At 39.6% G+C, this 72,089-nt stretch overlaps 2 protein-coding genes across 2 annotated transcripts; one reads left to right on the top strand and one right to left on the bottom strand.

The window, feature by feature from the left end:
• Positions 1-17,569: 17,569 nt before the first annotated feature.
• LOC132818668 (protein FAM78B) lies at positions 17,570-29,733 on the bottom strand. The gene is made up of 2 exons (XM_060829691.1): positions 28,866-29,733; positions 17,570-18,564 (listed from the first exon to the last, which is right to left on the bottom strand). The coding sequence occupies exons 1-2, from the start codon at positions 29,126-29,128 to the stop codon at positions 18,042-18,044; spliced, it is 786 nt and encodes a 261-aa protein (XP_060685674.1). The 5' UTR covers positions 29,129-29,733; the 3' UTR covers positions 17,570-18,041.
• A 6,108-nt stretch (positions 29,734-35,841) lies between these two features.
• On the top strand, positions 35,842-55,590 carry plpp6 (phospholipid phosphatase 6). The gene is made up of 2 exons (XM_060830158.1): positions 35,842-36,394; positions 49,377-55,590. The coding sequence occupies exons 1-2, from the start codon at positions 35,929-35,931 to the stop codon at positions 49,748-49,750; spliced, it is 840 nt and encodes a 279-aa protein (XP_060686141.1). The 5' UTR covers positions 35,842-35,928; the 3' UTR covers positions 49,751-55,590.
• Positions 55,591-72,089: the final 16,499 nt, after the last annotated feature.

The raw sequence follows: 72,089 nt of genomic DNA, 5'->3' as shown, positions 1-72,089 counted from the left end.
AGTCTACTGAGGTGAGGACTCTAGGGTTAAGCAATATGATGTTAAGTGCATGATAATGACTATGTACAAGTTGCATTAATATGATTGGCATTGTTACAGAGATGATGGGGAGCCCCAAAAAGTAGGTCTTCCTTCTTCAAGATCCTAAGCTGTTTGTACATATAACATCATCATCTGCACTCCTAAGTATTAACCCTTTCAGACCCTTACACCCTTATATGACAACAACTGGACTCTGGTACTGTTGAGACTGCAAGAGTTGGTAGCCAATCAGAATGTGGCACCTATTGAGGGTGCAATGTCCAAGTCTTGATTGTCGCAAGATCCACTTTTACCTCATTAAGGATGCCCAGGCAGAATTAAAATGTGAGTTGGGGGTCATGGTGGGTGGGAGGGGGGCAGTAATACATTATGTGTTTAAAAAATCCCCCACTGTGTAGTGTAAAGGCATTTAATATGAGTTGGGATTGCAACATTAGTATGGCTCACCAGTTATATATTCAACTTTGGTAATCCAAGGTGGAGGACGGGAAAAATTTCTGGCTGTAAGACCTGCTCCTTTTTTTGAGGTATTTTAGGTGTTGGAGGTGATTTCCTTGAATTCCAGGAGCAGCAATTACTGTTTTATATGCTGTTGCATTGTTTTGGAACTTTGGAAAAAAAAATGTCAAAACAACAGCAGTTTAAAAGGGAGAAGGGCAGACAAAGGAAGCACATGGTGAGGACAGTGCAGGAGAGAGAGAGAGAGAGAAAACCTGCACAGTTACCGCCTTTGCTGTTTGAATTCATGTATCGCTGGAACATTGGAGTGCATCCGGGAAAATTAACAAACAGTGAAATTTACATCTGATCTTGGAGGAACTGTTGGGCGAAGTTCACAGCACAGAAAGAGAAAGGCTGCAGTAGTGGGTACAGTGGATTCTCTCTTGATTATATGTTTTTGGAGATAAGTCTCTTGATTAAACTTAAAATATAAGCCATAGCTATTAATTTAACCTGGAGCAGTGTTTGTAGAGGAATAAGACAGTGTTATTTTCTGGGTCTGTAGATTGTGAAGGAGCAAAAATGGCCTTTGCAGTGATATGTACTTCTTGTCAGATGTGGGAGTTTAAAGAGAATTTAAGGGTTACTGCGGATTATATCTGCCATAACCAACGACATTAGAAGGGAAAAGGTTGAGACTCTGAAGGGAGATTACAGGGAGTTAGGTAGAAATTTTAAAAGGAGGAACTCAAGGGTAGTAATATCTGGATTACTCCCAGTGCTACGAGCTAGTGAGGGCAGGAATGGGAGGATAGAGCAGATAAATGCATGGCTGAGGAGCTGGTGTATGGGAGAAGGATTCACATTTTTGAATCATTGGAATCTCTTTTGGGGTAGAAGTGACCTGTACAAGAAGGACGGATTGCACCTAAATTGGAAGGGGACTAACATACTGGCAGGAAAATTTGCTAGAACTGCATGGGAGGATTTAAACTAGTAAGGTGGGGGGATGGGACCCAGGGAGATAGTGAGGAAAGAGATCGACCTGAGACGGGTACAGCTGAGAACACACGTGTGTCAAACAGTCAAGGCAGGCTGGGACAAGGTAGGACTAATAAACTGCATTTATTTCAATGCAAGGGGCCTAACAGGGAAGGCAGATGAACTCAGGGCATGGTTAGGAACATGGGACTGGGATACGATAGCAATTATGGAAACATGGCTCAGGGATGTGCAGGACTGGCAGCTGAATGTTCCAGGATACAACTGCTACAGGAAGGATAGAAAGGGAGACAAGAGAGGAGGGGGAGTGGCATTTTTGATAAGGGATAGCATGACGCCTGTGCTGAGAAAGGATATTCCTGCAAATACATCGAGGGAGGTTATTTGGGTGGAACTGAGAAATAAGAAAGAGATGATCACCTTATTGGGATTGTATTATAGACCCCCCAACAGTCAGAGGGAAATTGAGAAACAAACTTGTAAGGAGATCTCAGCTATCTGTAAGGAAAATAGGGTGGTTATGGTAGGGGATTTTAACTTTCCAAACATCGACTGGGACTGCCATAGTGTTAAAGGTTGAGATGGAGAGAAATTTCTTAAGTGTGTACAAGACAATTTTCTGTTTCAGTATGTGGATGTACTTACTAGAGAAGGTGCAAAACTTGACCTACTCTTGGGAAATAAGGCAGGGCAGGTGACTCAGGTGTCAGTGGGGGAGCACTTTGGGCCCAGTGACTATAATCCTATTCATTTTAAAATAGTGATGGAAGAGGATAGACCAGATCTAAAAGTTGAAGTTCTAAATTGGAGAAAGGCCAATTTTGACGGTATTAGGCAAGAACTTTCAAAAGCTGATTGGAGGCAGATGTTCGCAGGTTAAAGGATGGCTGGAATATAGGAAGCCTTCAGAAATGAGATAGCAAGAATCCAGAGAAAGTATATTCCTGTCAGGGTGAAAGGGAAGGCTGGTAGCTATAGGGAATGCTGGATGACTAAAGAAATTGAGGGTTTGGTTAAGAAAAAGAAAAAAGCATATGTCAGGTATAGACAGGATAGATTGAGTGAATCCTTAGAAGAGTATAAAGAAAGTAGGAGTATACTTAAGAGAGAAATCAGGAGGACTAAACGGGGACATGAGATAGCTTTGGCAAATAGAATTAAGGAGAATCCAAAGGGTTTTTACAAATATATTAAGGGCAAAAGGATAACTAGGGAGAGAATAGGGCCCCTCAAAGATCAGCAAGGCAGCCTTTGTGTGGAGCCGCAGAAAATGGGCAAGATACTAAATGAATATTTTGCATCAGTATTTACTGTGGAAAAGGATATTGAAGATATAGACTGTAGGGAAATAGATGGTGACATCTTGCAAAATGTCCAGATTACAGAGGAGGAAGTGCTGGATGTCTTGAAATGCATAAAAGTGGATAAATCCCCAGGACCTGATCAGGTGTACCTTACAACTCTTGGGAAGCTAGGGAAGTGATTGCTGGGCCTCTTGCTGAGATATTTGTATCATCGATAGTCACAGGTGAAGTGCCGGAAGACTGGAGGTTGGCAAATGTGGTACCACTGTTTAAGAAGGGTGGTAAGGACAAGCCAGGGAACTATAGACCAGTGAGCCTGACCTCGGTGGTGGGCAAGTTGTTGGAGGGAATCCTGAGGGACAGGATGTACATGTATTTGGAAATGCAAGGACTGATTCAGGATAGTCAACATGGATTTGTGCATGGGAAATCATGTCTCACAAACTTGATTGAGTTTTTTGAAGAAGTAACAAAGAAGATTGATGAGGGTAGAGCAGTAGATGTATTCTATATGGACTTCAGTAAGGCATTCGACAAGGTTCCCCATGGGAGACTGATTAGCAAGGTTAGATCTCATGGAATACAGGGAGAACTAGCCATTTGGATACAGAACTGGCTCAAAGTTAGAAGACAGAGGGTGGTGGTGGTGGGTTGTTTTTCAGACTGGAGGCCTGTGACCAGTGGAGTGCCACAAGAATTGGTGCTGGGCCCTCTACTTTTTGTCATTTATATAAATGATTTGGATTGGAGCATAAGAGGTACAGTTAGTAAGTTTGCAGATGACACCAAAATTGGAGGTGTCGTCGACAGTGAAGAGGGTTACCTCAGATTACAACAGGATCGGGACCAGATGGGCCAATGGGCTGAGAAGTGGCAGATGGAGTTTAATTCAGATAAATGCGAGGTGCTGTATTTTGGGAAAACAAATCTTAGCAGGACTTATACACTTAGTGGTAAGGTCCTGGGGAGTGTTGCTGAACAAATAGACCTTGGAGTGCAGGTTCATAGCTCCTTGAAAGTGGAGTCGCAGGTAGATAGGATAATGAAGAAGGCGTTTCGTATGCTTTCCTTTATTGGTCAGAGTATTGAGTACAGGAGTTGGGAGGTCATGTTGCGACTGTACAGGACATTGGTTAGACCATTGTTGGAATATTGTGTGCAGTTCTGGTCTCCTTCCTATAGGAAAGATGTTGTGAAACTTGAAAGAGTTCAGAAACGATTTACAAGGATGTTGCCAGGGTTGGAGGACCTGAGCTACAGGGAGAAGCTGAACAGGCTGGGGCTGTTTTCCTTGGAGCATCGGAGGCTGAGGGATGACCTTAGAGAGGTTTACAAAATTATGAGGGGCATGGATAGGATAAGTAGGTAAAGTCTTTTCTCTGGGGTCGGCGAGTCCAGAACTAGAGGGCATAGGTTTAGGGTGAGAGGGGAAAGATATAAAAGAGACCTAAGGGGCAACTTTTTCACGCAGAGGGTATGGAATGAGCTGCCAGCGGAAGTGGTGGAGGCTGGTACAATTGCAACATTTGAAGAGGCATTTGGATGGGTATATGAATAGGAAGGGTTTGGAGGGATATGGGCCGGGTGCTGGCAGGTGGGACTGGATTGAGTTGGGATATCTGGTCAGCATGGACGGGTTGGACTGAAGGGTCTGTTTCTATGCTGTACATCTCTATGACTCTAATAAGAAATTGCACAGTTTTTCTAGATTTCATTCAGGGATGGCAAGACATTGATTGGCTTTCTTAAAATAAGCACACATTCTCATAAATATTGCCCTGCTAGAATCTAAAATGATGGTTAATAGGTGCTCATTGGCTTTGCTTTATCAGGGTGTATAAATCAAGTAGCTATTATTTAACATGACTACTTAGCAGCACTACCCCTTCATTAGCGTGCCTCATTAGTAAAGTCTGTGGAATTAAAATACATAATGAGATCCAAGAATGAAGTATATCTTCAAAGATTATATTGTACCTTCTTTAGATGGATGGTGATAGCTTTCTCTGCAAGTGCTAAGGGGTAATCTCAAAATCTCTCACTTGGATTCAAGTGGTATACCTTCATTTGGGTGACGATGATCCTTTTGTTTTGAGTTTTCCATTTTTAAATAACACATCACTCAGATCTTCTCTGATGCTTTCCATTGCAGTTCAATTCAAAAATGCTAACATTTAGCAAATGTCACATTCATTGTGAAAATAAAGCACATCACATTTTCACACAGAACAGGAAGAACGTGCTTCTCTGCAACAGATTCTGAAAACTCAAAATAACTTAAATTTCCATTTTGTGAAGGAAAGTTGATCTAAATTCATTAAACACTAGATTCTTATAAATGGAAGTGAGACATTTTTCAAAGAGTCCAGACACATTTCTTCTTTAGTTTCCTAAAATTGTATTGAAAAGTGGGGAACGGCTTCAGAAATTTGAAGTACAAAGGGACTTGGGAGTCCTAGTTCAGGATTCTCTTCAGGTTAGCATGTAGGTTCAGTTGGCGGTTTGGAAGGCAAAAATGATATTGGCATACATTTCAAGAGGGTTAGAACACAAGATCAGAGATGTCGTGCTGAGACTGTTTACTGTTCTGGTCAGACCGCATTTGGAATATTATGAGCAGTTTGGGCTCTGTATCTCAGGAATTCGAAGGGACCTGGAGGAGATTTACAAGGATGATCCCTTGGATGAAGGGCTTATCGTATAAGAAGTAGTTTGAGGATTTGGAGTCTGTATTTAATGGAGTTTAGAAGGATGAAGGGGGTCTGACTGAAACTTACAAGATACTAACAAGACCTGGATAGAGTAGATGTGGAGAAGATGTTTTCACTAGTAAGACAGACTAGGACCCAAGACTACAGACTCAGGGTGAAGGGACGACCCTTTAGAACTGAGATGAGGAGGAATTTCTTCAGCCCAAGGGCCACATGTGTGCAAGTATTTAAGACTGGGATGGATAGGTGCTTAATTGGTAAAGGGATTAAAGGTTACTGGGAGAAGGCAAGAGAATGGTGTTGAGATACATATCAGCCATGATCAAATGCCTGAGCAGACTAGATAGGGTGAATGGCCTAATTCTGCTCCTATTTCTTATGGTCTTATGAAATTATGTTTCCAGGGTTGGGCCAACATAACTTTATTTATCTACAGTAGGGACGCTGTACTGATGGAGGGGTGGAGGTCACATCTGTTCTCTCAGTTGGACCTGAATGATGCCATTGCTCTGTTCAAAGAAGATCTAGAGAGCTCCCACCAGTATCCTAGCTTACATTTATCTCTCATCCAACAGATGAGCTTTTCTCATTGCTGTTAATGGACGGTTGTTGTGTATAAATTTGTTGCCAACATTACAGCACTACCTGAATTTCAGAAGTATTTTATTATTTGTCAAATCCTTTGGGATGGCTTGAGATTGTGAAAGGTACTATATAAATGCTTACTCTCCATTTCTCTTTAAATCCAAAAAAGATCGTGTTATTCAATGAGCATTTCCATGATCTATTATGGAAATGAAGCATGAAGACAAGGAAAGTAGTGAAAACAAAAAGTGCTGAAGATGACAGCAGGTCAGGCAGCATCCGTGGAGAGAGAACAAGCTAATGTTTCGTGTCAAGATGACCCTTCATCAGAGCTGAAGTGAAGTGTGGAGGGGGCAGAACGTATGTAATAGTATTGGAGGTAGGTTGGGGGTGGAATGCTTGGGGAGAAAGGATGTTGATTGTTCAGATTAAGTGATCAGAATATGAGAATGGCAGAACAGTGGTGTGTCTAACTGCCAGATTGGAAAGAACATACAGTCCCACTGGTGTGGGGAGAGAGGGGGAGAGGACATGGTAACAGAGAATGTAACAAGTGAAGCTAAAAGAAAGAAATGCAGTTTGAGGATTCTGGGTCTGTACTGATTGGAGTTTAGAAGGATGAGGGGGGATCTGATTGAAACTTACAAGACCTGGGTAGAGTTCACAATTTGAAGGTGTTGAACTCGATAGTAGGTCCAGAAAATTGTAAAGTGTGATATTCTCTGTCACCACATCCTCGCTCCCCTCCCCTCTGGCAATTAGGAACTTATAACATAATGAAGGGAATAGATAAGGTAGAAGCAGGGAGGTCATTTGCATTGGTGAGTGAAACTAGGGGGCATAGTCTCAAATTAATGGGGAGCAGATATAATGCTGGATTGAGGAGGAACATTTTTGCCCAAAGTCTCGTGAATCTGTAGAATTCCCTGCCCAGTGAAGCAGTTGAGACTTCCTCAGTAAGTGTTTTTAAGGCAAAGATAGATAGATGTTTGAACAGGAAAGGAATTAAAGGTTTTGTGGAGCGGATGGGTAAGTAGAGTTGAATCCACGAAAGGTTCAGCCTTGATCTTATTGAACGACGGAGCAGACTTGAAGGGCTGGATAGCCTACTCCTCTCCTATTTCTTATGTTCTTATGCTCTTATGGAAACACTGAGAAAATGCAAAGAAACGTAATCCTACTGAGATTCTCTAATGCACTTCTCCTTCAAGGGGCAAAGCTATGATCATTCAGAGAGAAACATGACCAATCCAAACTCATGTAAGGACTTAAATTGAAACTGAGATTGTTGAAACACTTCTGATGAAAGCATTCCCAGACTAGAAATAATGGGATTAGAAAGATTGACCACAGCAGAGTGCAAACAAGTAACATCAGTGACAACCACAATTGAAGTTGAAAGCCTATGCACCAACTGGATGAGGGCCAGTGAGTGCAACACGAACAATGTAAAAAGGTTTTGGTTGTGTTTGGTATCAGTGATGGCTCCCAATCAATTAAAAGCTATGACAAGGATAATCAAATACTGAGATGTTCCTGAGAGTGTTAAAAGCCATACTTTTTGACCTTGTATGACTCTTCGCTTGAGCAATATTTCCAATAATGTCCGAGGTCGACTGCGCATTACCTCTATTATGGTAGTTGAGAAAGTTCAGAGGAAAGCTACAGGATGATTCTGACATATAAATTCAGAAGATAAATATCAGAGAATTGTACTTGCTTTCACTAAGAAAAAGAAAGACAAAGAATACACAATCCAGACACTTGAAGAAGTAATATGTATGCAAGCAGGTTAGTTAACTTGATCTATGAATAAATTTCCTTTGTTACTGAGGCAATAGATGTGTCATTTGAAGAGTGGCACATTGCATATCATATAGCTGCATTGAATCTCGCAGCTCGATAAAGAGACTTGAAAGGAGGCTCATTGGGAGCATAAAAACCAGAATGCACCACGTTTGCCAAATGGCCTGTGTCTGTGCTGCAAATTCAATGTAATTGTATGCGCTTTTTGAAGGAGATTTCACAGAGTTTCATTTCATGAAGGTTATGGCTGTTTGTTCTTTTTATTCATGAGACAGAATGGGTTGGATAGGCTCCACTTCAGAGCAAGATTTACATAAAAGGTAGCACACCCAAATTTGATCTCTCAAGTTGTTGAGGAACTGTTTGGTAGTTTTATTGATACTGTTGAATCTGATTGTGAGCAGATTTGGTCCCTTTATTTAAGAAAAAATATTATTCCACAGAACCATAGATTCTCTACAGTGTGGAAGCAAGCCATTTGGCCATTGTGACTATACCGACCCTTCAAAGAGCAGCCCACCCAGACCTAACCCGCTACCCTATCCCCATAACCTTGCATTCCCCACGGTTCATCCACTTAGCCTGCACATCTCTGGACACGATGGGCCATTTGATGTGGTCAATCCACCTAAACTGCACATCTTTGGTCTATGGGAGGAAACTCAAGCACTAGGAGGAAACCCACGCAAACATGGAGAAAATGTGCAAACTCTGCATATATTTTACTGGTGGCAGTTCAGAAAAAATTCATTAGGATGATCCTTGGTATGGAGAGATTTTCTTATGAGCAAAGGTTAAGTAGGTTGCAACTCTACTCATTAGAGTTTAGAAGAATGAGAGGTGATCCCATTGAAATATTTGGGCTCTTAAGAGACTTGACAGGGTAAATGCTGAGAGGCAGCACAGTGGCACAGTGGTTAGCACTGCTGCCTCACAGCGCCAGGGACCTGGGCTCAATTGCGACCTCAGATAACTGTCTGTTTGGAGTTTGGACATTCTCCCTGTTCCTGCATGGGTTTCCTCTGGGTGCTCTGGTTTCCTCCCATAATCCAAAAATGTGCAGGTTAGGTGGATTGGCCATGCTTAAAAAAAAATCCCTGTTGTGTCCAGGGATGTGTAAATTAGTTGGATTAGCCATCGCTAAAAACTCCATGGAGAGTTATGGGGTGAGGGTGTGGATCTGGGTAGGATGCTTGGTGTAGGCTCGATGGGCCGAATGGCTTGCTTCCACATTGTGGGGATTCTATCATTATTAGAGTCCACCACTGCACCTGGACACTGCGTCCACATTCAAAGAAATTAGTTCTTGAAGTAGTTTCCCTTTTCACAAATTAAGAAGGACAGAGAAAAACATTCTGAGGACACTTTGTAGGCCTCATTGAAAAGGGAACAAATCAGTGTTAGTTTCTGTAAGGAAATAGCCACAAACTCTGCCATGTATCTCATCCAACAAACCACAACACAACTGGAACTGATCATATAAACTCTGCTGTGCAGACATGACAAAAGCAGATGGAAAAGGACCCTGACTCCAGAACAATACACCCTCTGCCCCACCCTTCCCTTACATTTCCTTTGTGCCCAAAGACATATCACTCAAGGATTGGTTGGCTGAGTCACCTGAGTACTCACAAATCGTGAAAGCTGGCAGACATCACCTGCCATTCGAGGGGCTATCAATGACAATGATAGGTGCCTTGTAAATCAAATGACTTTAATTCACGTGACAATATTCTTTCACATCAAGGGTGACACTCAGACACTGAACATTTCCATCTTCACCTATCTGTTGCCAACACAACAAGTATGAACGATGGACTTGGGGATTTCAAAAAAAGGGATTGCAATTGTTGCCACAACACTGCTGTCTAAGCACTCAATGGACCTGACAAAGGAAATAAAGTAAACATTTGAACTGACAGAACATCATGGATCAAAGACCATTTTACCCATCAACTATATTTCTGTTACATTCTGTGTATTGTTTCTTCCATTGTGGATTATACTAGACTTATTTTAATTACTTGGAAAATCTGTAAACTATGTCTCATCAAAGCAATGCAGTAAAGCTCCAATACATAACCCCTACCACTGGTTCTATTATTCAAATAATTTCAGCAAATGTTGCCATTCCATTGACCCATCAGCACTCATTGCATTCTGCTGCCTTATAAAATAATTTTTATCTGTCCAAAGATGTGCAGGTTAGGTGCACTGGCCATGCTAAATTGTCTAATATCTCCAGGGATGTGAAGGCTAGATGGATTAGTCTTGGGATTACAAAGCAAGATTACAAGGATAGGGTGGTACTGGGAGGGATGATCTTCGGAGGATCAATGTGGACTTGACGGGCTGAATAGCCTGCTTCCACACTGTAGGCATTCAATCATTAATTATTTTTTAGGATATCTATATAGATTTCAGTTTCATTCACAACCAGATACTGATTGAGTTATTTTTGAAAACATTAATTCAGACAGCATTAAATGCTTTAATTTGGAGATTATTCAGTATATCCAACATTATGCACCTGCATGTATATCTCTTCAAAATTCTGTAACTTCTAATTTCTTGCATTCTAAATCATTTACATTTAGTCACATATCAATAAATCTTCATCCATGACTCCTCAAATAGTTGGAACAATCTGTTCTATTCTAATTATATTAAAATCTCCTACCATAATGTACAATTTTGTAATGAAAACAATTGCAAGACATTTTTCACATTTGTATTTCCCCCAGCAGGCAGTATCTTGGTGAATCTGCAATTCACCTTCTTTTAAAATCATCACATCTATACTATAATGTGGTGTCTATAATAGGCTGAGAAATTACACTTTGCATAGGATAACATTACTTCTGTTTTTATGTTTTCTGTCTGCAACTTTCAGTTCTTGCAGATATACCACATCTGGTGCAGCCAAGGATATGCCAAACTTATTGAGGGCATTAACATGGGCATATCATGAACACATCTCAGTCATGCTTGGGAGTTAAGAAGGTGACATTGAATAACCTCCAAAGCTGGATTAGTGCATGTTCCGGCAATAACAGAGTCTTCTAATCTCCCCCAGGTGAAATGCATTAAAATGTTTGACAGACATCTTCCCCACAGAGACCCTTGTGGCATCATGATAGTGTCCCTACCTCAGAATTGGGTGATGTCAGTTCAAATCCAACCTACCCCAGAGGTGTTATTAATGTCTCTAAACAGGTTGATTAGAAAATATTAACACCGTCACTCGCAGCTGTTAAAGGGACAGCCATTCAACTGGCAGGTGGGAGGTTTTTGATGTACTTTCGCCCTTACAAAGTTTGTGAAAGTTTGAAAGTACAATATAGAGGAGGTTTTGGGAGCACATTATTTTGAAAGAATCATGACAGGGCAGTGACAGGAGTTTTCTGCTCATTATAAGGGCTATTGTTCAGTCACTTGAGATAATGGAAATGTTTCTTCTGTGGGGAAGAGCATAATCAGAGCCTGTTAGTACAGGATAGTCACCAAATGATCTAGCAGGAAATATAGAAGAAACTTCTTTACCCAAAGAACAATGAAAAAATGTAACTTGCTACCACAGGGGATGGTTGAAATGAACAATAAATGTAGACGTAAAGAAAAGCTAGATAATCATTTGAGGCAGAATGAAATAGAGGGTGTAACTGATAAATTTAGATGGGGAAAAATAAAAAGTGTCTTGAGGAGCATAAACGTCAGCATGAACTACTTGGGCTGAATAGCTTGTTTTTCATCCCATGCAGTCCCACACAATCCAGCAAGGATCTCCAAAACAGCAGGGCTGCCTTTAAGAGGTGCAGTTTAGCTGAAACAAGGTTTAGATATGCACACTACAGTACCTCCTGACAGTGTGCAGCCTCCTGCAGTATATTCAATCATTGAAATAAAGGGTCAGCACAAAGTTTACATGTTGCCTGCCTCAATAAGAACAAATGTGACTAATTGTTAACCATGAGCCTGAAGACAGCAGCAATTAGATTGTCTTTAATGTTAAAACCAAGAATACTATTGACCTTTTTATGATTCTATAGACATGAGGTGCAAGCTTTAAGTAGTGTGGACTTGTGCCCCAAAATTCACTGAGGCTACTTCTACTGAAAGTATATTTACTATCCATAAATATTCAGGAAAATGCATTGTCTGCCACTTATCGATACTAAATTTCCTCTGGCTCTTTTTAGCAGGACCCTCCAGTTTGTTAACACCTCTGTGCTGCAAAGCAATATTTTTGTTTAATCAACTTCTTGCATCAGCACTACTTCTGGGTAATTATCAAAATCATTATTGTTTTTTATTTACAGCAGGTAATTATCATTGGTAAAGCGAGCATTTGTTGACCATGTCTAATTGCTTGTAAGAAGGCATTGGTTCCTTAGTTGCAGTCAATGAGGAATGATAATGGTGGAATGGCAATATATTCCTAAGTCAGGACCATTTGTAATTGGAGGGAAACTTGCAGAAAGTGGTATTCCCATGTTACCCTCGATCTTCTAAATGGCAGTGGTCACAAGTTTAAATGGTACTGTTGATGGAGCCTCAGTGAGTTGCTGCCATGCATTTTGTAGATGGTATGCATTGCTGCCACTGTGTGCCAGTGGTGAAAGCAGTAAATGTTTAAGGTGGTGGATAGAGTGTTGATCAAGCATGCTACTTTATCCAGGTTAATGTGCAGCTTCTTGAGTATTGTTAGAGCTGCACTTGTCCAGGCAAGTGAGGAGAATTTCACCACACTCCTTGCATGACTTAGAAAGATTGGTGGTCGGGAGGTGAATGTTTCATCACAGAATTTCCAATCTCTGACTTGCAGTCTCTACCATATAATCTTTTTCAAAGATTTTTTCTAAACTTCATGCATGTTGCATTTCCAGTATCGCTAATGCTTCAGATCTCCTCAAATCATTCTGAGGTTTGTCAATCATGATCATCACTTTTAAAACTTGTGCTGGCTATTTCTAACTAGAGGGTATAATCTCTTTATCTGGATCATTGTTAATGTTTCTTTTAATTAGCAATTATATTGGCTACTCTCCCATCATACTCAAGCTTTGAATATTCAAGACCTCAACAATATTTTCCCTCAGGATCTGAAGACTAACTTATACCTCCTATTCCAAACCAGCATGGACTAAAATTCCATGAAGTTAAAAACTTTGCTATATAGCCAAAGCCAATGTAAACTGTCTGGGATCTTCAAAGATAACAGACCAGAAGCACTGTGTACTCTTAAACAAATCGTCAAGGACAGTATGGTACAAAAATCTCATGAAATTATGCAGAACTATGAACCAGGGGAAAAAAAATCAGTTAATTGTACCCACTTTAAAATGTACATGTGAAGTATCCGTAATCAAATAAAATTACATCTGGAACATTAATTTCCCAATATTCCTGCAGTTGGCATACCTGTGTTAACATATCACAGAACCATAAAGTTGTCATAGCACTGAATGAGGCCATTCAGCCCATTGTGTTTGCACTAGATCTTCAAATGAGTATCATTACTAGTGCCAATCTCTGCTTTTTCCCCAAACCCTTGCACATTACTTCCATCAAAATAACCATCCAATGCCTTCTTATACCCCATGTTGAACCTGCTCCACATTTCTGGCAGTACATTCCACATGCACATCAGATGTCTCATGCAACATCGTTAAAACCTGCCTCTCTGAGTGGCTTGAAGCATGAAACTGGAATGTGATGTTTAGTTATTCAGCAAGTCACAACTTGTAAAATCAACTGCAGATATAATACTCACCGAATCACTGATACCTCTGTTACTAGGTATAAGGTGCAGGAGTTCTAGGTAGTGTTGAATCTTTGGGCGCTTAGCTTTGTCGTTATCTTAAAGTTTTCTACTTTATAATTTAGACAAAAACAAAATCTACAAACAATGAACCATGTGACATACAATTGATTGAGAAGTGAGCTGCCGGTTAATTGATTTATTCAGAGGACAGCTGGCTGTTGAAGTGAATTACAATCTGCCTCGACACTCCAGGGACCTGGAGGAGGATCCAGTGCAGACAGTTGAGAGGAAAATATCGTCTCTCAGATGGTAATTAAGGAACCTAAAAAAAAAAGGGAGTTTGGATTATCTTAATCCAGCTCCCAGGGGAATTCATCTATCTGCAATTTACCAACAACTGGCTCTATTTCAGAAACATTGCTCAAACAGCTATTAACAATGACTGCTAAAGAAATGGGATTTGTCATGTTAGTGCATTGAATATGTTATTGTGAAGTTGTTTTTATTATCAGACTGTAATAGTTTGTCATCTAAATTGTGGTATGCAATGTAATATTCCTTTTCCATGTAAAGTGGCTCTCTTTTGTACTATTTTAAAATATCTTTTGAATTGAGTACAAACTGTTTAGAGCAATTTTATTTGGATTTTCTCCCTCATTCTCCTTGTTAATTTCCTTCTTCCTATTCCCCTGAAGATTTCAACTTGCTGGGGTACATGTCCATAGCAGCCAATTATCTCCCAGCAAGGGTCTGCAGTTCCTGAACTTCATCTATGCCACTACACCTAAAATCTATCCAGTCATCAAAATCATCTTATTTACATGCACTAACAGAGAAGAGTTCAACAGCAGGAATTGTACTCTTTCCCTCTCTTTTAAAACTCAGGTACAGAAGCCAATTCTCTTATTCCAATTACTGCCTACCTGCAGTCAACTAAACCAGCACACACTCGGGATTGAACAAGGGAACTTTCCAGTTCTTAAAGCTATTATGCATTTCCGCAGACAATGCATGCATCAAGTAATTACTGCCATTTATCATGTTAATTTTCAAGAATCATATTGTAGACAATTTAGATGTTTTATCCAATATAAGGACTTTAGTAAGTTTTAGTAAATTGCATTGTTAACAACTCACATTTATGTAACATATTTAACACACTGAAATCTGTGGCTTCAGAGGTGCAAATCAGATGAAAGTTGACACCAAGCCAAAGAAGGAGATATTAGGAAAGGTGACCAAAGAAGTTGGGTTAAAGGAGCATCCTAAATGAGAGAGAAGTGGAGAGGGAAAGGGCTCAAGGCATGGAAGATACTCGGAAGAAAGTAGGGGATGCTCAAGAGGCCAGAATTGGAGAAATGCAAAGTTCTCAGAGGGTTAAAGAGCTCCTTAAAATCACACATGAGGCCACAAAGTGTTTTGAAAGTGACAATAGGATTCTTAAATTCCTTTGTTAAAATTCAATTGAAGTATTCTCAAATTAATGAGTTCTATGTTGTATAGTAAAATCATGCAGTGAAACTTCTGGGCTGTAGAGTTTGATGCAAATGAGAACTAGACAGGTAGGTCTCCTGACAGGTTGACACAAAACTAATTGTATCTTTCAATCTTGTATATTTTCACAGCACATTTTAATGCATCTTTTTTTAAAAATATGGATCTAAAAGTACTATTTGAATTTCTGTCACATATCAAATCTAATTGAATTGTTGGCTCAAAAGCAATTTCTCACAGCAATCCAAGTACAATACAGCACTAACCAATTGAGCAATAAATCAGTACTATTCCCACCAGACTCTGAAAATTGTGCATTTAGTTTGGATGGGGTATGGGGAGCTCTAAATTGCAGCAGTAAAATCACAAAGAAACACGGTAAATGCTGGAAATCTGAAATTCATTTTTTTTCCAACAAATGCTGTCTATTCTGTTGTGGCTATCCTGTAAGCATATTTCTTTTGGTTTGTTTCTCATGCAGCTACTGTAATCGGTGCATTATCTGACTGTGAAATTTCAGGCAAAGAAAAACCAAAATGTATCACACAATTAATGGTCATTAAAAAAACAGAAAATGCTGCAAATTCTCAACAGAACTGGCAGCATCTATGAAGAAAGAAACAGAATTAATGTTTCAAATAGATGACCTTTCATCAAAACCCTTTTGCTAAAGTTATATTGCTGAGTACAGATTTCATAAAATACAGCTCTCCTGCATGCAAATAAACAAACCAAATTTGGCCCATGCAAAAGTTTAATTGGGATGCAATTGAAGAGGCAAGTATCTCTTTTTGTTTGTGAATACAATCCACACAAAATTGTCCTACGTTTAGATTCACAACATGAGTGTTTTTAAAGAATTTCTGATTGAATAAATGCAGGTCTCTCCAAATGAAAGGAGATGTAAATTAATATATTTCATTGTACTTAGAAAAAAAATTGCATTTTTATTTCATTGTTTTCCAGCAATGAAAGTGACATGTCATATTCCAGTATAAATGAACAAAATCAAAGTGCAAATCTCTCAGTTACAGAAAATGCATGCAATCTACCAATCAACAGCTTGTCACCTTTCAACCTACACTTCACAGATTAGTGAGCCAAACATCTGCCAAACATCTGTACTCCGGAGAGAGCCAGGTATGCAGCAGATCTCACTGGTTTATAAGGCACGCTGCAAAGCCAAACTTTCCAGCAACACAACATATCGATTCATATTTTCTCAGGTGAATACATTTGACTTAGCATTTGACTTCAACATCATGGACCCAATTTGCAGCTTTAAAGAAAACCTTTCTTATATATAAAATGGTGTGATTTACAAATACCAAAACACAATTCTGATAATGTTTAGATGGTAAATACAATGTTTACAGTAATCGGATGGGAAATTAAAGTGTATGTGTTTTTATTTAATACAATGGTTTTGACTTCCACATTCAGTCACAGAGACAGGATTATAGAAGCATTAGGCACAGAAGGAGGCCTTTCAGCCCATCATGTGCCTGCTCTCTGTATAAGTCCCACTCTTCTGCCCATTTCTCCCTAATCCTACAACATTATTCTGTTCAATTACAATCCAATTCTTTTGAGATTTAACAGATGGAGGTGACAGATGTTGGTTATCTCCCACTGCTGGAAGAGCAAAAGCAAGCCCTCACTTTACACTTTGGGAATAAAACGTCTACACAAAAGGGGGCCGTCCACAGGTATACACCCTTACCAATACTTCTCATTGCTCAGTCCAGACTAGGCCGCTGTATCCCTAATACTTACCCGCATTAACCAATAAATAATATGCTTCAACAAACCTAGCAATGCTCAGTGTAGCATTGAGATTTAACCAAAGTGCCAAAGGTGCAATGTAAAATCACATCAAATAGAATTCAAATACAAGTATCAACTTTAAGTCTTGACCGCTGAGCCAGCATAAATATTGCAAAGTGATATTCTGCTCCGAATTAAGTTGGAGAATATCAAAACCATTGTACTATCGAGATGAAACTAAAACAAGACTACCTCTGCTGTTGTGCACTGGCGAAATAAAATGATAAATTAACATCATATATGTATATATTAAAAACGCCATAGATTGTGCCCAATTAAAAGGCATGGGTTTTCTAAAGACATCTTCGGTTGAAATCATTAAAACCATGGCAACAATGCGTTAAACTCCCAGCCACTTTGGCATCTAACGATTGAAAAAGAGTCACAGCAAAACAGATGGAGAGATACCCCACTCCCACTCCGTTAAGGTTTGAATGCAGACTTATTAAACATTCCAAATAAACCTTGCCATTTTAATATTAAAAAAGTCATTCAATTGACTGCGACAATTGTGGTATTAGGCTCGAAATTACTCACAATACACAAAAACTGAATGCACATGGATTTCCGAACCATACATCTTCTCAACACGAGGTGCATGCAAAATAAAAAAAAACTATCCATTAATCAGTCGAACAGTCAGGACATGTTAGCAAGAGTAGGAAGCATCGTCTGATTGAAGCCTGCACTGTGGAGCCACACACGGCCCGCAGGCAGCTAGAAAATAGTGGTACCTTATTCCCGTCACATTTCAGCACCACGGCCAGTTCATCTGGACCGAGAACATTGCCCTATCAAAAAAAAGTTAAACAAAAAATAAGGATCAAGTGTTACCAGGATGGTTGTACAGTCGGATGACCTTTGTAAACAGCCACGTGAGATCCCGAGGTGTACAACCGAACCAAAGGCTTCATTCACCTCCTTCAAACAAGTGCAGATGTTCCCCCCCCCACCCCCTCAAAAAAATTCCAACCTTGCTCATTCCTTGCTGCTGAATGAAATAGGAGGTGTGTTAAAAATGCACGGCCTTAGAAGATTTCCTTGAACGGCTGCAAGCGTCTATTACTACTTGGGAGGTATGACAACTAGAGGTAGACCACGTTTGGGTCTCCACATTAAAACCTGGGCGTCGTTCGCGTTGGGCTTCACCAAGGCATTCGGCGGTATGGGCTCCATCCTGCTTAATATCCGAGGCTGCTCCTGCTGTGTCCTTCCAACAAGCTTAGCACGGTAACCCAACGGATTCGACGGGTCGACTTCAATGTCAACCCGCATCCTCCATTTGATTGTCTGAAGTAAAATCTTCTCTTTGCTGACTGTGTTCATGGCTACCAGCCAGGTGGTGAAACTTTGGTCTCTCTTAATCCTGGTTAGTTGCGGCACGTTGCTCTCACTCACAGGGACCGCCCATGTTACACTCGGGTAAAAATTGTCATTCATACTGACTGAGAAGCGAGACGCCTTGTTAATGGGGCCGACCAGTGTCACTGTCTCGGTGGTGTTCCCATACCATGGATAGCTCACTCCATCAGAATCACTAATAGCTTTAACCCTGCCTTCTCGCAAATCAGGAAGTTCCCAGCTAGACCTGGATAAAGATAAATACAGATAAGCATGATCTGCAGGCAGCTGTAGTTCGCACAACTTATTCGTTCGGATGCATTTTACCAACCACATACAGTGTTAACAAATAGTGTGGACATTCATGACTGTTTATCAGGAGAGTTAGAGGGTTGAAGGGCTGAGCTGATTTTATTGTTTTTGTTGATCCTTGACAACTTTTTTTTTAACCTCATTGATGAAACATATTGAGGTGGAATTTGCTTGAAAGATTCACAGACATTAAGGAGAACAGATAAGATAAAATGAGAGGAACTATTTCCATGACTTTCAGGAGTAATGGACACTGTTTAAAAATGAGAACCAGCTTCTTTGTGAAAGGACGGTAAACAATTAAAACTTTCTGCTACACCAGACTAGTGATGCTACATTTGATGGTAATTTTAAAACAAAGATTATTCAATTTTTGATTACCAAAATGTTTCAGGAGTACACAGAGATACAGGCCTCTAACTTTGATTGCAGAATAACTATCACCTCACTGGGGATGAGGATGGTTGAGTAGTGGTAATATCCATGGACCTGTAATCCAGAGATTCAGCCTAATGCTTTGGAGATATGGATTCAGAACCCACAGCAGCTCATGGATCTTAAGTTCAATTAATAAATCTGGAATATAACACTGGTCTCAGTAATGGTGAAAAACCAACTGATTCACTAATGACCTATAGGACCGGAAAATTTGTCCTTACCTGGTCTGGCCTACATACAACTCCAGACACACAGCAATATAATATACAAATAGGCCTTGCCAGGAACACCCACATTTCACAAAAGTTTTTTTAAAAAGGCAATGGTTGAACAAGTTGGAGGAGACAACTTGCCTACTCTTGCATTTTAGGGTTGTATTCATAGTTCAGATAAAATGTTTTGCTCAAAAGCACTTTAGCTCAATGTGTGATCAATTTTTAAAATATTGAACAGAAATGTTATTTGCTGTAAATTCCACGTTTATAATTGCTACCAGGAAATAGGATGGATGCCCACTAATGTCATACATTGCCTCAACCTCATTTCTTCTTGAGATTGTTTTATCATGGTGCATTTTGACTACATTAATATTATCAAGTAAGATACTGTCAGTAATATCTTATATCTGATTCATGGCAGCACTATGGAGTGAATTATTTGATGTGTGAAAAGACAGTTGATGAATCAAGTTGTTCCTGTTGATTCAAATTCTTTACTTTTACTTTTAAACATACTGAGCAGAAAGGAAAATATTTACTAAAAAAATGCAGCAGCATTTATGCTAGTATGTCTCCACTGTTTCTGAAAAATGTATAATTCATTACTGTGTCTGTCAATTGATATATGTTACTGCACTGTTTTCTGTATTTCCTGTAGAAGGTAGCTTGAAAGCAAAGATAAATTAATTCTACTGCCACTTGTCCATATATTAACAGCTTCCAGTTGCCTATCAAAGGAAAATCCTCACAATTTGCACAATCCCTTTAACATACTTAAAAAAGGGATATGATATTGGTGATTTCAATTTTGCATTTATTAGGAAAGAAACACAAAAGACCGTGCCTGTTTTGAATTTAAAGTAAGATGGTGAGACTGTCAAGTAAGACAGTTAACAGGTTCCTGCTGCATCTCCATGCCAACCACAGTCTAACCAATCATGACCTTCTTCTCATGCTGTATAAATTATTGCTTCCTGTCTCAGGTGATTTTCTTGTGTTTAGTCCTGATGAGTGTAAGACAAAAGCTTTGAATTCATTTTTTAAAATCATAACTTATTTTCTGAATTACGCAGGATTTATTTGTATCCCTTCAACTTCCAAGAGCTCTACAACCCTCCTAGACATCAGTGATCCTTCAATTCTAGTTTCTTCTGAACATTCTTCTTGTTTTGTCTCTCTGTTGGCATTTAAGACCATACGAAATAGAGATACGAGGAGGCCAATTGACTCCTCAAATCTATTCCACCACTCAGCAGAATCATGGCTGATCCACCATTCCGCATGTCCATTTTACTGCATTTTCCCCATAACCTTTGTTTCTCCTACTGAGAATCTATCTATCTTAACCTTAAATATATACAAGGACTCTGTCCCAACAGCTCTCTGTGGCCAGGAGTTCCAAAGAGTCATAACTCTCTGAGGGAAGAAATTCCTCCTCATCTCAGTCTTAAATTGGTGCCCCTTTATTTTGATACTATGATCTCTGGTCCTAAACTCTCCCATGAGGGGAAACGTCCTTTCAGCACTTATCCTGTCAAGACCCTTAAGAATATATAGGCCTAAAGCTCTGATGTTCCCTCTGATGAAAACCTTTGGATTTCACCAACCCTTTCCCCTGTAAACTTCTCACTTTGATTAATCTTTGGTCCTGGCCATCATATCTCCTTCTTAGTCTCCATTCATTTGTTGTCTGATTATGTCATTGAGAAGCACCTGTGCAAATTTTGCTACTTTAAGGGTGCTTTATAAATATAAGCTGTTGTTCTGCCACATGACTCCAAAGTAATTCTCCCAAGGGATAGATGAGAGTTTTAGAAGAGCTTTGTACTAATTCCTGAAGAACTATTCACATCAGAAAATGTGGTAGAACAAAGGAGTTGGTTAAATCTTGTTGTGAAAGTACAAATCAATTCAACATGTTTTAAAGAGAGAATACAATCTGCAGTTTCATCAGTATGTTCAGTGCCTTCCTTGACAGTACAAGATGAGATTTCCCTAAGTAATAAAACATTAACCCAGTTGTCTATTACTGATAAGAAAATTGTTATGCCCTGTTGTCCCAGAAATGTCAATTGAAAACTAAAACACAAGGAGGTTTAAATGAAACTTCATTTTTAGAATTGCTATGATTCTAAAACAGGATTGCTGGTAGAAAATAATTTTTGAGTTGTCACTAATTTATAAAAAGAATTGTTAAAGAAGTTATTAAACACAGAGTCTTGGGTTTGAGTTTCAACTTCCCACTAGTTTAAAGGTGTTAGATTTAAAAAATAATAATTCTGAAGGTTTCCACAATTGTGAGGGCCCACCCCCTCACTTTGCCCCATGCTCCCTGTATACAAACATTTAGCCAATTGTCTGTCTTTCTTACAGAGACATCTATGTAGATTGTGGCTAATTATCTAAGTATGAATCTACAAAATCACAAAGGGTATATGTGAAGTGAGTGTGTCTGATGCTAACAATACAAAGTGGACTCTTCAAAATATTTGTATTTTTCATAACACAAATGGCTGTAAAAATTTGAAACTGAAATCCAACTGTGTTCCAAAATGTGCATCAAAAACACTGACAAGTTCCAAATTTTGCTGAGCATACAGGGTAAGAATAAGTATGATGAATATTAGGGTAAATTGTACTTTTCTGCTCTAGTGATGAGCTTCCTGTGACAGTTGTGCATGCAAGGGATTTGGCCCCTCTGCTCAGTATGCTGTACTAATAAGCCACTCCTTGGACTTGCTATAACATGATGTGGGGTGCAGCTCGATCCTCACTAACTCTGTCCCACATAGTGCAGTTAGAGCATTGCACCTTCCCCTCTTAAAAAGAGATGGTATTTATGCAGCATAAACAGCAATGGGAAAGCAGGTCATTTGCTCAACCCATCAGTCAAGCCTTTACCTGGCACAGAGATATTAAAAAAATTAACATATTAACGTATTAAAAATAAAATAAATTCTGATGAAATGATGAGTCTCACAAAATGGACATTGTAGAGTTTGAAAGTTTGACTGATACACATGAATCATGAAGCAATTGGTGGCATTGTAGACAGTGAAGAAGGTTTTCTTAGATTACAAAGAGATCTTGATCAAATAGGTGAACGGGCTGAAAAATGGCAGATAGAGTTCAATCTGGATATCGTGAGGTATTGCATTTGGTACAAAAAAACAAGGGTAGAGCCTTGGGTAGGGTTGTAGAACTGAGGGACCTAGGGGTTCAGGTACATGATTCTTTGAAGTTTGCGTCATATTTAGACTGAGCGGTTAAAAGGCATTTAGTACGCTTGCCTTCATGGTTCAGTCCTTTGAGTTTAGGAGTTGGAATGTCATGTTGAGGTTATACAGAACATTGGTGAGGCCTTTGCTGGAATAGTGTCCAGTTCTGAATGCCTTGTTACAGGAAGGATATTATTAAGCTGGAGAAGGTCCAGAAGAGGTTTACCAGGATTTTGTCCAGCATGTAAGATTTGAGTTACAAAGAAAAGTTGCATATGTTGGGACTTTTTTCACTGGAGCGTGGGAAGTTGAGAGGTGACCTTATAGAAGTTGATAAAATCATGAGGGGTATAGATATGATTAATGGTAGGTGTCCTTTCCCTAGGATGGTAGACGTCAAGTTTAGGGACATATTTTTAAGGTGAGAGGAGAGAGATTGACAAAATAAATGAGGAGCAAATATTTTACACAGAGGGTGGTTCATGTGTGGAATGAACTTCCTGAGGAAGTCGTGGACATGGATACAATTACAATGTTTTAAACACATTTGGAAAGTACCTGAATGGAAAAGATTCAGAAGGATATCAGACAAGGGCAGTCAGGACGGACAAGTCTAATTTGGGATTACGTTCTGCACGGAATAGTTGGACTAAAGGGTCTGTTTGCGTGCTGCTTGACTCTATTACTCTAAATGTTACAGCATTGAATAGAACTAGGTCAGTCGGCCTTCCAGGAACCTTTCAGTCATTCAACAAGATCATGATTGATCCCCCTTTCCCTTAATATCTTCAGTTACTAAAAATCCATCAACTTCAGATGTATAATTTATAACTGAACTAGCAACACTTGCCATTTGTTGAAGTGTTTCAAATTTTCATCATGCATTTCTTAATGTTGCCCTGTTATAGTCTGACTGCACTCTTCAGACCTTCTCGTCTTAAACTCTCCAAACAACAAAAATAGTTTCACTCCATCTGTTCCTCTTCATTTTGCTTTTTAGACTCATGCAATTTTTTTGGCAACACGAAGTGGACATCAATCTATTGAATACACTAATTGTCAGGTGTCCCTCTTTTGGTTCGAACAAAGAAGTTAGATTTTGTGTGAAAATGATTAAGCTGGTTTATGGGATAACTCTATTAGTGTTCTGTTGATGCCCTATGATATGAAACACCACCACCATTATTAAGCCATTCTTTAATAACATAATTCTTCCCAAAGTCTAGAATTCACAGTAGCAGAAATAACTGCTTTAAATTCTAAGAATGTCATCAAAAAAACATGAAAAGTTAATTACAATAGGGACGTTTATCTCACCCCATCTGCTGTATTAAGCATTCACTCCCTCCACCACAGGCATTCTATGGTTGCCATGTGTACCATCTACAAAATGCATTGCAGCAACTCACTAAGGCGTTTTCAACACACCTTACAAATCTGCAACCTCTACTCCCCAGAAGAAAAAGGGCAGCAGATACATGGGAACACACTAACCCTTGAGTTACCCTCCAAATACCATGCTGTCTTGACATAAAGATATATTTCAGTTCCTTCATTGTAGTTGATCAAAATCCTTGAACTCCAAACATAACAGCACTGTGGGAATACCTTCACCACAAGGACTACAGTGGTTCAAAATGACAGATCAATACCACCCACCTAAGGGTAATTAGGAATGAGTGATATCCAGATGCTACAAAGGAACAGAAACACTTGCTTTCCTCCTTGTCTAATTCTCCCAATATTTTCTTTTCTTTTATGACTCAGATCAATATGAGAAAATTAACAGTTCACAATGAACAGGGTTGCTTTCAAAGTAATTAATATTCTCTAGTTTCAATGTGATACATTTATTTGATTAAGCTACCCTTTTATTGATGCTGCTCCAGTGGAAACCTTTATATAAAGCCTTTCAATTTGCCAATTGTTTTCTCCTGGAAAATAATTAGGAGCTCAACAGAAACAGCAGCAAGGCTTCACTCCAATAAACTATTGTTCTTCATAGATATGGTTCAAATAAATCACCCTGCAATAAAAGCAGTACTGTGATATAGTGAGGTGCTCCTGTGAACATCTGGCAATGGTCTTGTGGAGATTTTGATTACATTGTCAGTTGGAGGAGTTGAACCTGACTGATATGAAAGCCAATGATAATGACATGGTGATATACAAAGAGTTGGTGTGAATAGGTAAAAGATTCTGGAAGTTAGTTCTAAAACGTCTATTGCAGGATAATTGGGATCGGTGATTTATGAAACTGGAGTTAATTGATGTTGGTAAAGGGGTGAAAAGGCAGTGGAGCAATGGGTTTTGAGGGCAAATGGCAAGTTGCAAACCTCTATGAAATATTAAAGTAAGATATTGATTGAAATTTTCATTGAATCATCCAGAAATTTTCTCCTAATGAGAAAACATTCGTTGCCAACAAACTATTGTAGTCTCTCAGCAGCTTCATGTCTTCTAATTGGTTGGCAATTAAAAAGAAATGAATTGACAGGTACCTTACCAAATGTTTAAATTAAGAAAAAGAGATTTATCATTAATTGGTGTTATGACATTCTATTAAGGAAGAGGCAAGTATAATGTATTGAGTTACAGAAATGTTATGCATCCAACAGTATGAATGTGTCAGTCTCTCTGTAAAAAACATAACAGTTCAGGAAGAGCAACTTGGTCTTTTGGGTAGATGAGATAAGCATAATTCAGATCCAAGGTTTGATAGAAATTCAAAATATTTATTCTTCCAACTTACTCCTTGTCTATAGAATTCTTCAGCCAGCCATCATCATTGACAGTAATAATAATTTGTATTTATTTGATTTGGATTTATATGGTGTCTTTAAAGTGTAAATATGTCCAAGACACTAAAAAACAATCATTTTAAAAATTGCTGAGTCACTGAAATGAATTTGTAAAGGTAATTGAAAGCTTAAAGTTTGAAGGATGACCTAGAGGAGGAGAAAGGTTTGGAGAGGCTAAAGTAGGGAATTTCAAAGTTTAAAGCCTAGATAGCTAAAGGCACAATGGAGGGGTTGTAGGACTGACAGAGGTTATATGGATTGGGAGATGCAAGACCATGGCAGGATTTGGGGAAGGAGGAACTATTCTTTTGCACAGATTTAGTTAATTTTGTGAGCTAAATTGTAATCTCTTCTCTACGCAAACTGGACTTAAGCCCTCAGAACACTTTTCAACCACCTATCTTAAATATTATAGATTAGATTAGACTAGACTTACAGTGTGGAAACAGGCCCTTCGGCCCAACAAGTCCACACTGACCCGCCGAAGCGCAACCCACCCATACCCCTACATTTACCCCTTACCTAACACTACGGGCAATTTAGCTTGGCCAATTCACCTGACCCGCACATCTTTGTGACTGTGGGAGGAAACCGGAGCACCCGGAGGAAACCCACGCAGACACGGGGAGAACGTGCAAACTCCACACAGTCAGTCGCCCGAGTCGGGAATTGAACCCGGGTCTACAGGCGCTGTGAGGCAGCAGTGCTAACCACTGTGCCACCGTGCCACCCAAATTTTCCAATTTTCATGATGGCTTTATGAATCCATTAGTTAATACTTCCCCTATTAATATACAGCACTGTTTGGTAAATTATTATAATGCAACTATGTGTGGAGAGAGACAAAGTATTCAGCACTTTAAAACTGGTGATTACTATGGAATAAACTAATTAGAAAAATATTGTCATTTTAATAAACAGTGCATTCTGCAGAAATGTGTTAACCCAATCCTTGGCTATGAAATAATTTGGTGAGTATCACACCTTGAACTGTATTGACATTAGCAATCATAACTTTCTCCTGAAGTGTTTCTGTATTTAAAAAAGGCTACAATTCAGTTCTCTTATAAAATGATGAAAATGCAGAGCAGAATTGTACACAGTTTACAAAAAACACAACTTTAAGACATTGGAAGGGGCTGTTTACAGTTGAGTTCCAGAACTTTTAGTTCCAGTTCTGGAAAATAGACAGAAGGAGGTAAGCAAAGTAAGGGGACAAAAGGTCCACAATAGACTTGTCAGTAAGGAATAGAATCCAGGTTGTGCACAGAAGATTTAGCTTGTCACAGTAAATTCATAACTGTGTATTGGCCTTCCCGCTTTCTGTTTTGGTAGCTTCCTCCAGCCCTAGAACCCTGTAAGATCTGTGATTTCTGGCCTTTTGCCTGTCTACTTGACGAAATCTATCATTAACTGATTAAATCTACCACTAAAACTAAACATTAAAATATCTAAAACCAATTAAAACGCATTAAAAAACTTAATAATAATTCAACCTTAATGGCTACACTGTACCCTTAGTTCTCTAAGTTTTCAGCTCTTGGCATTCTCTCCCTCAACCTCCCTACATCTCTCTCCTCCTCTAAGTTATCCTTCATAGTTTGACTGACCTTTTTGGTTACTCTTCCAAATTACAGCCTTAATATCTTTGTTTTATGATTACTCTTTTAGAACCTTATCGGTATTGCATAAATATATTGTTGACTGGTACTTGTTATTGATTAACTATGGAGCTACTGAACAATCTGATATTGTTTACCTCAGCAACAATGCAACAAAGCATTATCTTTCGCCTGCTGCGAAGATTTGTCAATATGATATAATCTGCTGCCCAGGATTGTGACAAGATATGTGGATGGGGAGCACAGTACATTGTCTGGTGATGTAAAGGACAACGTGTACAGGGATCTTGGTGGCAAGGACATTAACATGACATGAAAGACAACAACGGTCTCTCCATATCACATCACTGGTGTCAGCTATGTAAAGAACTTGGAGCTATTCTATATTTGGCGTCTGCCAGAGTTCTTGATTGTCCGGTATTGCTTTGGGAATTTCAACTCAAAAGGAAAACGAGATTCCGACCGTGCTGTCTCCTTCCTACAGTCAGATGTCAGGTCAACGTTAAGTTTTCGGAAATTCATAGCTCACTGGAATGCCATCGCTCACAAGTTTTGCCCATTGGGCGTCGATAGATTTGAACCATAGATCCCTTGCATTTGTTTAAATTCAAGGTCCATTGTATGAGTGACAGACATCTAACTTTAAAGGGGGACAGATGTTGAACTTGAGCGTGGGGGGAGGGGGGCAGGGTTGTCTGGGTGAAACAAGGGAAAGAACTCATTTCAAAGGTTTTAAATAACCTAGAATTGTCTCTGCTATGCGATGTTGGCATTAAACATGGATCAATCGTCTGAATGCCGCGCGAGAGGGGGCCCTGGGGTTATTTAGTCTATGGAAGTGTTGCTTTTGGATCCCAGTCGGATTCAGAAAGATGTAATTGCCTTCGCAAAGTATCGAGATACTATTTTGGAACTTGCAATTTTATTGTCAGCGGCACTGAATCGTCACGCCCCGTGTTTTCAACGAGATCCAACTGAAGTCCGAGCCAGCTTTCACGTTGTTACATGGTGAAGGATGCAGCCTGAAATTATACGCGATCATTAAAGACGATGCGGAAGTTCGAGTCGCAAACTGCCACTTTGCCCTAAAGCTTTGATGCAAAGCTGCATTTTTGTCTCGATCGGCGCTTTACCATAATAAGGACTGAAAGTTCGGTAGCAGTAAATAATGATTAAGCAATTTCAGTCTGGCTCTATGTTGATCACGACTGGTTTGTTAAATTTCATTTTAATTTATGGGATTAACTTGGAAACATGACGTGAATCATAATTGAGCCTGACTGACACTGTACCTTTAAATATGCACCTTCAAACTCTTCCTAATTGTGTGCGTGGTAGCTAGTCAAATGGAAGACATCTAACGCTGCAGCTGTCTTAATATATAGCCATGTTTAACTCCCTCTCTTAAGAATGACTCCTATTCCTTAGAAAGAAACGTGGGCGGGTGAGCATGTTTAGTCTGGAAGTGCTGGTCTGCACAGAAAAATTAACTGTTTAGCAACGTACGGACGCTTCTGTCACTAAATCTGAACATAAACCTATCGGGTGCCACCAAGACAGGATAGGAATGCCTTGTGATCATGCAGTGGCAAAAATAACAAAAATAAACCCGGCATATGTGCATAAAAATAATCTCCACTGTATACCCACGCTATGATATTGGATGAATTTCATGCAATCCTCACTAATGCACAGTAATACCAATGAAGGAAGCCGCAGCTACCAAAGCCATTCATCACAGATCAGTTGTACAATGAGGATTAAACACTAGTGTATTTAAATAAGGTGACTGCAATACGTTTAGCCAATAAAGCCGGCTTTTATGTGTGTGGATTGACCATGTTGCAATGCTGACTTATAGTCGGTTCATCATCTTAGCACACTGCAAGGATGAACTGGCAGTGCATTACACATACTCTACCGTGTTAAATTCCCTTACATTCCGAGGTCGCTGTAGGTGTTGAAAAATTCCATCTGGTTGCAGGCTTGAATCCACCCCACAACCCACGTTTCGTTCCGGGGGACTGGAGGCATCACCACCCGGGCGGATGCCTTGAAGTATGGAGTCTTGTACCGTAAAACAATGGGAGAATTCTCCTCGATTAGAGTTGGGCACTGATCAATGGTAGCAGAAACATCATATACCACTATATTCTCTCGACGTATCCGTGATTTACAAGTTATACTCTGAATGCAACCCATCCTTCCGGGTTTTATGGATATTAATATATTTAAAAAGACTGAAGATAGAGCCCTGCTAATCGTCTATCTTGCTGAGCGCGTCAAATCAGACAACAGTCTATGGTCTTCAGTTTGAGTTCGTTATTCGGGTGCGGGCTATAGTTCTCTTTTTTTTTGTTTAATCCCCCTGTGTGCCTTTCGCCTCCTTATTTTCATGTCACAAACGGCAGGAAGCAGGAGGAAGACGAGGCAGCATATTGGCAAAAAGATAAGAGGAGCGAGAGGATATGCGGGTTTCCCGTTGTAATCGAGTGGCACTGGGAGCAGAGGAAACGCACTGGAGCCACTGACTCCAGCATAGTCTGCATCTGTTGTGAAGCCTCACAGAACAACACAGCCTTCCTTCTGCCTTCATCGCTAACGGTTAATGAACCGCTGGTTCCATTCCTCCCCACCGCCGCTACTCAATGGAGACCGGTATCGACAAATATAAATCAATCCGATTTTTAAAAATAAAAATCTTGGTGAATCAGGCGGTATTTGAAGAGTACTTGCATTGTCCGTCGTATGGCACCACGCTGTCCATTACTCCTGATGCTGAAGATGAATGCGAGAGAGAGAGAGAGAGAGAAATCCTTTTTTAGTGCCTCCTAGGACCCCATAGGCTGGGTTTCACCATCACCTCCCCCCCCCTCACCCCCAACCCTTACAAACCCCACCCACCAAGCCCCCACCAAGTAAAACACCATCGAGAGAATGCTGTCCCACTGCCTCAGGATTCCCAGGGATCAGGATACCGAGCGGCGCCCCCTTATGTACAACCAATTCGTCTGAACGACCGTGGCGCTCTGTTCCTTATTAAATCAACATATGCTTCACCAAACCCAATACAGCATCCGGATGAGATTTAATACATTCCAAAACGGGATCTAGTGTGACTAGATAAGCAATCCTTTTTTTTTGGAAAAAAAAGATGTTGACTTACGCCTCACAATTACTGTGTGTATGATTCACAGTAAGAAAGAGAAATGCTAACCCACAATATCTGCGCGCTAGGGACCAGAGAACTGTCAATCTGAAATTAAAACGTAATGCACAGCAGGTGGAAAGTGAACAGACAAGTTCTCGGAAGTTCAGGTCCGACGAAAGATGCGCCAAACCGTTCACCTTATCCCATTGTTTGTTCATTTATCCTCCTATGTACAGGGCAATACATTTTGCTGACTTGAATTCAGATCACTAACGTTGGGTCGATGTTGTTAAACGCGAGTTGAGCGTGAATTCAACCCTGCTTCTCTACAAACCTCTTCGGGCGAAATAAAATTGAAGGAGCCCCCCCCCCCCTCACTTTGCCAAACGTTGGGCGTTCTCAAGACGCAACGCTCTTGCAAACAGGTTGGGTACTGAGAGGATTTGCCGAACAATCATTTCAGCTGATGTTAGTGAGGCTCAGTGATAACAGTCGTGCTCCTAGACTAAAAAAAAGGGCTGAAGTCTCTTTGGAGATTTAGGGGTAAAATCTGGGCTGTCAAGCCAATTCTGAGAAGGGTGTGGACACGACGCCAAGACCCTACCAAGTCCCATGCATATTCGAAAAACAATAGTTTGTTCCCTGACCAATAGTTATCACTTAAAGCCACATCACTAAAATGTGACACGCCATTACTCGTAGAATGATACTATATGACGCTTATCCTAAGTTGCAGCAGTAACACTTCAAAACTACTTTTTAGAAACAGGACAATTCAGCTCCTGTCTCCCATTCATGTAGATCACAGTTATTGTGATTCCCAACTCTGTCTTGCCCATATCCCTGCATACCTGAGGCTAGCAAAGCTCTACAGGCCTCAGATTTAATGTTACTAATTGGCCAACATGTACTGTTTTTCTTCCACCAGTCTACTCTACTACCCAGTGAGTCAAGACATAGAACTTCGAACAGTACAGCATAAGAACGAGCCCTTCAGCCTAAAATGCTATGCCAAACATGACGCCAAATTAAACTCATCCCTTCTTGGTCTATAATCCCTCCATTCCTTGCTTATTCATGTTCTTATCTAAAAGTCCCTTAAATGCCCTTATCAAATCTGCCTCAACCACCACCCTAGCAGTGCATTCCAAACTCCTACCATTTTCTGTACAAAAAACTTGCCTCTCACGTCGTCTTCGTTTGTGTGTTGGGGTGGTTGCTTTCATAGTTCAGGACTTGGTCTGTATACAGAAAAGCCACACACACAGACCAAGTCCTGAACTATGAAAGCAACCACCCCAACACACACAAACGAAGTTGCATCAGGACATTATTCAAAAGGGCCACAACACACTGCAGCACACCTGAACTACAAAAAGAGGAAGAAGAACTCCTATACAAGGTATTCAACAAAAACGGATACCCGCGCAATTTCATCAACAGATGCCTCAGGGAAAGACAACGAAATGAGGACATGCCTCAACCCAAAGGACTGGCCACACTCCCATACATCAGGAGCATTTCTGAACTGACAGCCAGACTGCTGCGACCACTAGGACTCACAACAGCACACAAACCAACAGCCACTCTCAGACAACAACTCACCAGGACAAAGGACCCGATACCCAGCAGCAGCAAAACCAACGTAGTTTACAAAATCCCAAGCAAGGACTGCACAAAACACTACATAGGACAAACAGGAAGACAGCTAACAACCCGCATCCATGAACACCAACTGGCCACGAAACAACACGACCAGCTATCCCTAGTAGCCGTACACTCAGATGACAAACAACATGAATTCGATTGGGACAACACCACTATTATAGGACAGGCCAAACAGAGAACAGCCAGGGAATTCCTAGAAGCATGGCACTCATCCACGAATTCGATTAACAGACACATCGACCTAGACCCTATATACCGGCCACTGCAGCGGACAGCAACTGACAACCGGAAGCGGCAGATTCAAACCAGTATAAATGCCGGTGGAATCAGCACAGAAGCGCTTCACAGGAGGCACCCAAGCACTGAAAATGTCACCTAGAAAGGGGACGAAACGTTTGCAAGAAAAACTCCCAGCTCGGCGAACAGAACCACAACAACGAACACCCAAGCTACAAATCATCTCACAAACTTTGAACTCTTCTGTATCTCTCCAAAATGGCCATATCCTTCTTGTGGAGACCAGAATTAAACATAAGTGTGGCCTAAACAAAGTATTATAAAGCTGCAACGTAACAATTTGACTCTTGTACTCAATTCCCCAACCAATAAATGCAAGCATGCAAAACACCTTTTTTTTACCAACCTATCTACTTGCATGGCCACTTTCAGGGCTGTGGGTTTAAACCCCAAGATTCTTCTGTACAACAATGCTGTTCAGAGTCCTGCCATTAATTTGATACTTTTCCTAAACATTTGATCTCTCAAAGTGCAGCACCTCACACTTACCTGGATTAAACTCTGTCTGCCAAATCTCTGCCCATATCTGCAACTGATCTATATCCAGCTGTATCCTTTGACAATCGTCTACACTATAGACAACTCTACCGATCTTTGTACCATTTACATGCTTACTAATCCACCCATATACACTTTCATCTAAGTTATTTATATACGTCACAAATAGCAGAGGTCCAGGTACAGATCCACGCGGAACACCACTAGTCACAGACCTCCAGCCTGAAAGACACCCTTCCATCACTACCATTTGTCTTCTGTGGGCAAGCCAATTCTGAATCCACGTGGCCAAGTCACCATGGATCCCATGCATCTTAATCTTCTGGATGGGCCTTACATGTGGGACCCTGTCAGAAGCCTTGCTAAAATCCATGTAAACAACATCCATTGTTCTACCCTCATCAATTACTTTTGTCACTTCCTCAAAAAATTAATTCAAGTTAGTAAGACATGCCTTGCCCTGCACAAAGCCATGTTGCTAACTGTTCTCCTGAATGTTTTAAAGTCATAACCCTACAACCTTGACTCCACCAACACAAAATAGCTTTACTCTAGCAACTCCTTTCAAAGTTCTAAAAACCTTAAATCATAGTTTATCCTTCTGTAATCAAGGCATTGCGAGTGTACTGTACCATATCTAATCTGTCCTCATAATCTAACCCTTGGTAATATTTTGCTTGGCCTGCATTACCTCTCCAAAGCCAATATATATTTCTGGTATAATGTGTTGTCAACACAAATTGGCTATAGATCAACGAATTGTGGACACGTTTTGGATAACAAACTTTGTACTGAACAGCTATAGCGATTTTCTATAATGATCTTCTACAGTGCATTTTTCTATAAATGATTACCATCGCGCAATTCTCTATAGCATGAGGTTGCAGAGGAATGAACTGTTGCATTATATCAGAACATACCAGATTTTCGTGGTCTGTTCCCAACACTCCAGATAAAGCCCAACTAGACTTTGTATAACTGTATAAATTCCCACCTCTTTATATTCAAGTTTTCTAGAATACAATGACTACATTCCAAGTGCTTTTTTGATTGTTTTATATCTGACCACCACATCTTAATGTTCTGTGCATATCAACCCCTAAACCTCTTTGAACCTCCATATTTCTAATGTTTCATTATTTCAAAACTACTCAGATCTATCCTTTTATTTCATTTATATTCTGCCTACTACCACTAAGCAATCTCCTAATCAACTGAGTAAATTTTTAAAATTCCCTGAGTTTTAATGTTGGCTGACTGTCTTTGGTGTGGAATCTTATTGAAACCCTTCTGGAAATCCATATAAATTATATGCACAGGCATTTCTCTGTCTATAGCTTCAAGTATATTCTCAAAAATATTGATTAGGTTTGTTCGACATAATCCATTCTTTACTAATTGATAGCGATTTTTGAGAAGATTTATAGCTCAGGTTGATGGTAAGTATGTAAGTTAGCTCACTGAGCTGGAAGATTTATTTTCTGACATTTCGTCACCAAACTTGGTAACATCATCAGTGAGAGTCTCCAGTGAAGCATTGGTGGTATGTCCCACCTCTCTATTTATAGGTCTTGGTTTCTTATGGTGGGTGATTTCATTTCCAGATTTTTTTCAAGGTAAGGTAAATAGGATCTAAATCGATGCGTTTATTGATGGAGTTCGGGTTAGAATGCCATGCCTCGCAGAGTTCTTGTGTGAATCTTTGTTTCACCTGTCCTAGGATGTGTGTGTTGTCCCAGTCAATTGATGTGGGCTATGTTCGATCACATTTCTCTGAATACACCATCATTGTGCGTTGAATTATAGAGTCCAGTAATCGCCCCAAATCAGGTGTCAGGTTTATCATTTCCTGGTTTCTCTTCCTCACCTTTTATATTTAACAGTATGACATTTGAAATTTTTCAATTGGAAGAGGCAATTCTTGAACTGAGTAAGCTTCAATTGATTATGGCAAAGCACCTACAATTTTCTCACTTATTTCCTTTAAAATCTACTGACCTCAATGACCATAGAGCATTTTTCAAGGCCATGAAAACTACAATTTCAATGCAAGCTTGTTTTACTTGTTTTCAGCGTTCTGGCTGTAACATATGCATTATGAATATTGTGTTTTAAGAAACGGTAGAGAGTGCAAACTTCATGCAGCATCGTAATTAAACCTAAACTCAATATGGTCTGATGCAGTGGTGTAATCAATGCAGCACATATAGGTTTGTTAGAATGGTAAACTGCTGTTTTGTCTAATCATCGGTGATATGTATTGTGATGCGTTCAATTTTAATACACACAAGTGCAAGGCTGTAGTTCATTCAACACTGATCCATGCATGTCTGCTTTTGCAGTTCATTCAATGCTAAATGATGCATGTCTGCTGAAGTTTATGCACAGCATATGTAGGTCTGCTGCAGTTCTTTAAACAACTAATGCATGCAGGCCTGATGCAAGATTGATTCAGTGCAAATCTGTATTGGTCTGTTGCAGTTCGTTTAAAACCAATGCATGTAGTTTGCTGAAGTAGTTCATTTAATGTTAATAAATGCAGACTTGCTGCAGCAATTAATTCAAACCCCAACATATACATCTGTTACTGCAGTTCGTTCAACATCAATGCTTGCAAGCCGATTGCTGAAGTTCATTCACGCGCAGGTCTGTTGCTGCATTTCATTCAATGCCAGCATTAATGAGTGTACTGCTACAGTTCATTCAACATCAATACCAACATGAACTGCTCTATTGCTGCAGTATATTCACATGTTGTTGCAGTTTATTCAATATGAGGACATGCAGCTTGGTGGCTGCAGTTCATTCAATGCGAGGACATGCAGATCTGCTGCTGCAGTCCATCCTCATGCAGGCCTGTTGCTTTAGTTCATTTAATAGCAATACATGCGGGTCGCCGGTTGAGGTATTCGTATGCAGGGCTGTTGCAGCAGTTCACTCAATACCAACATATGCGGTCGCTGCAGTTCACGCAATACATACACATGCGGGTCTACGGCTGCAGTGTATTCACATGCGGGGCTGGTTGCTGCAGTTTACCCAACACGAGCACGTGCCAGGACCGCACGTGCAACAGGCCGACGCAAGCACAGGTCTCCGGCGGCAGTTTATTCAGGTGCAGGGCTGATGCGGTACTGAGCAGGTAGATGCACCGGTGCGCGCGGTCGCAGTGCACTCAAATGGTTTTGCACGCTGGCGGTGCCCTTGCGGCCGCGTGCGGGTTACCGGGGTGATTTGATTGACGGGTAGCCGGCTCCGCCCCCTCCTCGAGCCGGACGACGGGCGCCTTGGCGACGGCGGTTGCCGAGGAGGAGGCTCCGCTCCTCCCCTGACGGTGCACTCGGCGGGGGGAGGAGGAGGAGGAGGAGGAGGAGGGAGGCCTGGAAAGATGCCGGCTCACTCCCCCAAATCCCGGAACCGGGAGCCGAAAGGTGGCGGCAGGCTGGAGTACCTGGTGGCGGGGAGGCCTCCGGGCCTCCTGCAGAGAGGGGCCAGCCCCGAGCCTCCGTCGCCTCGGCACCGGGCGGTGCAGCAGCTGGAGGCGGGGGCAGCGGGCTTCCGTCGGGACTCGGGCTCCGGCCTATACCCCTGCCCGCAGCCCGAGGAGGACTGCATGAAGCTGAACCCGTCGCTGCTCGGCATCGCCCTGCGCTCGCTGCTGGCCATCGACCTGTGGCTCTCCAAGCGCCTGGGGGTGTGCGCCACCGAGGACTCGGCCTGGGGCAGCGCCCGGCCCATCATGAAGCTGATCGAGGTGTCGGGCCACGGCATCCCCTGGATCGGGGGCACCTTGTACTGTCTGTGCAAGAGCGACAGCACCGCCGGACACGAAGTGCTGCTCAACCTGCTGCTGGGTGAGTGAGTGAGTGCAGTCTCCCATCCCTGACTGACCTTCCAGGCCCAGCAACCAGAGGGGGACACCCTTTCAACCCAGCTCCAGGGTGGGGGATTGAATCTCTCTCTCTCCAGCCCCTCCCCGCCCCCGGCAGGATTTGATCCGCCGGACTGTGATTTAGAGTTGGGAACAGGGCTACCGGGAACGTGGGCAGGGTTGAGGCTGGTTGGACGTCTTGCTTCCGAAGCTTCGACGGGACGAATGGCCTCTCCTCCAATGCTGCATGTTACCTGAACTTCCTACAGCAGTAGAGGTGACAGCGCTGAAGGCCATTAAGTCCGTCTTGCTTGCAAGGGCTATTCACCCAGTACCCTACTCCCTCACCGTTCACCAGTCACTTTAAATTAGTGTTCACTGATTTAGGGTCCTTCCACAAGCAGAAGTTGTTTCTCTTGAGGGCCTTTTTTTTCAGGATAACTCTTGATACTTTAGAGCAACATTTTTTCACCAGCCCTTTTTTCACCTCTCTGCCTCTTTCTTTCTCTCTCTCTTTCTGTAAACTGAGTCAGTTTTCTTTTGAAAGCTTCAATTGAAGCTGCTTCCGCCACACAACTAGGTGTTATATCCAAGTCCTAACCACTCCCCATGTTTAAAAAGGAAAGTACTTACTCGTTGCTGTTTCTTGTTTTGCCGTCACTTTAAATTGGTGTTCTCTGATTTGGGATAGTTCCACAAACAGAAATTGTTTCTCTTGAGGGCCTTTTCTTCAGGATGATGCTTGATACTTTCTTCAGAGCTACATTTTTTCACAGTCTTCTTTTCCATCCACTCATTTATTCCAATTATTAAATGACTCTGTTGCATCATAATATATTTGGCAAATATGTTGGAACTCTTCCAGACTGAGACTTACCTATGTAGAGAAAGGTGATGTACTTTATTTAGAACTCCAGCAGGCATTTGATAAGGTGCCATATCGAAGATTATTATGGAAACTAAAAGCTCATGATATAGGGATAGCATATTGAAGTGAATATAAATTTGGCTAGCTAACAAGAAGCAGAGATTAGGTATAATTTACTCCTTTTCAGATTAGTAAAATGTTAGAAGCGTTGCCACCAGACCTCAACTATTTACAATTTATTTAAATGGCATCAATGAAGGGACTTTATTATGACTGGTAAATTTGCTAACGTTACAAATATGGGTAGAAAAGTAAATTGTGAAGAGGACAAAAGGAGGCTACCAAAAGATATAGGTTGAGAGTGGCAAAGATGAGACAAACAAAGTACAATGTGGAAAATGTGAAATTGTCCATTTTGGCAGGAAGTTAAAGTATTATCGAAATGGTTAAAGATTGCAGAGCTCTGCAATGCAGAGTGACCACAAGAGATTAGTTTGCAGATACAACAAGTGATTAGGAAATACAGTAGAATATTATCATTTATCATGAGGAAAATTTAATACAAATTTAAGTTGTGTGGTTATGCATGGTATAGCTGAGGCCAGATCTGGCACACTGTGCAGTGTTAGTCAACTTATTTAAGGAAGAATGTAATTGTTTTGGAGGTCGTTCATAGGTTTACTAGACTAATACTTGAAATGGTGAGGTGGGAGGTAGCCTTATGGTTTAGAAAAGAAAGAGATGTCTTGATTGAAACATCCCAAGTGGTCTTATTTTGGTGAAAATGAAGAGAATGTTTCCTCTTATAGGAAAAGCTACAACTGTTAGGTCACTGTTTTAAAAAAAATATGGTGTAACGCATTTGAAACATTAGATGAAAGTTTTGCTCTGGTGGAAGCAGAGTTCTTGTTTTTTTTAGAAATAGAGGTATGTAGATTCTTGATAAACAAAGGAGGTGAATGTTAATCAGGGTTAGTGGGAATGTGGATTTGAGGTTACAATTTGAGCTGAATGGCCTGTTTCTGCTTCTAATTTGTATGTTGGCACGCATGGATCAACATTACGTTCTGTTTCTCTGTTGATTTTTAGGGGTAGATTTGCTGAGATGGATAAAATAGTACAAATACCAAAGATTGCATATGTGTGTTGTGTATTACAATATTTTCAGATCTTGGAACAATAAATAAGCATTTTTATTTATTATAAACCTCATTCAGTATCTTTTATGCTTTTAGTAACATAAGTAATTAAATGTCTACTAAATACAAAAATAATCCAATGTTTGAACTAATTTCCCAGGCATTACTATTTCTGTAACAAAGAATATAATTTGCAAAAAGCTTCCTAAACACTTTCATAAAATGTATGTTGGGTGCTGACTGGCATCCAGATAAACAACTTGCTGATTATCCACAGTTTTGCTCTCTGTCCTTCCACACATTTTAAAAACATCAAAACCCTCACTGTCTCTCCTATATGTTCCCTATGTGCAGTTTCCTCAGTATTTTGAAGTTGTGTGGTCACAAATTTCATTAAACGTGGTCAGTGGTGGATAAAGTTACATGATGTATAAAGATCTGCCCATTCATTCTTTTCACATTTTAAAGGCTGGGTAATGAAAAACAATGAGATACTGATGAAGTCATTGAAAAGTCCCAGTTAGGCAGTAAATTGATTTATTTTTTGAGAGTTTTGAACATGACTGTATATTCCAAATCTACATTCAGCTTCTAGAAATTTTAGACAATCAAGTTTGCTTAAAAATTTAGTTCACAAATCTATTTAAGTCAAATTGATAAAATTGATGCCAACACAGAATCAGTAGCCGTAATCTTTTAAGTTATGCAAGAATTACCAGCATTACATCTGTATGGTGGGTAGAAATAATGGTTCTGTTATTGGGCTAGTAATTGAGAGACCTAAGCAAATGATCCAGATCTTTCTATAGCAGTTGGGGAACTTAAATTCAATTAGCTAAATAAATGTGAAATAAAAAGCAAGTCACATTTATGCTGACCATGAAACCTCAGAAATGTCGTTAAAAATGCTTTGGTTCATTCACGCCCTTGAGGGAAGGAAATCTGCCATCCTTATCTTATGTCTTTTTGTGACTCAATCGCAATCTGGTTGACCCAGGTCCTGGACATGTTGACTTATCCCACCCAGTCAATTCTACAAGCCCTCATTAACATATGCTTTGTTCTATTTCTGTCACATAGATTCCAGTGAAACTTTTTGTGTAAGCTAGGAGTGCTATAAATAGATAAGTCGTTATTTGATCTGAATTGGAATCCATGTGCAATAACAATTACATGTTTAGACCACAGATTAGTCAGGTAATAACATAACATCATTATTCTCAGCCAATGTTCTAGACATTGCTAGCCCTTTGGGTATTTTGCATTCCACCAGAGTTGGCAGCACAGTGGATGAATGGTTGGGAGGGAGTGATCATCAGTATCTGCAATATTCATTCTGGACCCTTGAAGTCTTGAAGCATCATCTCAAAATTGTTCAAAACAACCTTCTCAATACCACCTAATGCTGTCCTTTATCTGATAATGCCTCCACGTTGAGCATCACTTCACGTCAATGAAGCACTGAGGGTAGCAAGGGCACATGCTACCCTCTGGGTGAGTGACTTCACCAGAATTGGTTTGTTTGCATCAAAACTGACTGACTGACTGAGATTGCCGAGTCCTTGAAGGAAATAGTTACAAGACTGGGCCAGCAATAGGCAGAAAGAGTACCAATGTGGCTTATCCTGACCACACTAGCTGTTGCAACATTGCCAATCTTACCAATACTGTCAGAGATAGAAATCAACATTGTTTGTCTTCACATAAGACTTCCTCTATCATGTGTGGGACTCCAAACGTGCTTAAATGTAATAGAATCAGAACAAATCTAGTCGCTCCAAATTGGGCATTCATGAATTTCTTGGGTCCGTGATCAGAAGAATTGTGTCCTGAGACAGTCTGTAACTTTGTGGCTTGGTATACTTCTTACTCTACCATTATTGTCATATCAAATAACAATAAAGGACTGCCTACATGTTGCACGGTGGACGTAATGTGATATTATTCAGAACTAAGATATTCCCATAATAAATGGGATCAAAGCTTTGCAATCCTACCAGATCCAGTGGTTAATGGTTTTGAATAATTAAACAGCTAACCAGAGGTGAAGGATCCAAAGACATTCCATCCTTCACAATGGCAGAATTTAGCATGAGTGTAAAAGACCAGCCTGAAGCATTTGCAGTCATCGTTAGCCATAAATGCTAAATGGATCATCTATCTCAGCCTCTTTTGAGTTTCCCAGCATCATAAAAGTCATTCTTCAACCAATTTAATTTACTCCATGACTGAGTGCAATGAGTGAAAGGTCATAGAACCTGACAACACCCTGTGCGGAGGACATGAGACAAGCTGTGTGGTGCAACTTTGGCATTTATGCTGTATAGAGGAAAATTGTACATGTTTGTGATGTCCATAAAAAAAATCCCAAAATTCACAATGGCCAATTATTGTCCCATTAATCTAATCTTAAAAATCACAAGGTGATATCAACAATGCCATTAAGTAACACTTAATGGCTAACAACCCTTCAATGATATTTTTTGGACTTAGCCAGGACTGTTCAGCTGTAGAATGCATTACAATCTTGGTTCATATGTAACGAGGAATGCCAGAGTGAGCAGGGTTGCCCTGGCATTTATCCATGCTTGATAACAAGGGGGGACGTTTAGGAAATTTTGAAATCACTGATTTGGAAACCTATTTGGCACAAGGGAAAAGTGATTGCTGCTGGAGGCCATTATATCACATCAGGAATTCTATATGTCAATATACAGGAAATCACCACATTAATACTGTGCCAACAAGAGCAGTTTAGAATCTGATTATTTTGCAGTGTCCCTGACTCCTGACTGCCCGTAATCCTTTACACCTCATACAAAGCACATATCTGGAGAGTGTTAGAATGCTCTCCACTTGTCTGGTTGAATGCATCTTCACCAGAACACCACCACCACTCAATCTTTAAGGATTTGTTCATATGCAGCACCAGATCACACTCTGCATTTCCTTTTAAATTATACCATATTATTTATTCCCCTCACAGAACATTGTACTGTTGCAATTTCAGTTGAAAATTGAGTAACTTTCCAAACTTGAACCAGCAGCTTATAAAATTTGGGACTTTGACTTGAACATTTACCAACCTTTTGCAATTCTTATCTGCCCTTTCCTGTACCACTTCAAGACACCCACAGTAACTTGACACTGCCTTAGATTTTAACCTACTGCCTTAGATGGCCTATTACATTTGAACCTTCTATGTAGGTGGGCAAGCAGATTACATGTGGCATCAGTATTTTACAAAGTGAAGTTTAAATTATCTTTTGAAATCTTGATGCCTGCTAATTCCAGTGTGCAGGCATCTTGGTCTTGTAAACATTTTGTAATCAGTCTGTTCAGCAATATTATTACACACTATGAAGCAGGTGGGATTTGAGCCCAAAGATCTGGCTCAGAGGTAGGGGCACTAAACCACCAAAAGAACTCTTTTGCTTAATTGCTGGCCACTTACTAAGAACTAAAAATGCAAAGAATTAGGTGCTGGAAATTTAAAGATTCTCAAGTAAATTTAGATCTCCTAATTTATGAGCTTCACACTGTAAAGTGCTAGAAGCCACTCGCTGGTATTTTAATACTTGTGTGAACGACTTTTAAATAATTGGTTTAACAACCAAACATTTGCAAAATATCAATTTCAAAGAGTTTAATTAAGGATTGAGCATTCCAACGTACCTCCATTCTTCAGATGCAGTAACAACAGACACAATAACCTTTTATTTAATAGTTGATACATTGTCAGAGGGTAACCACTTGAAGCAATATTTTCGATTATGAACACATGCTTCATCAGTTCTACCTTATGATCTGAACTGAGTAGAAGTGTTTTTATTTTACAAAAGGTATGCTTCATGGCTATTTATGTACTTATTGGTTTTAAAATGAAATGCATGTTGGTTGGATGTTTAATTCCACCTGCAACTCTTGGCACGTGTTGAAGATTACATCTCTAGTGTAAATTCTGTTTACTGTGTTTCACAGTTTTTGTATTAGCCCTATCAAACTGTTGCTAATATACATATTTGCACTTGTTAAGTTACAAAATAACTCCTGATGGCGCTGACTGTGTTCCTAGGGAGTGTTTTCATGAGTGCCAGCACTTCTCTGGTAATTTCGATATCTTTCATGTGTAAATTTAAACACTATTATTATCATGCTATTTTGGCTGTGATGGGCTTCCAAGTAAATCCTGAGCATGCTTTTTTTGCCACGCATTCACCCAATCCAGCAAATGTCACAATAAAAACATAAACAGGATCAAGGGTTGTCCGTTTGGCCCTTTGAGCTTTCTCTCAACATTTCAATATGATAATAGGTTATTGACCTCATCTACACACTTCCACTTTTGCCTACGATCCCTCAAAAACCTTCATATCCAAAATCTATCAACTTGGCTTGCAATGCACGCAACAACTGAACATCCACAGCTCTCTTGATGCAGCAAATTCTGAAAATTCACAATAGAATTTTCCAGTCATTAATGGCTGACCTCTTATTGTGAACCTCTGATTCCTTAGTTCTAGATTACCAAACCTGAGAAAATATCCTGTCAGCATCTAAGCTATAAAGCCTCCTAAGAATTTTCATGTTTCAATGATTGCTTCTACTTCTGAATGCCAAGGGATATACATTCTGTCTATTTAATATCTCCTTGTACAATCCCCTCATTCCAGGAGTCCACCCTGCTGCATTTGTTCAAAGCAGTTGCATTCTTCCTTCTATAAGGAGACAAAAACTGCAATGATTATTCCAGGTGTGGTCCCACCTTCACAAAGTAGAGCAAGCATTCCTTACTGCTATACTTCAACAGCCTTGCAATAAAGACCAACATATTATTTGCCTTCCTAATAGCATTGTGTCACAGCAAACAAACTTTGCTTCTGCCTTCTTTCTTTAAGAACTCCAAATTCCTCTGAAAACCAACTTGTAATAGTTTCTCACCATTTAAAATGAGTCTACTTTTATTATTTCTTACCAAATGGGTAATTTCACATTGAAATCTATCTGAAACTTTCTTAGTCACTCATAATCTTTTGATATTCTTTTGTAGTTGCTTTGCATTCTTTCACAATCTGTTTTCCCATCTAACAAATTTGAACACGTTACATTTGGTCCCCTTGTTTAAGTAATTTAATATAGTTTACAAGTAGCTAAAGCCAAATACTAATCTTTGTGGAACTTTGATAGTTGCAGCCTGCTAACCCAGAATATTATGTTTATTCTGTTTTTTTTTGTTTAAGTAGTCCAAAGTCAATGCTCATTTATTATCCCATATCCCAAGAGCCCTAATTGTGTGCACTAACTGCTTATGTAGAATGTTATCAAATCTTATTTTAATGTGCAGATATGGGTACATTGGTTGATTTTTATTTCTCCACTCCTTCCCGAAGAACATATGAAGAAAGAACAGGAATAAATCATTCAGCTGTTTTACCATTCAGTTAGGTTTGGCTGACCTAATTGTGGCATTCATTCTGTTGTCCTGATTGTGCCATAACATCTGACTCCCTTCTCAATCAAAAATCTGTCAAACACACTTGAATGCATTCAATGCCCCAGTTTCTACTATTCTTTCGAGAAGCAAATTCGAAAAACTGATGACCCACAGAAGAAATTTCTCCTTGTTGCCATCTTGAATGGGAAACCACTTAGTTTTAAACTGTGCTGCTTCTTTCTGTGCTAGTCCCATAAGGAAAACATCTCACACCATTCTGCCAGTCAAAGCCCATCAGAATTTTAAACATTTCAATACTATCCTCTCTCATCTTCTGAACTGCATGAGTTTTAATTGAGTTTCTCCTCCTAAGGTCTCAGGAATGAGCCCAGTGAACTAAGGTGTTGTAGGTAATTGGAGCGCTTTAATTGCTAACTTGGGTGAAATCGAAGTCAGTATAAATCTTGAAGTGAGCACAAGGTCTTCTGCTACTATAGTTTAGTACAACACTGAATCTTTCTTCACTCACTAAGCTATCAAGAAAGTATGTTTATTTCTACGTCGACTGAATTAAACTGAACCATTTGTTCGAATTGAATGACTTTATTTTTCATTTGGTATTGGTTTCACATGGTAACAAAAGGACAATGGAAATGTCATTCATTCATTTCACTTTGAAATTGGTTTTGATGCTGAGATTGCTACACTGATCTTAGACTTGCTTATTAGCTACAATATGAATTCAGTCAGTTAAGTGTGTAGATCACCCAATTTATGAGGCAAGGAAAATGGAGTCCAATTCTGCAGATAATTTGACAGAAGTTATATTTTTGAATCAACCTATACCTCTGGAGCAGGAGAGAAGTTATATGCATAGTATGCAAATTCAGTCAAATATGGATCAATTTGTTTTTATTGCAAAAATATACTTATAGATAAATGAATAAAAGTACATGGGAAGTGTCAAAACAGTTCTGGACAGTCTGCAGCGGAAAAAAAAATGACACGTTGGAATTTGACATTTCTCAGATCTACTCTGCATGTTGCAAAAACAACAGCATTTTGTAGCATGCCGGAGACTATTTACTTTCATTTTGAGGTAACGAATGGGTCTTGGAACTTAATGGTCCCTTGTTATACTTTGACAGAAAAACTTTAGATGATAAAAACTGAAAGAACTGCAGGTGCAACATCTGAAATCAGAAACAAAAGAGAAATTATTGGAAAAGCTCTAATTCTAGCAGTTTTTGAGAAGAATCATCTAATTTGACCCAAAACATTAACTCCGATTTGTTTTCCACAGACTTTTCCCCACAGTGCCTTGTAGCAGTTGCCATATGCTTTTATCTGTGTCTTTACACAGTCTGAACCTTTGTTTTTGGTCAGTAATCTTTGCATGTTAGAGTAAGTTTTATTTGTCGTAAACTAGTTATTCTTTGAAAGAAACTTGGTGGAATTGTTTTTAGTACAAAATTTAATATAATCTTAAGACCATAAACCTAAAATTAATTGGCGTATCACCATGCTGGTTAAACGTGTTATTGCCCAGTCCAGTTGTGGAACTGGAAAGTAACTGCACCCCTCCAGACTGTGCCTTAATAATGAAAGTATGAGACAGTAACAAATGCAAGTGAAACTGTACAGAGTACATACTTAGAATGTGGAACTTTGTCCTGAGAGGAATGAGGTATATGACTAGGGAGAAACTAGGTAAACATTGAAAAATAAAGGATGTTTATTTTAAGAAGATTTTAAGGAAATTTGCGTGTAGCATAAAAATTGATATGGACTGGTTGGGCTGACTGGCCTGTTTCTGTGGTGTAAACACTATAGTTTATATCCTTTCATAGAACGTGGCCATTTGTTCAGCACTACCAATTACATTAATGGGACAATTTGATTAAAATTCGTCTTTCTCATTGTCATGTTTTGGAATTTTTGACTATAGGTTTCATTTATAGAAATAATTTGGCTTTTGAGTTTTGTTTCTAAGAATTGTGTTTTAAGAGAAAGCAAATCATCTTAAGTTTAAAACAAGATGCCACAGGCACAGAATGCACAGATTATGATATCAAACAGTAATATTGTTTTCAGATCCCTCCAGGACAGTTTGAAAATTTGAATTCAGCTTTGGCAATAAGCTGGGATCATTTTTTTAAAGGAAAAGTGAGGACAAAAACATTGGATCATGGTCAGCGTTTGTATTATTTTTTGGGGGAAACTGACTCTTCATTCAGTGTAGCTTGTATGTAACTCTCAAACCACACTAATGCAGTTAGTGCTCCTGAACTTACCTGCTGAGCCACTCAAGTTAAGACAGCTGGAATAGGCAATAAATGTCAACCATACCAGTGATATCTCCATCCTAAAAAAATGATTGAGCTCATTCAGATTCATTTTAGCTGGCTGATCAAGTCGTGAGCAATTGCCTGTCTTCACAATTAATCCACCCATTTCTTCAGTACATATGGCATGCGGTGAAACTGCAAGTGACCCAGTAAATCAGTTATGGTTCCTTTAGATGGAAATGTCTGGTAACAGTAGAGCTAAACATCTTTGAGAATGTCTATTTATGAAATCATAATTCAGTCTATTCCTAGTTTATCATGATTCCCAATGATCTCAAACTTGGCACATTCAATTCGAGAACAGCAGATGTTTTCTCACAAAACCGAGCCTTACTTGAGAAGGAATAGAAAGGAAATCAGGTCTACCTGCAAATATACCCATTTTATTGATATTTCTACTGGTAAATTACTAGCAGAGTGGAAACTGAATCCCACCCCTGCATTCTCAGTACTGAACAGGAAAATCTGGTGATGTAAAGTCTCAACAAAAAAAGACAACATAGGAATTTGGACTCAACATGGGAGTTTGAACACAAGACGGCTCCTGAGCTTGAGTGTGGCATCACCTGGTGGCTAACCTGCTTTTTCACTTAACCCCAATCCCTAGAGAATTTTATCTTTTGTTTTAAGCACATTTTGTTTTTAAAAAAAGTGTTTTCTAAGTAAAATCTAATTGGTTACGAAGTACTACCAAGAGAACTATTTTTCGCAAAGAATTACACCAACCTTTCCATCTGAGGATCCACAAGGTTGTATAAGACTTTGCAGGAGATCTAGCACTTGGGCAGGATGTAGGGAATCTCACTGCACACTTGACCTTTTTGATATCCTGATGAAAAGGACTTTATAATTGCCAAGTGGAAAACCCCTTGGTTAGATTTTGTACTCAAACAGATTTTCCTTGTAAAGCATTTTTTTTCAGAAAAAGTGTTTGAAACAAAAAGACAATTCCCAAATGGAAAGAGGTTAATTGACAGATCAGCCACCGTGTAGCTTTTCAAATACATCAAATATTTTTTGCTTACATTTGTAATTTGTGTATTTGCTCATTTATTAGGCTTTAGTAAGACAAAACCAAGGTGTTCAGCATCGCTGGCACAAGTTATTTTGTTGTCTCTCTCAAACTTCATCTTTTCTTTTATGATAGTATGTTTAAAGCTCGCTAGGTGAACAAGAATTGATTCCTGAAGTGAGGGTGCTGCCTTCTGACTGAGTACACTAGCCCTATGTTGACCAGAATTTAGACCTAGAGTGATTGAATTGAACTATGTAATTCTTAAAGGGCTTAATAGTGTAAGTGCTGAGATGTTTATCCTTGCTCGGGAGTCTAGAATGAGGGGTCACAGTCTGAGAATAACGCATCAGCAATTTAGGACTGACATAATGAAAAATTTCTTCACCAAAGAATTGTGTGTTTGCAGTGCTATGGGTGCTTCATAACTGAGTAAACTCAATACCTATAAGTGCAAACGTTGATTTTTAGACAAGTAAAATAAACCAAAAAGGTGGGACAATGTCATTTTAATGAACCCTAGGCAGTCTCTCCATGCTATGCTTTACTTCTCGCATGGTTTTTGAAGAAACAAATATTCTGTTTCTGCTTTGAACTAAAATAAGGTAATTTTGTAATTCAGTGTCATGCTTTAGACAAATCTGCAATGTGTTGTATATTTAATCATTAACCAAAACACCTTTTAAGATGAATAACCTGTCCTAACTATTTGTCAGAGAAACACGTAAAGAGAGGCATAGTTTTTGGCTTGTCCATTCAAGAGTAATTGAAATTTTAAATTTATGATGAATTTTAATTATTACCAAGCAACCACACATACAGTAAACATGTTATTTTACAAATGGTGGAGAATTATTCATTCCAATTTTAATTTTGGCAGATCCTTTCAAGAATATATTTTTGCAATTTTTGTTTCAAATCTCTCAATCCCATTCATCTATCTCCACACTTCATATTTTTTGAAAGTTATTTTGCATTAAATTAAGTGTTTTAAAACTTACTGTTTTAGACTTTATGGCTCACTCAAAATTCTTCAGTCTGATTGGTTGAGACAAATCATTGAGTAAAAAATGAGGTCTGCAGATGCTGGAGATCACAGTTGAAAATGTGTTGCTGGTTAAAGCACAGCAGGTCAGGCAGCATCCAAGGAATAGGAAATTCGACGTTTTGGATGAAGGGCTTATGCCCGAAACGTCGAATTTCCTATTCCTTGGATGCTGCCTGACCTGCTGTGCTTTAACCAGCAACACATTTTCAACTGAGGCAAATCATTACCTGTTTTATTCACTCAGGAATTCTGTGGACAAATATAATGAGAACAGCATGTGGCGTCCATTTGTTGCTCATACAAAATCTGGGCATGTAACTTGCTTAAGTGAGCAACAAGCAAAGCCACGGATGATCAATTGGTAGAGAAATAAAAGAAAAACAGACACTTTCCTTGCCAGTCTTGGCAGGATAGTTATCTATTTGAGCACTTCTTTAGGAAATATTTGAAATTGTACATTTTCTAGTCCTAATGTGTGAAATAGATTAAATAAGATTTTTATTTGCATCTAAGCACCTGTGCTTGCAGATTGTTGCTGCATATATAAATGATTTGGCCCAACAACTCTGTTTTCCAAATCCTGGTATTTAAGTACATACGCTAATGTCATGCAATTTTGCTTTAAAAGTAGCAAATCATGTTTTTTTATATGTAAGTTTAATTTTTTGCCTCGCTCAAACTGGAATCTTAAGGTCTCTTGAAAGCCCCTGTATCATTAAGTCACCTTAGCTTTTTAAGAAAAAAAATTCCACAGTGAATAGTTCCAAAATAAATGTTTTCGGTCAATGTTTCTCCCATAGCTTGTTTTACAATTCCAAAGGAATAAATTCAGACCTCTGCATTATCAAGGGTTTGTTCTGTGATTTGAAGAATGCCTTGACATGTGCGACTCACAAGTCAACTGTGTCCCCACTGTGCAGGAGACGAGCGCCAGCTGTACAGTTAAGTTCTGGTTTAATTACAAAGGTCTTTCTCAAAATTGCATACACCAATATTTCTGTTTCCTACCCATAGGCAGAGAGGTCAGTAATTCATGCCTGCCAAACAGTTAGATGTGATGTGGAGACCATGTTGCCCATTGATATTGTATAATGATTTGTTTGTTTCTTTGTTTAGCTTTGATCCTGGATCTAATCCTGGTAGGTATTGTCAAGTCACTGGTCCGCAGGCGTCGACCTTCACATAACAAGATGGACATGTTTGCTACCTTCTCTGTGGACCGATACTCATTCCCGTCAGGCCATGCAACCAGAGCAGCATTGGGAGGTCGATTCTTCCTCAATCACTTGGTTTTAGCCATTCCGCTGCGCATTCTGATTGTGCTATGGGTTTGTATCGTGGGACTGTCACGAGTGATGCTGGGAAGACATAACGTGACTGATGTTGTTTGTGGATTTATCATGGGGTATCTGCAATATAGCCTGGTGGAGTATATGTGGTTGTCACCCAGTAACCTGCAGACATTTCTGAGATTATGCGGACTTAAATAATTAAGTGTAGATTTTTTTTGTGCAGTCTGTATCTGTTCCAACTTATTATTGTTCTGTATACCTAACATTGTAAATTGATAGTGCACAATTATTTGATTTTATATTCTGACCTTTACTTTAACATTGTATCTTGTTTAGCTAATGTTCAAAACTCCAAAACAATGTCTAATACAGTAAAATTATAATAAGTCAAATTGCAGGGGAATTCACCTACAATAGCACAATTAACAGAGCTTCAACATAGTTAAGACTAAGCACCTGTGTAATACAATTTGTTGACAGACACGCTCTATCAAAACAAAACCAAATGAAAACACTTAATGCAGAAAATATGTGACAAATGACTTTACTTTCAAATTTGTTCTCACCTTACAATGGCTGGACCTTATACAGTAAAGGCTATTGAAAATGTTGAATGTTAGCTTTGTTTAAAAAAAAACTTTGTTTTGCTTAAAATGCTACCTTTGGAAGTGCCCTGTGTTGGTAGTGCAGTCAAATGTATTTTGTGTTTTAATGCATAGTGTGAAGTCTGGAGCATTTCTGCAGTCTCTGTGCTTGTTTGCTCAATAATATGGGTGAGACTATTTTGCAGCCATTCCCATGATATTGTGCTCTCATGTGGCCTAATTTGCTCCAATTGATTGACATAGTTGTACGAGAATTGTGCACAAGGTCAGTGGTTCCAGAGTTACCAGTCCAGAAGTTTAGCTTACCACTGGTATTCATTTATTGGAATTTCTATTTTGCATTGGAAACACCTGATAATTACACCAGAGTTTTGTGTTATCAGAATTTGACTCATTGTGATTTCACTGGATTTTATTTTGCTTACTTCACAATTCTTTTATTTTTAGCTGGAAAGAAACAGGTTGAGATGAGTATTTCCATTCCTTGTCAAGTGTTGAGGTACCACCATGGTATAAGACAAATGCATTTTCCAAGCTTCTGTTTTGGGGATGTCAATACTAAAGAGCATCTTTACTACTAGCCCAGATGTGGAGATGCTGGTGTTGGGTTCAGGTGGACAAAGCAAAAGTCTGACACCAGATTATAATCCCAACAGATTTATTTAAAATCACAAGATTTTGGAGCTCTGCTCCTTTGTCAGGTGAAGTGGAGGAATACACCCAGGCACAGAATATATGGGCAGGGAGATAATGACAAGGTATTTCCAAATAGTTAAGAATATCAATGGACAAGTAAAAATTGTGACTAAAGTGTCCACAGACTGAGTAACAAGTCTTTGCTGGTAATCAAGAGTAGAGTGTGTGGTGCCTGGGAAAGCACAGCAGGTCAGGCAGTATCTGAGGAGCAGGAGAATCGACATTTTTGGTATATGCCCATCATCAGGAATGAGGCTTGTGGGCCAGGGAGGCTGAGAGATAAATGGGAGGGGGTGGGGCTTGGTGGGAGGGAGCTGGGAATGGGAAAGTAATCAAGAGTCAAGAGTGTGGTGGTGGAAAAGCACAGCAGGTCAGGCAGCATCTGAGGAGCAGGAAAATTGATATTTCCAGCATAAGCCCTTCATTAGTCACACGACAAGGATCTAACAAAAGTAACAAGTTCTCTATGGTACAATGAATTATGGCCTCCTAGGATATAAATGGGAAATCAGACATGTATTTCAAAACAGTTTTTCTGATGTATATTCTTCTCCACAGGAGCATGGGTAGTTGGAGGAAAGAAACCCCTCTCGCCAGTTCCAAATTATCGCCAAATTTTAGCCAGGTCTGAGGCAAAACCAGCCTTGCCGTTGAATTGTATGCTAACCAGGAACTTGATTAAAATGCAGGCTGAGGTTTTTTGCAATTCATGAATAGTAAATAGGAAATATTCAGTAAGCTCCCCTTGCATTAATATACTTTTTAAATAGATCCTGATCATTCCTTGACAGAATTCATCAAGCTCATGAGAAATTTTCATTTTTTTTTTCCCTTTTTTAAGTGATATTCAGGTAAAATTGGAAAGCAATATCTTTCTCTCTGTCAGATTTGGTCAGTCAGAGATGTGAGCTAGTACTTATGTTGTTTTTTACAGGATTATGTGGATCATGTCTTTTTTGTTTCCCTGCAGTTCTAACTGTTTCACCTATTGTGCATAAATGCCAACCTAGCGAAGTGAAGAACATCTGCACCCTGATGTGCTTGCAGTTTTTATCTGCTACCTGCCTTATCTTTTTCAACTATTTGCTCCTTTATAAGTTTTTTTGGGACTACAGCTCTTTCTCGGTTTTGTTTGTTCTCTCATCCTGTTTTTCTTTCACTGTTGGTTTGTCTACTGGCAGTACTTGATTTGTCTATCTGTACGTCAGCTGTACTCTCACTGTCACATTTTTTCTGTCACTAGTAACACTCCCCTGCTAAGTCCATGGGCCGCATTTGCCTTGCAGGGACTTCTTGCAATAATTCTGTTTGAAGCCTCACCAACTGCACAAGGCAATCACTGGATCTATTTGAGTAGGGTTTTGTGGGCAGTTGTCCAGACTTACATCATCATCTCTGGCTCTCTGTCGAGTGCTCCTGTGTTCATCCACCCCTTTATGCATATATTCTCTTTGGATTATTTTCTCTTGCCAACCATCAGGGAACACTGATGGCAAGTAAAGCTGTTGCAGTGGACTACTGTACACAACTCACTGTTTCTATCATAAGAAGAAAGTGCTATAAAAAGATGTTTAAGCAAGCACTTTAGCTGAATTTGTTGCATTTACAACAGGAAATCTGGGATAGTTCCACTTTTGAAAACAAAAACACTAACAGACAGTTCACTGCTGGTGCTTTCCTCATTTGTAGACTAATTGCTGCTATGAGCTATGACCTCCATTTGTGTTTCATGACCAAGAGGATGGCAGAGGGCAATCCAGATAAACTTTGAATGTTTTGTTTTCTTTACATTCTTATTTTTGTTATAGCCAAGTGAGGTGGCGAAAGAAAGCATTTTGACTCAGAATCCCTTTTATTTTCATCTTTCCCTAAGCGCCAGGTTTTCATATCAGTAAAAGAAACTTTTCCATTCAACAGTTCAGATATTTTATTGCTCACCTCGGGAACAAGTGGGACTTGAACCCAGGCCTCTTGGCTCTACCAGTGTACAGGAGCCTGTTTCATCACAGTAAAGCTTACTTTTGCAGGCATGGTTTACCCAGTTATGTTTAACCAAACTGTAATATAACTTGTATAAAAGAATACATTTTTGCAACCCCCCTTTTCGTTCCTTCTAACTGTTCACTCCCTCACTGCTCCACCACCAAAAACAGAACTGTTTCTTTCTGTGAATGAGTTTGTGTACATATTCGATTTTTTTAAAAACATTTCAAGTATTGTCTCTGTTCTCTTCCAATAAAGGCAGAAAGCCTTCAATCCAGTGCCTTTTCTCTGACAGCTACTGACATGATGGGGAGTACTGAACACAACTTAGTGTGCTATAAAAAGATCAGCTTATTTGACCATCAGTTTCAAAGCATGTCAGAGCTTCACTGACAACAATATTTGGGTTGTGTAACTATTCCACAAAATGCGTTTCCCCTTCCAGAAACACTCATTGAGAACAATTCCTACATGTTGTGACTTTCTACAACATTCCAGAAGCCATTTCCCCAATGTAAATAGATGTTCAAGACCTCATTTTGTGTGTCTGTATAATGTAGATGTGGTGTTTTAAATGTGGTAATGTTTGTATAGTTGCCTTGTGTTGTCCATTCAGTGGTGTTATCTATTAGTTTGTTTGAGTGTTGTATGCTGCTTCTGCAGAGTTTCTATAAAAGTCTCAAAGCACCTAAGATCATGATTGATTTCGCTGCCCCCTCCCCTCCAAATCACCATTGCAGCTTGCTGCGATCTTTAATGTTTTATTGTGGGTTTATAAATTTTCAATTTACACTTTGTATTAGATTTACCAGATATTAAGGAAACTGTTGCCTCTTCATCTGCGTGCATTGTTATAAAATTAAATAAATGGTTTATTTTAAGACACACTAATTTAGACCAGTTTTGTTGAAGCCAACTGGGTTTTACATCAAAACTTAAAATATGAATCGCACCAGCAGAGTATATATGTGAAAATGCTTCACACTTTGAAATAGTCATTGATCTATCACATTCAAGACAAGATTTTGCTTCAGCTACAGTACATTCAGTGTAAATAAACTATCCTTTTATATTTATGATCTTCAATATGGCAGCTAAGGTATCAATAATAGTTGCTTGAATAATATGTTGTGATATTAGAACTGAGAAACTTAATGCATATAACTTAAATCCTTCTCTTACCTTAAGAACTACAATGTCATAGACCTAATCATTGTGGTGTGGAATTGTATTTCAATGTGTTTGTGTGTACATTTGTGGTTAATATGAAATATTTGTGAATTACGATAAATGTGTTTGGGAACATTGCCATTGTGAATGTTTGTAACTTTGGCAGAACAATATCTGTTACACCTGTGTTGTAATGCAAGTTAGTTCAGGATTTTTTTTTAAAACAAACTTCCTTTGCATAACCATTGCAATTCTCAGAATTAGAATGCAATTAAAGAGTGACCCCTGCTAACCCAATTTAGCAGAATTGTTCTTGAGCAATTTTATTGCTTGCTATAAATAACTGACTCTATAGTTGTTTGCTAGTTTTGCAAAAACAATTGAGAAGCATCAATTCTTTTCATATACTAGGGCTGCTATATTTAATCAGTGCCTGAGAGAGTCAGACTCAACCATTACAGTTTTCGATATCCATCAACTCTGACCATGCCTCTGAATCAGACATGTTTTCATGCTTAGCTTAATAATAGATTCTAGAGTATTTTAGGCCCCGAATGGAGTAGTTTCTTCCTTTTTAACTGAAGCAAATACAAATATTAGGGCACTATAGCTACCATTGGTCAATAGTATGACAGTATAAATTGTTATATTAATTCCAGTTCAGAAAGACTTCATTTACAACTTTTTAATAAAGTTAATCACCTTGGTTAGCTTCATTTTTCCTTTCCTCTTTGCTTTTCCAAGTTTTTTTATTTATTTTAACTTTGATCCTATTCTGGACCTCTCATTGATTTTAAAATATCTTCCAGTTCTCTTTCCCTCCTCCAGCCTATGTTCCATTCAAATGCATCCGTCTTTGATCAAAAACAGCTCTACGAAGCAACTTTTTAACATCATTTGGATCACCTGTGCAGTGAAACTTGTACTTTTTGGTGTGTGATACGCACTTTTTAATTTTACACTAAGTAAAATCTGTTCAATGCAAAATCAATGATTCCTGATGGGATTCGGGCAAGTGTTTAGCCGCCTTGCCCATCTCCTTTGATGTCCTGGCTAATGTACTGCATGTTTTGAATGCATATTGGATGATATTGACTGAGTGCATTTGAAGATCATATCTGAGTAGAAAGTGCTTTAAAATGTGATTTAATAAATGCAAAAGTGCCACAAAGATGGTTGCAGTAAAGAATTTTTTACACAATTGTTCTGGATTTAGGAATCTCATTATTTGCTTGATTACCATGCAGCAAATGGTCTGTCACAAATGTCTGTTTGCCACTTCTAATTAATAAGCCATGTCTCAGCGATTTCAGGCGATGTATTTGCTTTGAAAAGCTGCCATAGATTACTGTTTCTTTGATAAATTTTAAAAAAGGTATTGCAAATATTAAGTAAAGATAAAAGGTTTTTCTTACATTTAGACATCCAAAAAGAAAATTTTAACTCATTTGTTCCTGGTCTTCCTAGGTAAAGGTAATTAATGTGTCTGTTATACCTACAAGAAGAGGTCTGATATGCTAAAATAAATTGCTGTGTAAAATATAAATAACCTGATTACAGATGTGCATTTTAAATATTTTGTTCCTCCTAAATGATTTTCTACAATAAAAATCATGTGTGAACTTTGTTTATTTTGTTGTTTCTGTTCAATTTGAGCTTTGTTATTTGGGCAAAGCACTCACAAATGGCACCAATGTATATCTGTTGTATCAATTTATTTCTATAATTTGTTTTTGCTTTTCCTTTCGACTGTAACTCAGTGGATCCACATGGTTTAATTCACATGTAAATTGATTCACAGAGGTGTCTAATTTAGCAACTTACCATCTACAATATTCAAAACCTCACTTGCTATCAAGATACCAGTTAGTCAAACCGTTAACCATATGTGAAGCATAAAATGACAACTATTTATAGCTCATGTATTAGATTATTTAAATATTTTGTTTATTACACCATACAAGATTGCAACTTTGATTTATTTCATAGATAGAGTGATCAGTGGTGATGTGGAAGCGTACAATTGGGAAAGGTCTCCAGTTTGATTCCAAGGAGGTCTTGAAATGCATAAAAGTGGATAGATCCCTAGGATCTGATCAGATGTACCCTAGAACTCTGAGGGGAGATAGGGAATTGATTGCTGTGCCCCTTGCTGACATGTGTCATTGACAGTCACAGGTGAGGTGTCGAAGACTGGATGTTGGCTAACATGGTACCACTATTGAAGAAACGTAGTAAGGAAAAGCCAGGGGAGCTATGGACCAGTGAGCCTGACAGCGCTGGTGAAGTTGTTGGAGGGAATCCTGAGGGACAGGATTTACATGTATTTGGAAAGGCAAGGACTGATTATGGATGGTCAGCGTGGCTTTGTGCGTTGGGAAGTCATGTCTCTTGAACTTGATTGAGTTTTTTGAAGAATTAACAAAGAGGATTGAGGGCAGAGTGGTAGATGTGATCTGTAAGGACTTCAGTAAGGCGTTCGATAAGGTTCCTTGTGGAACACTGGTTAGCAAGATTCAGTCTTGTGGAATACAGGAAGAACTAGCCATTTGGATACAGAACTGGCTCAAAGGTAGAAGACAGAGGGTGCTGGTGGAGGGTTGTTTTTCAGACAGGCCTGGGACCAGTGGTGTACCACAAGGATTGGTGCTGGGTCCACCGCTTTCAAATAAATGATGAAATTATTTGGATGTGAACATAGGAGGTATAGTTAACAAGTTTGCAGATGACTCCAAAATTGGAGGTGTAGTGAACAGTGAAGAAGATTACCTCAGTGTGCAACAGGATCTTGATCGAATGGGCCAATGGACTGAGGAGTGGCAGATGGAGTTTAACTTAGCTAAATATGAGGTGCTGTATTTTGGATAAGCAAATCTTAGCAGGACTTATACACCTTAATGGTAAGGTCCTGGGGAGTGTTGCTGAGCAAAGAGATCTTTGAAAGTGGAATCGCAGGTAAATAGGATAGTGAAGAAGACATTTGGTATGCTTGCATTTATTGGTCAGAGTATTGAGTGTAGGAGTTGGGAGGTCATGTTGTGGCTGTACAGGATGTTGGTTAGACCACTTTTGGAATATTGCATGCAATTCTGGCCTCCTTCCTATTGAAAGGATGTTATGAAAATTGGAAATCTTTTTTTGAACCCTTTCAAGGATGTTGCCAGGGTTGGTGGATTTGAGGCTGAATAGGTTGGGGCTGTTTTTCCTGGAACGTTGGAGGCTGAGGGGTGACCTTTAGAGGTTTATAAAATCATGAGGGGCATGGATAGGATAATTAGATCAGGTCTTTTCCTTGTAGTGGGTGAGTCCAGAACGAGAGGGAAAAAGATATAAAAGGGACGTAAGGGGCAACTTTTTCACACTGGATGGTGCGTATGTGGAATGAGCTACCAGAGGAAGTGGTGGAAGCTGGTACAGTTACAACATTTTAAAAGGTATCTAGATGGGTTTATGAATAGGAAGGGTTTGGAGGGATGTGATCCAAGTGCTGGCAAATGTGACTAAATATGGCTAAGATATCTAGTCAGCATGGACAAGTTGGACTGAAAGTTCTGTTTCCATGCTGTACACCTCTGACTCTCAATGGCATGTGTGTGTTAACCAGTCTCAGACAGAGTACGACCAAGGTGTTGAACATTGTCTTCTGTGCCTTTGAACCAGCAAAGTGCCATAAGTGAGAATTGTGATCTCTAATCATTATCCTGTTGCTCCTAGTCTCTATCTTGTCACTAAGGATAGGATAAATATTTAATATAAATACTTACTGTGATAGAGGACTGGGTAAGAATCCTGTCACTCATGATTGAAAATTGCACCAATGTGTATTACATAACTTGCCACCACTCTCTTGGCATTTTGCTAGCTTAGTAATGTTGCTTTTATCAGGGGAAGTTTGCTGTAGTTGCATTTGCAAGCAGAATAAAGAAATGTTTTTAATATGCTGTTCACTGATTGAACAGTCTGGCATTAACTGAACTCTCTCAGCTGTACATTCTGCCCCACCATCATGTCGTTTATAGTGTTACTCTAATTTCTACCCTCACATGGTTCACGTCGTATAATATTTGACTGAAGTAACAGGAGATTGGTAGTTCTGAAGCCTTACTTGACAGTCCATCTTCATGCATGTAGCATGATTATACATTCAGCAACTAACTTCCCAAATGAAACTCCTGGAAAGTAAAGGATGAAATTCCATTTATGTGATGTTAATGTCACAGTAGCAACTTGCATTGATTCACAATTCAGGGTTAACCTCTTCCTTGGTGCAAATTAATGACTGAAAATAACACAGGGTGGGTATAATGCTTTTGTATTTTGAGATAAGAAATGGGGCCATATACAGGTAATTGCAATTCTTTTTTCATGAAATGAGAGATTAAATAATAAAAAGCAGTCCTGATGATAGTCCTGGACAAAACAAAGTATCCTATCTTTTAGGAATGGGAACAAATTTGACTCCGCAATAAGCAGTCTGCCTCTGCATTACACAGTGGTAACCACTGCTGCTTTTGTAGATATCCTCCTGCTTTCAAATTGAGGATTTTCCTGGACTCGCTTTCACATTTCTCATTCACTGTTGATTTTGTTACTTTAAAAGCTGATTTGCCCTTGGCAATACTTTGGCACCACGCTTAATTTTGAGAGCTCCAATGCCAACTTGCACATTGCCTCCATCTGCATGTCTATCTTAATCCTCAAATGTAACCTCCCTCTTTGGTGTTCTTTGCAATTGCGTAAGCCCTGGAGTCTTATGCATTCTGTCCATGTGCATCAGTGTCAAATGTTCCACAGATACACATCACTGAACATCATTTTCCAGACCAAAAAAAATCAGAATTTGCAAGCTGACTTCAACTTCAGCCTGCCTCCTAAGAAAAATAAAAGATGAGTATCATTTTTATACAGTTTGGAAAATCTCTGCTTAGTTCCCCAGTAGTGATTTTAAATTTAATGAAATCAGTGAATAATCTGGTTTGTAGTAATTGACTTTTTTCTATAAAGAATTGGCAGTAACACAAATGCTACTCTAGAAAGCTACATGTAATAGAACTTAAATCTCCAGATAAAACATTAATGGCCAAAATGGAAAACTCCTTTTTGCAAAATTGCTAGTTAACTTTATTTTGGCAGTTGTTGAAAGTTTGATTTGAATGGGAAGAGTTTCAGATGCAGTCACGTCAGTTTTAAATTAATTGAATAAAGTCCCAAACTGCTTTAAAATTCCACTTGATTGACTTATTCACTGAAGTGAAAAGTTATATTTCATTACTGTACTGTGCAGGAGCCTAACACATTTAAATGCCAGCAATGTTCAGAAATAGAAATTACACTTGAGCTAACCAATTTACAATGGACTGTTAGCAATATATAGATTACAATATTATTGCACTATATGGATGAGCTTCATTAGATGGGGTTCCAGATGCAGAGCTTAAATGTACCACGAGGGTATAAAATTCAGTTCCTAGTTTGAAACTGTATGCAGAAGTGTTATTTCTAAATGTCAGGGATTTTTAAAGCTACATTAAAATGCAACACACAATCATGATTCCATTCTCCTTAGACTAGACCAAGTGATTTGCATTCTGGGGGGCATGTGGTGTAGTGGTAATGTCACTGAACTTGTAATCCAGTAGGCCCATTGGTACAAATCCCAGCATGCAGCTCATGGAATTTAATTTCAATTAATGAATTTGGAATTGAAAGTTAGTCCTATGAAACTGAAAGATACAGCTGATTCAGTAACTTCCTTTTGGAAAGGAAACCTGTCCTTGTCCAGTCTGGTCCCCTATAAATGTAGACCCATATTGATGTGATTGATTCTGACCTGCCTTCTACAATGCCATAACAAGCTATTCTGTTCAAGGACATTAGGGATGATCAGTAACTGTTAAACTTGCCACCGATACCCACATCCCATCCTATTTTGCCCTTGGTGAACACTGTTCTGTCACATAATTCAGAAGTATTTAATTGAATGTAAAGCCATTTGGGATATCCAGTGGTCATGAAAAGTGTTATGCAAATACAAGCCTTTTTTAAATCCTCTTCGTTAAAACTCTAACACTGACTCCATTCTCTCTCTCTCTCTCTCACACTCACGCACTCGCATCTGCTGTACTGCTGAAATCTCGACTATTCTAGCACCCTGTTGACTGGCCACCTATTATCTGCCCATCATAACTGACTCATTCAAAACTCTGATCTTTGTATTTTGCACCAAGTCCACTCTCACTTTACGATGTTCTTGCTGATGAATACTGCATAGGAATTTGAAGAGCAAGAACTGATGCTTCAAAATTACTCTCTATTAATTGGTGGAGTACACTTTTAAAAAAAAAAGCATGATGTCCAGGGCTAATTGATTCCAAAATAAAGTATTAATTGAGATAGTGATTAAATTGGGCTCATCTTAAAAAAAAACTCAGCATCAATAAATGCAAGGGTTGTAGTAGGTGACTAGAGAGAAACAAATATCAATAGGATTGGGCTTCTGTACGATGAGAAGAATAAAAGATATTTGAATGGGGTTGAAATGGTATTGAGAATGCTTGTAACGTTAAAACCTTTAAAACACCAGATGAATCTCAATGATGACCAATATTTTTAAAATGAGAAGAGATTGATGCAAGTTTAGAGAGTGAAAGATGAATACTGACATGATGTATTTTCAGCTGCTGGATGTTGCAACTCTCATGCTAGGAAGTGTATAAAACATAGAATCCCTAAAGTGTGGCAGCAGGCCATTTGTCCTGTCAAGTCCATACTCCCCCCCCCCCCCCCCCCCCCCCCAAAGGAGGCACATCCCACCACCATGCCTGTAACCCTGAATTTCCCATGGATAATCCACCTACCCTGTACTCTCAGCAACTTAGCATAGTCAATCCACCTAACCTGTACATCTTTGGACTGTGGGAAGAAACCGGAGCACCCAGTGGAAAACCACACAGGGAGAGCACGCAAACTCCACACAGTAGCCTGAGGCTAATATCAAACCTAAGTCCCTGGCACTGAGGTAGCTGTGCTAACCATTGAGCCACAATGCTGCCCTGTGCTTAAAAAAAGAACAATGTGAGCAAAGGAAGCTAAATAGGTTAATAACCTGTATTGGGAACTGGTTGCCTTGAATTGTGATTCAGCACAAGTTGCTGCTCTGATATGAGCAACAAAAATTGCATTTTATCTTTTACTCCCATGAGTTTCATTGTGAAGTTAGTTGCTGAATTTTCACATCAGTTGTCCACAACCTTGTAATGAATTGTTAAATAATAATTATTAAAGTGCCCTTATAACAATGTGATAATTGTTAATGACTGATTTTAAAAAAAATTCACCCAGAATAAACTTAGAGTTTCATTCTTTCAGGCTTTAAATTGTTGCAGGTTTTAAAATGTTTTTTTTTGTTTCTTGTTTTGCATCTCAATCCAACTATTTTTTTCCTTTTCATTTTATTTCTCTTTCTGTGTTTGCTTTGACTCTAATAGACCCACCTTTTCAATTCTTGTGCTGTTTAGTTTTTAGTTTTTCAATTTCATTGATTAAAGAGACATCTAATTAATGCCATTGCTCTCCAAGGTTTCACGTTCACCACTGCCATTATTGTGATGTTATCAGTTCTTAAAAGCTTATTAATATTTTAGTTTCCAGAGCCCTTTCCTTTTGACAGCTTTACAATAAATCAGATTTCCCAAACTGATCATGAACATTTCTGTAATATGACTGCATGCATATTATAAATCACATCATGACCACCAGCCAATCTGAACATCAAATTAGTGGTGTGAGAAGCCATATATTTTGGCACAGTGATAAATATCAACTGTCTGGTTTGCAGTTTTCTTCCAAGAAGATGAAAACAGCCTTTTAACCATTGATAGCCTCAGCAGATCTAGTATCCCACTTTTCTTGTTGAATTGCAGCATTGAATTTAAATAACATTGTTATTACAGACTTAAAGCATTAACCTGTCTTTCTTGAAAGATCTCCAACCATTGCCAAAGACGCATAATTAAAAACAACCGCATTCAGAATGGATTGTTTGATGAGGGTTCATCATCTTTCTTAGCGAGAAGATCGTTGACGATGACTATTTCTGTATAGGGCAAAAAAAGCTTTTAAAAGAATGCTGCTTAGAGTTATGAGTGCTTCTACTTGTTTAAATAAGACATTAATGTAAAATATAGGAATGTTTACTTGTACTTCATTCGTCAAATCTGTGCTCTATCTGTTAATACAGGGCCATGAACCGTAAGGCAAATCCAATGATGAGATTTTCAATGATAAATCTTTTACTACAGAGGCATTGACTACAGATGCTATTGAAAATGGTAAGCTGTATGTGTAGCGTAGAGGAAAACTGTATATCATCTATTGGTTCTTTAATCTCAAATTTGTTGTGCCATCACTATTAGTGCAGCTGCTCTATCTCACTGATGCCCAAGTGAGGATTGAAAGTGATTTGAATTATGCTTCCTGGAAGTTAAAGGAAGAAGCTGTTGCAGCATATCAGGTATTATCTCAGTGAAGTGTTCTCGCAACATCAAGTGTGTGGTGCTGGAAAAGCATAGCAGGGCACGCAGCTTCCAAGGAGCAGGACAGTCGATGTTTTGGGCATAAATCCTTCCTGATGAAGGGCTTATGCCCGATACGGTAACTCTCCTGTGCCTCAGATGCTGCCTGACCTGCTGTACTTTCCCAGCATCACATTCTCGACTCTGATCTCCAGCATCTGCAGTCCTCGTTTGCTCCTCCCTGTTCTTGCAGCATGCCAGTATTCCAGCAGCGGTAGCAATTTGAAATTTAATGCCGCCAAATGAATACATTTATAACCTTGATGGATCATCTTAGCTACATTAGACAAGATGGTAATTTTCACCTTCAGTGGGGGGGTTAGAGTTTGTAGTAGTAGTGTAGGCACCTGTTTCTCACCTCTTCCAATTGCCTTATTGACTAGGTTTGGGATAGTTCTTTTAGACTAGCCATATGGATGGTGACTATGGAAATTTACTACACCTGACTGAAGCACTTGTAATTATTTTACAGGGAATTCTTCTTCCAATATTTCTACCTTGCCTTGCAGGTTTGGTGCAAGAACACGTCAGAGAATAGTTGAATTTTTGTTTACAATCCTGTATGAATATGTTAGTGCTACTTCTCACTGTTTCGTGTGAATTGACAAATTCTGCTTCTCCTGTTCGATTGCAACCAGCAAACCCTTTAAGGTGCACAATGATGCATGGAGAAAGACTGTACAAAGAGAGTAATAGATTCAAAAATCTTGCCGCCACTTTAAGAGTGGAGTTGGAAACTTAGAAGAACACCAACAAAAAACTCAATCACTTGCAAATTGCATGTACTAACATCAGAGAGAGCAATGATACATCAGAGTGCATAGTTTCTTGACATGCTGAAGAAACTCAGGATAGATGGCCATTGTTCTGAAGATTATCAGTGGCTCAATTTTAATGATGGGGGTTCAAATAAAGTTAGATTGAATATGATATTTCTGATATTACTTTTGTTTCTATTGCTTTAAATTTTAAAGTGATGTTTAATAAATTAAAAGTCAGTAATTCTGACTGGGAATAGAAATTTCAACATACAGAAGGTTGTAATTAGGTTGCAGAAATTGTCAGTCAGAATAGTCTGGATCTGTTAAATTTAATATTGTACAACATGATTCGCAAGCAATTCTTTCTATGAACTTACTTCAGTGGGCCGTTAAGAGTGGCTACTTTATTAACATTGCAAGCAGAGTTTGGCTGTTGATTGTCTTATCTGAAATCTTCCCTCCTTCTGCCTTATCCCAGATCCAACCCTCCAACTCAGCATTGCCCTCTTAACCTGTCCTACCTGTTCATCTTCCTTCCCACCTATCCGCTCTACCCTCCTGACCTAACTTTTACCATCGCCCCCAACTTTCATATACCTATAGCCTTCCCAGCTACCTTCACCCCAGCCCCACCCTCCTATTTATCTCTCAGTCCACGTCCCCCCATCTCACATTGCTGGTGAAGAGCTTATCCCCGAAACGGCGACTCTCCTCCTCGGATGCTGCCTGACCTGCTGTGCTTTCCAGCACCACACTTTTCTATTCTGAAATCTTGTACTTTATAGTGAACTCAGGTCTGCGAGAGGAGGTAATTTGGCTCATTGTGCCTGCACCAGCTGTCCAAATGAGCAACTCACTTAGTGCCATTCTCTAACCTTCTCCCCATAACTCTGCACCTTCTGATTTTCTAAGTAACAATCTAATTTTTTTTTTGATTCCAGTGAAAATGCCTCTACCACAATCTCAGGCAATGCATTCCAGACTTTAAGCATGAATGCAGAATGCAGAGTGCTGAATGTGCGCTCTTTAGAAAACCCTAATATTTGCCCCAACTTAAAGAGCCATTGCCACTGACAAGCTCCGTTCCCCCCTCAATAGCAGCTGCCAGCCAACATTCCTTTTTTCTTGCATTGGCCTCTACATTACTCACAATTTCAGGCTTTCATACACGGCCACTGCCAATCACCCCTCTCTGCTGTTAGCCTCGCCTGATGTTTCAGCAGCAAAAGCTCAAGATTTCTCTCGCAAGACCGCAGGAGAGGTGCAGCTTTACCCAGAAATCAACTTTATCACCATCAGTTCGTGATGGTGATCAGGAATGTGCCGCCTGTAAGTGTAGAGGAAGCAGATTCAATACTAACCTTTTTAATAGAGGATTGGATACACCCTTTAAAAAGAAACAACATTTGCAGAGCCATGACAAAAGAATCAGGGTAGTTTTTCCAAATACTTGGGTTGAGCTTAATGGGTTAAGTGGTCTCCTCCTGTGCTGTAAGATTCTATTGTCCTGTTCTGTTTACCTGTGCCTTTTTTTCTGTCTGCTCAGTCCTCTGAAAAACATGTTCATCTTTTGTCTTCTCTTCCCCCTCAACAAGAGAAAGCAAATGATGGTGAACTATTTCAACTTCCACATCAGGACAGTAAAATTGTTTCATAGAGAATCTGACCCCCACCTCCAGCATATTTTCTTTCAATTTTAGTGGAAGAGTTCTAAAAATTATAAACAGTGTTTCAGCAGGATAGAGATTGTACACCTAAGATGGAAGATCATCATTTCACCTACACAATTCCCACCAAGGACTGGCAAGCCACCACTACTTGAACATTAGTACATTGTGAATGGGAGCTATATTGCTGTGTTTGTCAGTAACTGTCCAGTGGCTGACAGGAATAAAACACTAAATTGTCAATATTGCTTATAGTTACATGTTTCAATCAAATTACACACAGAACAGTGATTGTGAGCACATTCAAGCAATGAGGGAACCATACAAATTGGTTTATTTTTCTTGTACCATGCATAAATTGCTGTCCAAAGAAGAGTAATGGTTGGCCACATGGCTGGTCCACTTCTGCAAGGATGGCTGGTTGATAATCCCCTGTTAAACTCTTCATCAGGATAGCGTGCTGCAAAATGACATCCTAAAGAAAACAATTCCTGTGGTCTTTAGTCCAAGCCTTCGTTAGTCTTGTTCTAACTGTCATGAGAAGTGAGGCTATTGGCTTGGTTTTAGTTCTGGCCATTTGAATCAAGTTTGAGATGCACTCTTTATTCCAGAATTGTAGGTTTTAATCTGAATCCCACTCCATTTGGGAAATCTGTTGGAACGCTGCATGATTCTTTAAAGCAGAGGTTGTTCTCAAATCACCATGTCATATAAGATCAAGACCTTGTTACCTAATTCCTGGTTTTGTGAATGAATGAGAGGTTATATGAATGATATTGACAAGACTGTTGGCAGTTTGTAAACAAGGATGCTTATAGAAATTGGTGATTCTTGCTAGACAAATTTAAAACACCGTAAGTTATTAGTTGTCAGAAGTGCTGCATTTCAAGTTAGGATTTATGTTTATGTGGCAGAGAAGCTGTAATTTAGCATAGAGAGGTGTGTCATTGTTGATTCGTAACTGCACAGAAAAGATTCTAAAGCTATGTTAAGGGTAAGAGAAATACTTTTCCTATTAAATGTTCAACACTTTGTTTATGGCTACTGACAGTTTGAAAGGAAATTGCATTTACAGAGATAACTATTGTAGCTCAAGTAATGGATTCACGTAAATCAGCCCTGACAATGAGACTGAATTCAAATGAGTCTGCACCACATTAAGAACTTTAACCCAAGGCCCTGACAATTTCACTTAAATCTGAACATGCAAATTGTGAAAATATGCCTACTCAGATTTTGACCTGTATTCATCCATCATTGAAGCAGGTTAATTGCAAATATGAATGTCCAAACAATAAACAATGGGTGATGTGGATAAAAAAGAAACCTTTCCAAGGCTAGCTTGACTTGCATTTGCAGAGTAGTCAGAGTTTGTGCAGGTATAGTTTACATGAATTTACACATACTGGCACTATTATATCTGAGTTATGTCAATATGGTGCTTACTGAATCACAATCACCCTCCTATTAACCCTGCAAGTAATGCATATGTGGTGAGTCTCATTTCTATTGCATCCAGTTCAATTCTTTATGGATTTTATACATTTTTGCCTTCATTTTAATTAGCGAACTATGCATTTTTTTGGTAAAAGCAGGATGCAATCACAGGCTATAACCTTACCTGTCTTATATTTCAGTTTTCATAAATGGATGTAAAATTTAGCATTTTTGTTGCTAAAAGTTCTCTCAAAAGATCAAATAAATTGTTTGCCAGCATCAATTTCAATGTGTAAATCTGTGAATCTACTGGAGAAGGTTGTGTTAAAATGATTTAGAACAGCATTTAAAAAGCAGTGAGTAAAATGTTTGCAGACAGCCTAAACAGTTAAGTGTACAGATATGGATTAAACAATCAGATGGCAAAGAGAATGAAAACTCATTCATCCCAGAGTTCATCCATCCCAGAAAAACTTTCCTTATTCCCACTGATGCTAATAATTGGACTAAATATAAATGCAAGTGTTTACTTCACTGCTTTGCCAAGAACACCACTTCAAGCAGTGCTCAGTCTTTGTGTGCAGATAGTTTTCTTTGTATCCTGGGCTAAATCAACATTTCAGCAGCCTTGGGCCTTTATGCTATGTTCCATCCTTAAGGTTCAGCTGTCAAGGGAGCCACATTTCATCTGAGTCCTATAGCAAAGTTGAGAGAATGCACGAACAGACCACGTGATCTCTCAAGCCTGCCCTGTGACTCAAATTGACTGGATCATCAGAATTAGACACTCTGCCTAATTTAATCTGAATGAGGTATATATTTACCTTTTAGCGGAGTGTACCAAAAAAGGTTCACTGTACTAATTATTGGCCTGTCTAAGGACAATAGAATTGAGGTACATTCTGAGGTTGAGAATCTGTTATAGGATTAAGCTGGGGAGGGTTCAGGAAAGATTTACCAGGATGTAGCCAGGTCTAGAAGGTTTGAGTTATAAAGAAAGGCTGTATAGTTTAGGACCTCTTCTGCTGAAGCATATGAGGTTGGAAGGAGGCCTAATAGAGAAATATAAAACTGGTTGGGATGGGTATAGATAAGGTTAATGGTATGTGTCCTATTCCCTAGGGTGGGGGATTTCGAGATTAGGGGACATTTTTAAGATGAGAGAAGAGAGATTTGAAAAATGGCAAATGTGGCAAGTGTTTTACATTGGGGGGGGAGATGGTGGTTGGTTCGTGTATGGAATGAACGTCCTGAGGAAATGGTGGGCACGGGCACAGTTACAATGTTTAAACGATGCTTAGGTAAGTACATAAATAGGAAAAGTTTGGAGGGCTGCGCTCGAATTGCAGGCCGGTGGAACTGGGTTAATTTGGGATTATGATAGTCATGTACTGGTTGGGCCAAAGAGCTGTCTCTACGCTGTGTGACTCTGACTGTATAAGAATAAGAGGTCACCTGATGGAAATGCACAGGATCTGGAGAGGGCATGGCAGGATAGCTGCTGAGAGGATGTCTCTCACGACAGAAGAATCTAGAGCTAGAGCCGTGCTCTCAAGATAAGGAGACAGCCTTTCCCTAGTGTGATGACGAGAAATTTCTGCAGCGAATAGAAGGAAATAAAGTTGGAATTCTCTACCCGAGAGGGGTGTGGATGAGCAATTGCTGAGTAAATTCAAGTCTAAGAGAGTGATAGAGTTTTGAATTCAAAGGAAATCAACAGACAGAGGCATTGGACAGGAAAAGTGGAGTTGGGGTGAAACATTGGCTATTTACATATTAAACAGGGAGGCAGGTTTGAAGGGATTTATGCCCTGGCTCCTGCTTCTAATATAACAACAATTAATAAATATTTAATCACAATTAAGTTACCCTTTAGGATAGGATTAAAACACAGTTTTAATTCATAACCTTTCAAAACTAAGCTTGCAGGAGGCAAGAACTGAAAAGTTGAATACAACTGAATTGCTAACAGCTACTTCAGTCATTATTTCTGTATGTGGGAAAAATAGCATTAGCTTACGTATACACAAACAAAACACCTTATTTGTCTGATGGTTATCTTAGATACATGTGAACCGCAATTGGCTTGCTATAATATTTTCCACGTTTTTTGCATAGCTGGATTTTGCCAGTCATGGGTTTAGCTGATAGAAGCTCTTTAGAACATTGCTCAGTCACCTACCTCTTCCAGTACTTCAATGCATGTATCATGAAGAAGCAGTCATACATTTTTGTGTTTCTCTTCTGTTTCTGGAAATTGGGTTAATAAAGTAAAATTACAATCCCCCACCCCCCCTTCAATGGGATGGCTGTAATAATGATGAATGACATCTTAAACCGTCATTGCTGGAGAAACTCAGCAGGTCAGACAGTCTCTGTGGAGACACAACAGAGTTAACAGGCCGTGTCTTATTGGGATCAGCAATATAGGTTCCTCCAACTGAGCCATCGCCACCATTCAGGCACCACTCCAATGCATTGTTGGAGGCTTGTTCAGCAGAGCACCAGCAAGTATATGGCTGAAGCAGGTACAGCTACTGCACAAGGGACTAGTGCCCATTCAGGACGTGCATCAAGCTGCCCACCAGCATTGCCCCTTGCTGTCTCATGAAGTCAAGCCGTGAAGCACGTGGACTGGGCACAATGTTGAGGGGAATGGCTGTGAACACTCTTGCGATGGGCAGGCTATGTGAGCCGGTGTGTGAGGAAGTGAGACTCCCTCCAGTGCAACCAGTCACTGGGCATTCAAGAACATTGATCATGAACACGAGATATTAGCAACACGGGCATGCACGGTGCCAGCTCATTGGTCGGCCTGCAGTATTGGCTCTCTCTGTTGTACCTTCTGGCACTGTCACTGTCACTGCTGGTAAACTCCCTGAAATGTACACTCCCATGCATACAGGCAGCCGGAATGTTGAAGATGGTGTCCTATGATATTGGAGAGAGCCAATGACAGGCAAGCTCATTGCTACCCCTGCCCCCGTGTGCTATATGTAGTGCTCATCATAGACTTTCAACTATTGGGCCTTATTAGTGCTCAACGAGTGATGCTGCAGAGTGCAATAAAGCTCCTGGACCTTACACAGCCTGGCTCAAAGGTAGAAGACAGGGGATGGTGTTGGAGGGTTGTTTTTCAGACTGGAGGCCTGTGACCAGTGGAGTGCCACAAGGACCGGTGCTGGGCCCTCTGCTTTTTGTCATTTATATAAATGATTTGGATGCGAGCATAAGAGGTACAGTTAGTAAGTTTGCAGATGACACCAAAATTGAAGGTGTAGTGGACAGCGAAGATTGCAGCAGGATCTTGAACAGATGGGCTAATGGGTTGAGAAGTGGCAGGTGGAGTTTAATTTAGATAAATGCGAGGTGCTGCATTTTGGGAAAACAAATCTTAGCAGGACTTATACACTTAATGGTAAGGTCCTAGAGAGTGTTGCTGACAAAGAGACCTTGGAGTGCAGGTTCATAGCTCCTTGAAAGTGGAGTCACAGGTAGATAGGATGGTGAAGAAGGCATTTGGTATGCTTTCCTTTATTGGTCAGAGCATTGAGCATAGGAGTTGGGAGGTCGTGTTGCAGCTGTACAGGACATTGGTTAGGCCACTGTTGAAAGGGTTCAGAAAAGATTTACAAGGATGTTGCCAGCTATACAAGGATTTGAGCTATAGGGAGAGGCTGAACAGGCTGGGGCTGTTTTCCCTGGAGGGTCGGAGGCTGAGGGGTGACCTTAGAGGTTTACAAAATTATGAGGGTCATGGATAGGATAAATAGACAAAGTCTTTTTTCCCGGGATCAGGGCGTCCAAAGCTAGAGGGCATAGGTTTAGGGTGAGAGGAAAAAGATATAAAAGAGACCTACAGGGCAACGTTTTCATGCAGAAAGTGGTACGTGTATGGAATGAGCTGCCAGAGGAAGTGGTGGAGGCTGGTATATTTGCAACATTTAAGAGGCATTTAGATGGGTATATGAATAGGAAGGGTTTGGAGGGATATGGGCCAGGTACTGGCCGGTGGGACTAGGTTGGGTTGGGATATCTGGTCAGCGTGGACAGGTTGGACCGAAGAGTCTGTTTGAATGCTGTATATCTCTATGACTCTGTGAATGGTGAAGTCAAATGTTTATGAAGAAAACAAACGATTGACATGACATTGTCAGCCATAGCCCCACATGCTCTCATTTTTACCTTTCTCTCCTCTCCCTCCAGCTGCACCACATGAAGCTCCTCTGTTCTGCAGAAAGACTGGAGAGAGACTACTGTGATATGGACCCAATTGACCCTGGTGATTTCAATGGGTGACCCCAGGGTGTTTAGGTCTGGTGGGGCCAGATGTGCCAGGGGGTCTGCTTGACAAGGGTAAGTGGACCCTCCTTGGCCTGATCTTCCAAGGGCTGGATGGTGGCAAATAGAGAGGAGGTGAAGTGCCTAGCCACTGTTTTGTTGTCTCGGAATGGTAACTGTTGAGGCACGTGTGTCTCTAGGTGTGTGTGTGTGTGTGTGTGTGTGTGTGTGTGTGTGTCTGTATATGTGTCTTATGGCTCTGTCCTGCCTCCACGTGAGGATGAGACACCTGGGCTGCGGTCAAGGCTCCCCTTCTCACTCTCAGTCTGCCCTCTGTCTTGAGGACAATGCCTAGGGTGTTGGAGTGAGCTGTTTGTGACTCTCCAGGGTCATTTCCTGCTATGGGCTGAGCAGGTACTTGGTCCTACCAGAGTTCGGATCTCTCTGAGGCAGGCAGATGCCACCCAACTGATGCTCTACCTAAAGCATGTCCAAAGAAATGTCTAGACTCTTCAAATGTTGCATCTCTTACAGCTTGACCTGCCTCCTAATGATAGGGTAAAGCCTGGCTTTTCTAATGCATAAGGCTAGTCCCTTCAAGCAGTGCACCGTCCCTGTTCTCCTTAGAATGGCTGCATGTACTGCTCAGAATACAGGAAGGTACTCTTGCTGAGGTACAGGGTGGGTGCTTCTCATACTGCCTCTGTTACCAGGAGGATGTTCATCATAATAGCTACTCACTGACTACCATTGCTCTGGTGGTTTACCTGAAATGAAACAATGAAGAGGATTACTTCTAGACCTCCTGTTGGCAGAAATAGAACTTCAGTCACATAGCTTCAGTTGAGCCCATTGGGAGTGGTGTCACTCTGTGTGGCAAGTAAAATATCTCATAACTTTACAAATTTTCTTCTAACAATCCGTCTGTGCAAAATATACCTGTACCAAAACTCTGAGTTGACACATAGAGCTGTTGTTTCTTATTTAATCAATGTTTCCAGACAGACCTTGATAAGCTGGGAAGGGAGATCTCCCTTACAGGGAGTACTTCACTGTCCACTTTGGAGTGGGAGCTTCTTCAGCATTCTATCTCAGTCAGAAAGGATCCTGTGTGCTTTTTGCTTACAGGTGTAACAAAATTCCTGAAAACTTCAAGAATTTGATCAGACATTTATGAAGAATCGGAGTTGATGAACCAAATTAAGTTCATTTTAGATTTAATTTTATTTTTAAAGTTCATTTTTATCTTCTTTCTGAAACTGATCTTTCTCAAATGTTCATGTTAACCCTTTGAGGCAATAGTGTTAGACTCAGTTACCCTTTGTTTTGAGAATCAATTCCAGCAACATGTTTTGTTGTCTCCA

Source organism: Hemiscyllium ocellatum, chromosome 9, assembly GCF_020745735.1.
Source record: "Hemiscyllium ocellatum isolate sHemOce1 chromosome 9, sHemOce1.pat.X.cur, whole genome shotgun sequence".
NCBI lineage: Eukaryota > Metazoa > Chordata > Chondrichthyes > Orectolobiformes > Hemiscylliidae > Hemiscyllium > Hemiscyllium ocellatum.
The sequence above is the reverse complement of the archived record's forward strand: the minus strand, read 5'-3'. Positions and strand labels throughout refer to the sequence as shown.

Bases quoted from the DNA above. Each gene is read 5' to 3' on its own strand.
- LOC132818668 (XM_060829691.1), bottom strand. From the start codon at position 29,128: ATGGGTTGCATTCAGAGTATAACTTGTAAATCACGGATACGTCGAGAG. The intron at 18,565-28,865 runs GTAAGGGAATTT...ATCTTTATCCAG, and splicing joins ACCTACAGCGACCTCGGAAT to GTCTAGCTGGGAACTTCCTG.
- plpp6 (XM_060830158.1), top strand. From the start codon at position 35,929: ATGCCGGCTCACTCCCCCAAATCCCGGAACCGGGAGCCGAAAGGTGGC. The intron at 36,395-49,376 runs GTGAGTGAGTGA...TTCTTTGTTTAG, and splicing joins GCTGCTCAACCTGCTGCTGG to CTTTGATCCTGGATCTAATC.